Source organism: Dromiciops gliroides, chromosome 1 (genome assembly GCF_019393635.1).
Source record: "Dromiciops gliroides isolate mDroGli1 chromosome 1, mDroGli1.pri, whole genome shotgun sequence".
In the NCBI taxonomy this organism is placed as follows: domain Eukaryota; kingdom Metazoa; phylum Chordata; class Mammalia; order Microbiotheria; family Microbiotheriidae; genus Dromiciops; species Dromiciops gliroides.
In genome coordinates this window covers 188,542,068-188,603,015 of record NC_057861.1, presented here as the reverse complement: position 1 = coordinate 188,603,015, position 60,948 = coordinate 188,542,068, and the positions used below count along the sequence as shown (strand labels likewise).

The 60,948-nt window shown below is 37.0% G+C and overlaps 1 protein-coding gene across 1 annotated transcript; it reads right to left on the bottom strand.

Annotated features, from left to right (window-relative positions):
- Positions 1 to 4,022: 4,022 nt before the first annotated feature.
- Positions 4,023 to 23,323, bottom strand: NRSN1 (neurensin 1). Its single transcript, XM_043979105.1, has 4 exons — positions 23,165 to 23,323; positions 21,396 to 21,467; positions 11,181 to 11,378; positions 4,023 to 5,775 (listed from the first exon to the last, which is right to left on the bottom strand). Exons 3-4 carry the CDS (start codon positions 11,367 to 11,369, stop codon positions 5,377 to 5,379), a joined length of 588 nt encoding a protein of 195 aa, XP_043835040.1. The 5' UTR covers positions 11,370 to 11,378; positions 21,396 to 21,467; positions 23,165 to 23,323; the 3' UTR covers positions 4,023 to 5,376.
- Positions 23,324 to 60,948: the final 37,625 nt, after the last annotated feature.

The following is a 60,948-nucleotide window of genomic DNA, read 5'->3' as shown; positions in this document are numbered from 1 at the left end:
CGGATTTGAACTCAGTTACTCCTGAATCCAGGGTCGGTGCTTTACCACTGTGCTATCTAGCTGCCCCTACACATATGTTTATGTCTGATGGTAGCCATCTCTAGGGCAGGATCAAGGAGGATAAAAAGGGGAAAAATTTACATGATAACTTTATTATATATTTAAAAGGAATAAATTGTACATAATAGATTGCAGTTTCATGTGCAATCATCTTTTTAAAAATTATACTGTCATAGAAATACTTGTTTTATTCTATAAATTAAAATTAAAGACATAAAAATTAAAAGAAATAAAAAGAAAACTATGTCAAGGGAGTACAAACTCTGACATTCTATCAAGCTAGAAAGACTTTGAGTACACTCCTCAGGGTGGACTGTCCTTGCAGACTTGGTTGAACTGAGCTAATCTAGAGAGAGCCTTATCAGTGGGTGGGTGGGACTAAGTGATGAATTCTTTGGTTATAGTAATCCATGAAACAAAGAAAAGTACAAAACATCCCCTGATTCTATGTGGTCCCTTTCTGCTCTGGCAGTGACCATAGGAAATGATGAAAAAAAAGATCAGAGGAATTCAGAGAATCACTAAGTTTTTGACTTTCAATAAACAGAAGCAGTATTGGGATACTAGATCTATAGATAGATGATAAGTAAATAGATGATAGATGGATAGATAGTTGGATGGATAGATAGATAGATGCATAGATAGGTGGTCTTGAATCCAAAAATCCTTGGGCTTGTCTCACCTCTAACACATACAGCTGAGCAAATCAATCCCTCAGTGCTTTCTCTATTGCAGAGAAAGTTCCCACTTGCATTGGTAGAGGGAATTTCCTCATTTGGGAGTTTCTTATATAAATGAGATCACAGGCCTAGTCCATATCCATATCCTATAAATATTCAATGACTGTTGTCACTCTTAAGGTAAGATTCTTGCCCAATGAGTTGATATAGTACTTGGATAAATGAAATAAATATATAAACATTATTCTAATTATAAACAAAGTCAGAAGTTGTAGTTAAATTAGGAGGGTGGTTTTCAGGTCTACAAGAGAGGTGGTGAAGTTGATTTCATTGTGCTTGTCACAATGCTTAAAAGCCCCAGAGAACTGAGATTCAATGACTTGGTGATTCCCAGACCAGATCCCCGGTTTTCAGTTTCTCCAATTGTACCCTTACTTCTACCCCTATCATGTCTATGCATAGTCCTGTCTTGATTTATTTTAAAGACCCCAAGATAAATTGTCTATTAGCAACAGAATAGGTAAGAAATTAAAAATACTTTTCTGGAATATTGGAATACTTGTATCTCCTTAATTTAGCCTTGCTAGCATTTAAAAAGTAACAACAGAAAATAATGCAACTTCATCTGTAACCAGTCCCAGTTTTGTTAGGCCATCATGGTTTTTTGGTTTTTTTGTATTTTTTTTTTTTGTGGGGCAGTGAGAGTTAAGTGACTTGCCCAGGGTCACATAGCTAACAAGTATCAAGTGTCTGAGGCTGGATTTGAAATCAGGTCCTTTTGAATCCAGGGCTGGTGCATTATGCTCTGCACCACCTAGCTGCCCCAACCATCGTGTTTGTTTAGAAGATCTATATATTTTCACCACTCTCACCTCCCTTCTCTACCTCCTTTTGAGCAATGATATCACAAACATCTCCTGGTACTGTCAGTCTCTTAAGAAATACACAGAGTTCAGTGAAATCTATATACAGAGCAGGAGGCTGGAATAGTAAATGTCCATTTTAGAGTCATTCTCCATTCTTTCTTTCTTTCTTTTTTTTTCCAGGGCAATGGAGGTTAAGTGACTTGCCCAGGGTCACACAGCTAGTAAGTGTCAAGTGTCTGAGGCCGGATTTGAACTCAGGTACTCCTGAATTCAGGGCCAGTGCTTTATCCACTGCGCCACCTAGCCACCCCTTCCATTATTTCTTATCATGCTTTTTTCTTACCCTGGGCAGCTAGGACAAGACTCATTTTTCACACCTACTTCAATCTCTGTACACAAATGCAACCCAATTATATATATGACTCCAAAGGCATTTAAAAGTCAGATACCATCCCATGGGGTTTAAGAATGAACAAGAACTGAATTAAGGAAGGAAAAATTACAATAATCTCTTCTTTATAGGTAACAGGGGCATCTTTCCATGATTTTAGAGGCTTAGTGAAAATATATATTTCCATGGGAAGGTTAGATAGCTAAGAAGCCAGAAGGAATTCTCCCAAATCTGGCCAATGGTTGTTGAGTTGTTTCAGTCATGTCTGACTCTTCATGACCTCATTTGGGGTTTTCTTGGCAAAGATCCTAGAATAGTTTCCCATTTCCTTCTACAGCTCATTTTACAGATAAGGAAACTGAGACAAAAAAGGTTAAGTGACTTGCCTAGGGTGACACAGCTAGGAAGTGTCTCAGGCTGGATTTGAAGTCAAGTCCTCCTGACTTCAGGCCCAGTGCTGTATCTACCATAGCACCAAGCTCCCCTGACCAACATTGTAATCCTAATTTTGAAACCTGTGTATTTCCCCAATCCAATCTATCCTGCACAAAGTTACCAAAGTGATTTTTTCTAAAGTTCAGGTTATACCATGTCCTTCTCCAACCCCACTTAATAAACTCCAGTGGGTCCCTATTACCAAATAAGGTGGCACAGTCTTTTACTATAAAATGTTAGACTTGACTTGAGTTCTAATCCTATTTCAGATACTAACTGTATGACTGTAGGCAAAACACCTAATCTCAGTTTCCTCATCTGTAAAGTGCTAGATGCCCTGTCCTATTCCTTCTAGCTTTAAATCTATGTTCCTATGACCTCTAGGGTGAAATAGCAATTGCTCTTCACAACCTGGTACCTTCAGACTTTTGAATCTTCTTACACATTTGTTTCCCTCATATACTTTCTGTCTATCTATATTGACTTATTTGCTGTTTCTACACATTCCACCCCACCCTCAATTTCTGTGCATTTGCAACGGTTGTCACTTATGCCTGGAATGCTCTTCCTTCTCTCTTCTGCTTCTTAGAATCTCTGGTTTCCTTTAAGGCCCAACTCAAACACGTGCTTTTTACACCAAATCCTTCCTAATGATCCTAGCATCTAGTATCTTCTTTTCCAAATTACGGTACCTTATTTTCATTTGGTATATATGTACACATGTGTGATTATTTACATATATGGTATATACACATATACCTATGTACATATGTACTGTGTGTATTTATGTATGCCCTTTGGACCCTGATGGAGACAGCCCAGATCCCTGAGCTCTTTGGCTCAGGGAGGAACCTTTGGGAAGGGCACTGCTTCTAGCCCAGTGCCTGAAGCTATGATATTAGTGGGGGTGGATGGGTAGGTGCTCAAGGGCAGCCATAGCTATTGAAGACCCAGAAAAGAAAGTTCTTGAAACCAAAATATTTGGCATTGTCAAATGTCTAAATATCAGAAACTGATGTGATTTTATCAGTGAAAGTGACATTAAAAGAGAAGCTTTACCATCTGCTGCGCACTAATGACCACAGGACCATCTAATATATGGAGCTGAAACCTTCCATATGTGTTCTTGTCCTGGTTAGAATGTGAGCTCCTCGAAAGCAGAGATTGTCTTATTTTTCTATCTGTGTCCCCACTGCTTAGCACACAGTTTTGCCCATAGTAAGTGCTTACTAAATACTTCCTCCCTCCCTCCCTTCCTCCCTCCTTTTCTCTTTCCTTCCTTCCTTCCTTCCTTCCTTCCTTCCTTCCTTCCTTCCTTCCTTCCTTCCTTCCTTCCTTCCTTCCTTCCTTCCTTCCTCCCTTCCTTCCTCCCTATCATCTTCTTTATTTGAATATAAGCTTTTTGAAGGCAGGCACTCATCTTCATATCCCTTTCCTATAATTTATGTTAAACTATGTAAAATAGACAGTGCATGCATAGAAATACTAGTCTTTTTCTTCTCCTACTTATCCATGGCATCATCTTATTCATCCTCATAATAGAAAGCAGGCAGAGAAAGCAAGCCAGATACTGAAGGAATGACAATACAATTTATATTCGGCTCATTCATATATTTTATTTATCCATTCAAAAATAGCAATATAAGTTGGCAGGGATTTTTGAGAGGATACCACGGTCATATCTTCCATTTCACAGCCTAATTTAAATCCACAGATTAAATTAAAGTGCAAAGGGAGGAGATGACTTCCTTGCAAGGAAAATAAAATTTGTTGTCTGTGAAGGAAAATCCTTTTTAGGTTAGTATCTTCACAGAGATATCTTATTTGAGGATGGCTTTCTTTAGTCTTTATAAAAATATGACAGCATTGTATAAACTTCTTTCAGTATCAAGTTAAAGTCAAGTATTGGGATACCTTGTCAAGAGAACATAACAGGATATGGGTTACAGATGAACCTCAAATCTGTGGCTTTCAATGAGTCAAGGTGTGAAAGAATGACATTGGTCTGTGGAACAAATACATCAAAAACAAACCCCATATGGGGAGCATTAAATAACATATGGTATACAGTAATCAAAGAATTTAAAGCTGGAAAGGGCCTTAAATATTATCTAGTCCAACTCCTGTCATCTTATAGATAAATTGTAGCGAGGCCTAGAGATGTGCCCAGAGTCACCCAAATAACTTAGTGGTGGCATAGGGAATAGAATTCCAGGTTCCTGATTTCAAGTACTCATATTTTATTTCATTTTTCATTTCAAAACTCTTCCTTCCCCAACACTACTTAGGTTCTTAAATTTTCTTGATCATATTGTCTAGTGATCCTCAATTGGGTGATTTCTTTTTAGTATTTTTGCACACAAAAAAATCAAAGGGCACATGGGATCCATAGGGAAGGGTGATAAATTTGAGTCTAATATGAGGAGCCTCATGTTCAGTAATACAGTTAAAAGGTAAAGCTGTAGTTCAGAATAAGGAAAACCAGTTTTTCCATGAATATACTTGACAATATCTTATACTACTCAGTAGGGATGGAACTGAAAACAGTACTAAGCAGAAAAATATTAGAAAAAATATAATGAAAAATGAAACCAGACCACATTATCTTTAGGTTGGATGTTGACCACTAGTAAGGCTGGTCTAAAATTGTATAGCACTTTCAAAGAACACAGAAAATGACAATGAAGTCACAGGATGTCAACAAGTATTTCTGTGGGGTCTCCTGGTTTAGTAAAGGGAAATACACACCATAAAGAGTGGGATGTATATGCTATCTGAAGCCTGAAAGGAGTGGCTCTGAGTTCTGCTTAGCTTTCCCCGAGAGCTGGCAGCGGCGGCTGCTGCCCAGTGCTATGTGACACACCAGATTCTTGCCATTACCAAAGGTGATGTTCTCCCATTTAACTGGCATGTCTTAATTACAGAAGGGAGGCAGAATATAGCTTCAGGTTTCTGATAAAGGCTGGATGTTATGAATTTTGGACAAAGTGACTGGTATCTTGGTTTCCCCTGGGGCTGGAGCTTTTGTGATGGGCTGGGCATGGGCTTTGATGTCTGCTATTCTCTCTTTGAACTTCTGCTGAAGGTATTTTTCTTCTTTGGAGTAGCTTTTTGCAAAAGCAGACATCAATAGACACGCAGCCATGGTCATCCCTCCAATACAAAATAAAACGGCTCCTGATAGCTTACAGATGTCTAGTGCTCCATTAAACTGAATGGCCTGGGAATCCACCATTACAAAATCTCCCTCTCCAAAGGCTTCGATTTTGGGGGGCACCAGAAAGCCCACTGCCAGAACGGTCAACCCTAAGATCAGGAAGACTGTGCCAGAGATGAGTCCGACCTAGTGAAAGATGCAAGAGCAGAAGGTGAGGAAAGAAGAAAACAAGAAGTTCAGAAGGAGACACACACACACACACACACACACACACACACCTGTAACCCAGGCCTATTTTGTTATGACTGCTAAAATTAACATACATTTAAAAATAAAACAAATGGAATCTAACGAGTTCATGATCTCGTATATCATCAAAATCACCCTTTTCATCCATTGTATGTTTGTTTGTTTGGGTTTTTTGTCAGGCAATGAGGGTTAAGTGACTTGCCCAGAGTCATATAGCTAGTAAGTGTCAACTGTCTGAAGCTGGATTTGAACTCAGGTTCTTCTGAATCCAGGGCCGGAGCCATATCTACTGTGCCACCTAACTGCCCCATTGTTCATTGTATATTAAAGTGCTCATGTTTGTGGATGATTCTTAAATTCATTATAAAAATTAAAAAGTGATATTCCACAAAAGGCCAGGTATAGTCACTATCATCATTGTCATATAATCATGGCTTGGAAGCTTTCCCATAGCTACTGGGTAAGACCAATTTGTTTTTTCAGTTAATAAGGGAGAAAGGGACTTATTTTCAAGTTGCTTTTCTCAAGTCTAGCAGGGATATTATGTACAGCTGTCAGGTGAGTTGATTTTTCTTTCTTTAAGTTTACTATAACTAATCCCCTAATCATAGACTTCTTAGGGATATAAAGGGACTTTAGAGATAAACTAGTTCATGTTCCCTCTATTATTTTATTTATTTAAAATTTAAAATTCAATTTTATTTTCAGTTCTGAATTCTCTCCCTCTCCCATGCCTCCATCATTGTGAAGGCAAGAAAAACACACAAACCCATTATGAAAATAGTCATTTAAAAATAATTCCAACATTAGCAGGCCCTCCCACCCCTCCCAAGAAAGAGAGAAGAAAAGATGATTCAATCTGCATTTTGAGTCTCTCAACTCTCTATGCTATCTGAGGCTCCCAGAGGGCAAATGCCTTGTCTGAGTTAATTTGGTTGCTTAGTGACAGAACTGATTCTAGAACCCTGCTTGGTCTCTAGAACACCAGACCAATCTAGTTTCTACAAACAAATACTGGTACGAGGATGAAGATTTTGCAGCTTCCACATAGGGTTCAGGTTGAAAAAGAGAAGTGAGACTAAATTTCATGTGAGCTTCAAATTAAGTACAACCTTTGGAAGAGGGAACAAATGTGCCTCTCTCCATATTACTGCAATGTTAACAAAATTGCAATTATATGCTAGGGCCTAGAATAGAACACTGATGAATGGAGTTAGTCATTCACCTTTTGGTTATGCCGACTTTTGCTATTGAACCAATCTACCTTTATTCAGAAAGAAAAAGCAGAAAATCACACCTCAAAAAGCTCCTTTAATCTTTTTTTGGGGGGGTTTGTTTTGTTTTGTAGGGCAATGAGGGTTAAGTGACTTGCCCAGGGTCACACGGCTAGTAAGTGTTAAGTGTCTGAGGTCAGATTTGAACTCAGGTCCTCCTAAATCCAGGGCTGGTACTTTATCCACTGTGCCACCTAATTTCCCCCTTTAATCCTGAATAAGGAAAACAAATGGGCTAAGTTCATTCTTTTGAAACAGAAACGCGCGAGCGTGCATGCGCGCACGTGTGTGTGTGTGTGTGTGTGTGTGTGTGTGTGTGTGTGTGTGGAGGGGAGTGTCTGGACCTGTTATTTCATTGGTTTGGGATAATCCCAGTGTGGAAACTCCCTTCACTAAGGCAATTCTGTAATTTATAGTCTTAGAGAGTTGCATGAGGAACTGAGAGGTTAGGTAATTTATCCATAGTCACATAATCAGTATGAATCAGTCAGGATTTGAACTCAGGTCTTCCTAGCTTTAAGACTAGCTCTTTATTTACTAAACTCTGCTGCTTCTCATTTTCTTTTTCAAGCAAAATGTGTAGATTCTAATATGAGGGTGATATATTATCATACCCAACAAATATGATGTTTGTCGAATAAAATATAATTTTCTGTTTTCTTTGAAAAAGTGAAAATTTACTTTATAAGACTAGTTCTTGATTATAATTGAAAAAAAATGAATGGCTTTCCTGAAAGATACTAGAGGTTTATATCATCAAATGAAACCAAATTTAATCATGTCTCTGATGTCACATTTCCTGGAAAACTCTGACATAAGGTTCCATTTATACATAATCTGTTTGTCATTGTTGGTTCCTCTGTTCTCATGTAATCAATGTCAGCATCTCAAAAATGTTGGTAACAGAAATATGCCCAGTTAAATTCCAAAATTTTTAAGAATGTGGGCCATGTCTTATTTTTCTCTTGTGTACCAAGGACAGCGCTATTCACACATTAGTGCTCAATAAATAGTGTCGTTGATTAATCTAAATTGCAGAGCAACTGAGTGATGCAATGGATAGAGTGCTGGGCTTGGAGACAGGAAGGCTTATCTTTCTGAGTTAAAATCTTTCCTCAGAAACTTATTATCTATGTGACTCTGGGCAAGTGACTTAACCCTGTTTGCTTTCATTTCCTCATCTGTAAAATGAGCTAGAGAAGGAAATAGTAAGCCATGAAAACTCCAAACACGGTCATAAAAAGTCAGACACAACTGAAAATGACTAACAATAACAGAGCCCAAATTGCTAAGTATGTGTAATAAGGAGTAGATGAATATTTCCCCCTAGTCATTTACTGCTCAACTGAATAGGACTTTAATCAACAAAACAGAAATCTACATTGGGAACTTCTCTCAGAATTTAAACGGCATCATGCCATCAAAGATGGCATTATTCCTGTTCACTTAAAAAAAGGAAAATGTCTGATCTCATTGAGCCATATGTGGTTTTGTATTTACAGGTGCCAGGTATAGGTACTGCCATCTATGATAAAGTCTAAACAACTAGACCTGACTAGAACTAGACCCGGACATTCATAAATTTTAGTTAGTTTAAAAGGAGAGAGGATGGCAGGAACAAGCTAGCTGTTGTGGCAGATAAGAGGCAAGAGAGAATGGGGGAAAGGGAACTATTGCAGAAGGGATAATACCACCATTTAGAACTAAAAGCAAAAATTGTGCTAAAAATGAAAGTGAAAGCCACTCAGGTGAGAACAACCTTTGGGCAGTTCATCAGTAATGTTACTGGGTTATTTTCATGTACAAAAGTCACTGCTTCTAACCTACTATCAGTAGAGCAGAGCATTTGCTATGAGTTTTAATTTTAGCTGTGATTATGGATTTGAGCCGATCCATTCACACAGTCTTATTAAGGACCCCTAAAGATCAGTAGTGCTGAACTGCAAAACACCTGGTCTGCATTAAAAGTGGGTTCTGTGCCTATAAAACTAAACTGTGTTGAATTTACATGTGGATAAGGATCTGTGACTATTGCCTGACCACAGTGAGAGTGGGATGACAAGAAATTTGTTGCTCTACTCATACACAGATATTGATGGATTAAAGAGAGAAGGGATGACAATACAAACATTCATATAACATGCTTTTGGGAAGTTGTTCAAATCACTATACATATGCTTTATCTTTCCTTCTCAATTCTTCTCTAGGATGTGAAGATAGGGCCATTATTTTATCTCCACTGTAGAGATATGAACCTTGAATCACAGAATCCTTAAGTAACTCATTCAATAGGCAGCGGAGGTTTCATAATTTTCAGTCTGGAGCTCTAGCTACTATCTCATTATCAAGAAGAAAGAAGAGGAGCAGCTAGGTGGTGCAGTGGATAGAGCACTGGTCCTGGATTCAGGAGTACCTGAGTTCAAATCCGGCCTCAGACACTTAACACTTACTAGCTGTGTGACCCTGGGCAAGTCACTTAACCCCAATTGCCTTACTAAAAAAAAAAAAAAGAAGAAGAAGAAAGAAGAAATATTTTAACCAGAATGTGAATCCAGGACTTGGACTGAATCATTGGCTGTTTTCAATAAAAGGCAGGGCATGTTAAATAATGAATTCTGGGGCCATTAAATTTATGTGGGGGTGTCTTTATCACCCAAAATCACTTGATAAGTTTACGGCCTCATCTTTCACCATTACCCACATTGCCAATTCCTAAAGTGCTTCAGATGTTTGTAACATTTCACTTGTTATGTGCTAAAAGTTTTGCTAGGCAAATATTTGATTTTTTGCCAAATAAGAAACATAGAAGCCTATTATGGTACCTTAAAATATTTGAAACAGAAGAGACATCAGAAGCCATTTAGTCTGATCCCCTGATTTTACAAATTATACTCAGGGAGATTAAATGTTTTGTCCAATGACAAAAATAGTAGGCATCTGAAGCAGAATTTGAATGTAAGTCATTTGATTCTAGAAATGGGGCCCTTTTCCACTTTGTGGTCATATAGTAGGTGAGAGACAGAGCTGATATCAGGATGTTGGTACCAGTCTATCACTTCCCCCTATGCTGTTTTACATCTCATCTGTTTCTTTCATTGGCTCAGGTCAGTTAGGGTTGAATAGATGAAGTCTGCAACTAGCCAGCTGGTCAAGTTGAGTTCTTTGGTTAACCTTGGATCTTGGGTCACCTATTAACTAGGGCTGTCTTATACAACTGTGCTATTTTGTTTATAGTTGATTAACCTAATCCTTTACTAGTTTGCTTGTAGAAGCATTAGTTAACTGTGTGTTCTGTCTTCCAGTACATTTTTTACTAGTAAAATATTACATAAACAATCAGAACTCCCCATCATCCAAATGCTTAGCAACTCTGAAGTATAAGGCACTTTTGGAAGCTGGAGGATATTGGTGATGGAAGGATCCTTAGACTTCATCTAGTCTAAGGCCTGAGGAGAAGTGACTTGTTCAAGGTCAGACTGTTGGCTAGTAGCAGATCTAGGAGGAAAGTCACATTTTCTGACTTTTAGCCAGTGTTCTTTCTATTACACTACTCTCCCTATACCTTAGCTCTTTCAGTTTTTCCAGTTACTATTTCCAAAAGCACATCTGCAACTGATACCTGAAAATGTTTCATTTGCTTAGTTAGGGAGTTACTCTTGCATTAAGAGGATCTTGAAGAATATTAAAAGTGTTAATAATCATAACTAATATTGGTAATAATGCCAGCCCATGCAAAACAATGTAAAAGACGTGGATCAGAGCTCCAAAGGATAGACAGGTCTAATCTGATTGAAACCTGTATCGTTGGAGGGCATACCCACATGGATGAGATCACATACATTGGGGGTATTGTAGTATTGCTATTGATATTGCTTAGGGCTGAGCTTCATACCCATTTTTTTGTAAGACAAGAAAAGAGTACATTTAATGTCAGTGGGAACTATGCATTTAGTCAGAGAAAGACTAAAGAACATTTTTCCCCTACTAATTCTGTCTCCCCTACTAATTAGCTAAGCCAACTGTGTACACACACTCACACATACTCCACTCCAATATTTTCCCCCTTACCTTCCAGAAAACCGAGCTCCACCTATTAGGTGATCTCTGGATCTGAAAATCATCCTCATACTCCCAAATGGAAGCTGTGCAGTCCTCATAAAACTGATGCAAGTAGGATCGGACTCCATAGCGTTGATATCCACCCTCAGGTGTATTATGTGCTTGTTTGGCCCCACAGATGTTGGTACAAGAACTCATTCTTCTTGGCTGAAAGGATAGTGGCCCAACAGGTAGGTCCTGAATATTTTGCTCTCTAGATTACAGTAAATGTCAAAGAACTCAGACATCTAATGTCTCTCTTGTTCCATCAATTTATGAGGCAGCTCATTTGAACAGTCTCTTCCCTCTAATACATGTATATTATGTATACAAATACACACATTATATATATATGTATATATGTATATGTGTTTACACACACACATACACATATATATAATCTTTCTCTATAGGCTTCCATTTCTGTTCCTCTTTAAATTACAGTAAATACTCAGTGGCCATAACACATATACTTCACATAAACAAATGTAAGATAAATAGCACAGCTCTTTCATATTGTGCAAAATTAGGAAACAAACCATCCGTTAGCAACAGAAGCAGAAAGTTTTTGCTAGGTACTTAGATTGCCATTGTCTAAGCAATAAAATTTTTATTTTCTTGGGTACCAACACTTTATATTTCCAAGCTCAAGAATGAGTTTGAGGAATTATGTTACCATGGACCAAGTTTGCTTGGGATTGAAGGCTGGATTACCACTTTTTTGATCAGTAGATCAACAAGCATTTATTTAGCATGATAGGTACTGTGCTAGGGGGTTGGTTTATGAAGACAAAATGATAAGTTCTATATTTTCTTTCTTGTTGAGGGATATTGTGGAAGGGCTTCAAAGATAAGTCAAAGGGTTGGACAAGATGACTTTCAGTGATTCTCTCTTTTTTTTTTTTGGTGAGGCAATTGGGGTTAAGTGACTTGCCCAGGGTCACACAGCTAGTAAGTGTGTAAAGTGTCTGAGGCCGGATTTGAACTCAGGTCCTCCTGAATCCAAGGCCAGTGCTCTATCCACTGTGCCACCTAGCTGCCCCAGTGATTCTCTTATATATTTAGGACTTTGAGTTTTCCCCTCACAGAGCCTTCACCATTCTGTTGATCTAAGTAGCTGGAAAGTTATCAGTCCTTATAGTCTGATCACCTGTGTCTTTTAAAAAAAACATTTTAATTAATTGTTAAGTTTCAAAAAAGTCTTTATTAAAGAACTATTGGGGCAATTAAAGGTTTGTGTTTTATTAAACTGCAAGCTGCTTACTCAATAATTAACATGTCATTAACCTTGCACTATAGTCTTTACTTGCTAGCATTCTTATGCATGTGGGCCATAAGATTACAATGTTCATGGGAGAGGTAGTTTCTTGTTATTTTCCCAAGAAGGAACATAATATAGCTATGAATTCATAGTTAGCTAAATGAGACCAGGGCCTCATGGCTGTTGCTCATGAACTGGTCTGTTTCAATGGGAGATTTTATCTCAACTTGTAAAAAAAGGGATGATTATTACTGAAGGAGTCATTCTTTTGTTTTGGCTATGAAATCCCACTTTGAATTCATCCTGTATTCTCAACAAATAATGATAATATCTCACATGTATAGAGTGGCAGTTACAAAAAACAACATCTTAACATGCGTTCTCTAATTTGATCCTCACCACAATTGTCTGGTAGATGTTGCTAATATCCCCATTTTATAGATGAGAAAACTGAGGCTTGGTGTGGTTAAGTGACTTGCTCAGAGTCACAAGCAGTAAATATCAGAGGGAGAATACCAACTTGAGTCCTCGTTGTTCCAACTTGATGTATCTTTGCACTATGCCAAGCTCCCTTGATATAGTAGTGGCTAAGTCTGTGATGGCATGAAAAGGGCAAATAATTGAAAGAAAAATTGGAAGTTCCACATTTCCCCATGCCATTATATTGCCTGATCTTTAGTTTGGGGGCCCATTTCCCACTAAATATGATTATACTTTAACAATATCAGATATTTGCATATCTGAAAACATTTAGATGCCTGACTGGATCTTTTTCCCCAGTTTTCATCCACATTAGATATTATGTTGAAATAATCCCAAAGGACCAAGTGAACACAATTCAAAAATATCCTTTTTTCCACTGATGATTCTCTCTGGGTCCAAGATAAGCTCTGAATGTGAATTAGTCACCTTTACAAACTTCACTAATTATCCCTTGTCTAAAAGTATACCATTTAATAGGTTATTGTTTCGAGAAGAGTATGGCACCAATTATATTAAGTACCTATGAGTGGTCAGTTATCTCAGCTGTCCAGTTGGTTAAAATATGATCCTAATGGGACAAAGGGCCTCAAGGACAAAGACAAGTATATATTTTCGGGAAAATAGGTATAATAATGAACTATTGGTAGAGTTGTGAACTGGTCTAGCCATTTTGAAAAGCAATCTTAAACTGTGAACAACGACATCCATACTGTATTCCTATGCCAAGGAAATCCAAGAAGAAGAAGAACCTATATGTACAAAAACATTTATAGCAGCTCTTTTCATGATAGCAAAAAAAACCCCTAGAAATGAAGGGAGTATCCACCTATTGGTGAATGATAATATTATGGTATATAAATGTAATGGAATATTACAGCACCATAAGAAATGATGAAATGGACAGTGGTAGAGGAAACTAGGCAAGCCTTTCTAATGTTATACAGAGTGAAGTGCAGAGCAGAACTGAAAGAACAACTTATATGACAATAGTATAAAGAAAAGTGACTTTGACAGACTTTAAAATACTGAGTAATGCAATGACAAACCATAATTCTAAAAGACCAAATATGAAGCATGCTGCTCACTTTCTACTCGAGAGGTAATGGATCGAAAATACAAAATAAAGCACATATTTTTGAACATGGACAACAATGTGGAGATTTGTTTTGCTTGGCTATACATATTTGTTGTAAGGATTTTATTTATTTATTTTTATTGTTTAATGGGAAGGAGGAAGTAAAGGAGAGAAAAATTCTTCTTAATTGGAAAAAACAATTAAATTAAGTTTTTTTATTTCTTTTTTTAGACTTTTTAAAAATAAAGTATTTTTTCCATTTACATGTAAAGATAAAGATAGTTCTTAACTTTTGTTTATACAAACTTTCCAATTTCAGATTTTTCTCCCTCCCTCCCCTCCTTTCACCCTCCCCTAGACAGCAGGTAATCTGATATAAGTTTTATATATATATATATAAAATAATAACATTAAAAAAGAAAAAAGTATATACAGAATACATACAAGATGGATTCAAGATCGTTTCAGCAAGGACACTAGTGGCTGGGTGATCTGGAAATACTTTGTATACAAAGTAGTACTCAAGCTGAGTTTGAAGGAAGCAAGGACAAGGGCTAAGGGGAAGAAAGGAATATATGCTGGACATGGAAAACTATGAATGCAAAGGCATATGGGAGAATGAAGGTTACAATGTGAGGAAAAGAAAATAAGCTAGTATGGTTGCACTATAGAATTCATGAAGTGTGGTAATGTGTACTAAGATTGGAAAAGTAGGAAGGTACAAAGCTGTGTGGAGCTTCAAATGTCAAACCAGGTAGTTTATCTTTGATTCTAGAGGTAACCGGAAGCAATTGGAGTTTACCAAGTAGAGGAAACTGGGAAAGATTCATAACTTTATCCTGTGACTACTGAATATACCCATAATCTTGGCCAGCCATCTGGTAAATGGGTTCTGCTGATTATCAGGACAACTGATATATATATATATATGACAATCCTTTAGCAGGTCTATAGAATCAAAGCAGATGAATCCTGCCAAATGTTGGCTAGCAGCAGGATCTCTATGAATAAAAGACAAGCATATTTATACTTTATGACTAACCAGAACTAAGATTAAGGGTAGGGAAAGTAAGCAGTTTTCTAGGGCGAAAAAACCACAGGGGTTGCAATGAGAGACACTTTAAAATTTGCCCTTTTCTAAATGCACACATTTTTAATTCCAGAAAATGGAACTGCCCTTGGCATATAGGCCTTTGTTTTGTGGCAAAATATTGTATGGGACATATCCAGGGCTTCCTAGTGAATAGTGACTTGCCTACTCTTTAAAAGGTAAGGCTGTGCTCATATTTTCAACAGGGGGAGGGAAACAATTTTTAAGCCTCATTTAGACTGCACAAAAGTCTCATCTCAGCTCTGTGCTCACCCTCTCTAGGAAGGGCACCATTATTACCATACTTGAAGACAACCAAAGTGAAGTGAGTTTTTAGTCATTGTAGGAGGGAATTATTTCATCAAAATATCTAGATAAGTTTTTACTTGGTCATTACTGGCAAAGTCCCACAGATCAACATCATCATAATTGTTAATATAATAATGAAAAGTGATAATTTATTTTGTATATTTTTTCCTGCATCAAATGAATAGACATTTATTAACAAGTGTTTACTAATCATATATTTATAGAATTACTTTTAAGGCATTTTCTAATACATCATAGTACTATTCATGAGTAGAAGAGATGGAATAGATGCAACTAATCCTATTCTGTCACTGGAGAAACTGAGGCATAGAAAAATGGAATAATTTGTTAAAGGTTATACCATGAGTCATTAACATAATTGAGAGGATTAAAGTTAATGGCTTTAATAAGAGCAAATATAGGCTATATAATTACCTTGCATAGGTAAAGGCACCTCGTAAAGGTATACTTTGCTGAGTGTTTTATGAAGGACTTTAACATGCCACATAGATGGATAAAACATAGATGTAATAGGAAAGAAAAAAAAATCACTCCTAGCAACTGTATGAATTATTTCCTTTAGATTCTAAATTCTTTCTTTCCCAGGATCACAGAAGCTCTGATGCTGAGCAGGACAGAATGACATATCACAAACATTCACTTGCACAGAACAGCTTGTTCCAGGAATTTCAGGTTAAATCCTCCTGTTGTTTAAGATGTGAAATTCAGAGACTCAGAAATCTAACTTGGTTAAAAATATCATGATTGAAATAATAAAAAGGGTACAAAATCATAGCTTCTCAGGGTAAAACTAAGTGATAAAAATGCAGCTGGGTTCATTTTTTTAAAAATAACAAAATGCGGGCAGCTAGGTGGCACAGTGGATAAAGCACTGGCCCTGGAGTCAGGAGTACCTGAATTCAAATCCGGCCTCAGACACTTAACACTTACTAGCTGTGTGACCCTGGGCAAGTCACTTAACCCCAATTGCCTTACTAAAAAAACAACAAAAACAAAAAATAAAATGCTGAGAGGCCATGTGACATTGTGGACAGATGGCCAACCTTCGAATTAGATAGACTCCAAAGAGTCAAGTCCTTGTTCTGATATATACCTATTGTGTGATCATGGGAAAGTCAATTGAACTATTTAGCTCTAGTTACCTTATCTGTAAAATGAGGATATTACCTACCTCCAAGGGTTGTTATGAGGATCAAATGAGAAAACATATATAAGAACTTTTGCAAACATTAAAGAACCATATAAACACTATCATCTTCATCACCATCATTATCATCTAACCTTTCATCGTTTTGAAGCAGCTCTCGAATCCTTGAAGTTACAGATGAGATGCTCATCTGTGTCAGTGGAAGGAATTTTCATAAATAGAACTCCCAATACATAAAAAATATTACTGGTCCAATCCCCCTCACTTTGCTTCAACCAAAAGACAATTCTATCTTTAAGACATGCAAACCTGTATTCCCTGTAAGAAGATGCCCTCTGTTTGCATGATGCTAATTAAGGTTATGACATGGAGTTAATTTACTGGGCAATACCTTTTTATTTTATTTTATTTTATTTTTTGGGCCAGGCAATGAGTATTAAGTGACTTGCCCAGGGTCACACAGCTAGTAAGTGTTAAGTGTCTGAGGCCGGATTTGAACTCAGGTCCTCCTGAATCCAGGGTAGGTGCTTTCTCTGCTGTGCCACCTAGCTGCTCCCCATGGGCAATACATTTTAAAAATTGGTCATATGATCTAGTACATAGTTTTGTATATAATAGAAGCCCAATAGAGATCTGTTGCTTGAATCAATGAACGTCTGATAGACCTCTCAGGTTGCCTTAATTTATCTATATGCAACAATCAGACAAACAATAATGTTTGGCATTGTACTGATCTCAGAAATTGTCAACTGACCAAATTTGTATTTTTTCCCTAACTAGTTGTCTTAGCAAGGCTGTTTAGAAGGTCTTATTTGGTACATGAAAGATTTAATACTTCCCAAATGGTTAAAGTATTAGGCAAAACTCACTTGCGGGGGAGAGTTATTTCTAGGTAAAAGACATATTTGAAAAAGTCAGATAGTAATTTGGATTCATATAAAACCTGAAACATAGTATCTAGAGATGAAAAGGACCTTAGAGGTTATCTAGTCTAACACATCCATTTCACAGATAAGGTTACTTAAGTCCACAGAGCTTGCCCAAGACTTGCCCAAGGTCACTGAAATAGTAAATAGCAGATCCAGAATTCAAACCTAGGAATGTTAGGCAGGAATGGTAAGGAATCTTTGGATTGTAGAGGGTCTCGAGTGTCAAACAAAGAAAACAAACATACTCAGCATATCTGTAGCTGATCTAAAATTTACATTTGTAGATAGATATACTTAATGCTTGTTGGTCTTTTAAAATATTCATAGACATTCATGATTCCAATAATAACTCACATTTATAAAACACTTTTAAGTTTTAGTTAATATTCAACAAATCCTAAATATCTACAAAAATCTTCAGATCATTATGCTAGCTGCTAGGAAAAATACAAAGTTTCCATAAGAAAGGGTCCCTGTCCTCAGGGACTACTATAGTTTAATAAGAGGACACAAACACAGGTAAGTATAATAGTGAATATATAGAATATAGTGAATATATAGAATAGTGAACATACAGTAAGTATAACAGTGAATATTACATGACATTAGCTATGTGGGAAGCAAAGTGCTTATACAAGGTCTGAAGGGGAAGGTGAATTGCTCATAAGATGAATCATGGAGTTTTTCATGGAGGAATGAGCATTTGAATTGGGTTTTAAGGAATGCATAAGAATTCAATAAAGGAAAAGGGTGAAAAAGAACATTTGAGTATTTCATGAGAAAAAAGTAAAGATGGAATTAAATACGTCATGTTTTAGGATTAGATAGTAGTCTAGTTTAGCTGAACCATAGAATGACTGGTGGAGACTATCATGGGATAAGTGTGATGCCAGATGAAGGAAAGCCTTGAAAGCCAGGCAAAGGAGTTTGAACAATAGGATATAGGTAGTTACTGAAGTTTTTTTAATATATATATATATTTTTTACTTAAGCATAAGAAAGATTAGTCAAATGAGAAATGAATTGAAGTAGGGAAAAGTGGAGACAGGAATACATGTTGGTAGACTATTGAAATATTCCCGACTAATGATAGTGAAGACTTTGTTAGTGACAGGGGGAAGAGGGGAGAAGAGACAAATGTGAATGATATTATAGAGGTGGGATCAACAAAATCTGGTGACTGATTGGATAACAGAGTTGAGAAAGGGTGAAAAGACAAATATAATAACATGATTTAGAATACAGAAAACTGAATGAATTGTGGTGCTATCTACAGAAAGCAACACTGAAATCAGAAAGAGGAACAGAAGGAACGATTAATTTGAACATATTGAGTTTAAGGTGATAATTTGATGTCCAGGTGGGCAGTCCTAGATTGCAGAAGAGATATCAGGTCTGGACATACTTATTCAGGAGTCTGCACGCAGGTGGTAATTGAGAACTGGTAGTTGAGGACTGAATGAGAGAGACAAAGGAGAGAGTGTAGAGAGGGCAGAGAAAAGGACCTATGACAGGATCTGAGGAAACATCCATCTTAAGGGGTCAGGGACAGGGTGAATAACCAGTAAAAAGGACAGACAAGAAGAGGTTGAAATAAATCAAGAAACTATGAATTTTTTTTTTAATTTTGTACACAACAAGAGCATTCATTAGAATGGGGGTAATGAACAATGCCAAATGCTGCAAAGAGGTCAAGGATGATGAGGCCTGACAAAAAACTCTTGGCTTTAAAGTACTTTCATCAAAACAATCTTGTAACAAAGGTAATTCAAGTATCATTTTCCTTTTCTTAACAAATGAGAAAAATGAAGCTTAGTGAGTTTGATTGATTTGCTAAAGATCACTTAGGAGACGTATTAGAGCTAACTCTTGAACCCAAGTCTCCTAACTATACACCCAGTGTTCTTTCTACAACATGAGCCTGTTAAAAGATTTTGTATCTTTAAATATAAGAAGTCATAATTTCTTATGAATCTCAAGGAATTTCATTAATTTCCTTTTTGTTTTCATGATCTTTGAGGCATCCAATCTCACATTATAGAAGAAAAAATGGAGGCCTAAAGAGGTTAATTTAGCCAAGGTCACAGAGACATTAAAAATTAGAGCTGAATTAGAACCCAGGGTCTTGATGCCAAATTCAATATGTTTTTTTATTGCACCACACAGGAAGGAAGTGGAAAGTAAAGGTCCTCTATTGGTGAGTCTCCTGGCCTTTCCTCTAACAGATATGCTGTGAGACAGATTCAAAGCCAGATACATATCATGCTTTAGTTGTTCTTTTAGATACTAAGAATCATTTTAGAATAATTCCATTTCCCATATTTGCCTTTTTGTTCCAAAAATCAAATCCAGACTAATTAAATTAAAGATCCATTGAAAGTTTCCCCCCCTTATAGCCAGCTGTACAAGAGATGGTTGTCACATGCAGAATTGGGATATATAATCATCATCCTCTAAGATCTCATCAGTCTTGGTACTCTACCTCATCACTACTCTCTGTCTCTCTGATTGGAAGGGGGAGAGGCATGACCTCCAAACCTCCTTTTAAGAAGAGGTCTCAGCTCAGACATTTCTTCACTTCTCTCCTGGATTTACTACCTTGGTACTTATATGACTGATTTCACCATTTCTCTGCTTCAGGTACTTCCCCTCCCCTCCCTCCAGCTTTTAAGCTTATTTTTGTGTTTTGTCTTCCCCCATTAAATTGTAAGCTCCTTGAAGGTAGGGACTATCTTTTTTTGTGTTGTTATCTGTATCACCAGCTCTTAACACAGTGCCTGGAAAATAGTAGGTACTAACTATTTATTGACCAATAAATGCAGGCTTTTTTGGTTGGTTCCATGTTTGACCATTTCACTGTAAAAGCAAATCAGTCTAATTGTTGTGAATGTTGTATAGGCAAAAAATATTGACTCAAATATTAACTTTTCAGAGTTAAAAAAAACCTTTTGTAAATTCCCATTATTTGGACAAGTACTTATTCAGTGCCCTTTATGTGTAAGGCTTCATGCTACATTCTGGGGATGAAAAGTTTGAAAAATGACTGTTGCCTTTCAAGGAATTTACATTTCTTATTGATCTTCAAGGTACTTTTCAGCTTTAAATCTGATCATCCTAATGGGTGGTATAGGAAATGCATGCATAATTCTTGGAAGATAGTGAGAGAAGAAAAGGAAAAATCTAGACAAAGTGCTTTAGGAAAATATGAAAGGGAGAAATAACTTTCAGCTGAGGGGGGAATGAAGAAATATCAATGGAAGAGGGATCAAATGAGCCAGGCTTTGAAAGCAGAGACAGATTTTACTAGAGAGGAATAAGGAGCCAATGCAATCCAGGAATGGTGGACAGGTTTTGCAAATGTGCAGAGGTAGGGAGAGTATAGGGCAAGGTTAGGGAACAGCTATCAGTTCATTTTGGTTGGAAGTTGGAGACAATGAAGGCAAGTGGTGTGATACCATACCAGAAAGGTATATTGGTGCCTGATGAAAGCCTTAAAACCAGGCTAAAAAATAGTCTTTCAACTTTAGAATATGCTACTCTAAATGAGTAAGCTTAGAAACTTTTGGTTTCCATGGTGAAGTGGTAAAGAATACTGCTCTGTATTCTGAGCTTCATTACACTCTACTAAGTCAGTGGAGGTGCGATCAATTTTGTGAATTAAAAAAAGGAAAAAAACCTACTGAATGAATTGGCCTACTCCTCTGGGATAAATCCTTTTAATGAAATGTTGAAATCTATCCCCAAACTAGGAAGAAGAAAATGGAAAAAAAATATAAAGATGATATTCTATTCTCAATATTACTTAAATGGAAACCATGTGGTATTAAATGAATTTATAGATAGGTGATAATTATGAAACTTGATTATTACCTTTGATGTCCTCCTTCTCTTCCTGGTGTCTATCCTTGGGACCTTTTCTTTCAAGGGCTCATCTTTCCAAACCTATGGAAAAGAAATCCTTACAGAATTTGATTCATATAAAATATAAGTATGATAAATACCTATTCACATAGTTCATATTTTAGTAGTTGAGAAAATATGGAAAATATTTCTGGCTCAGGAGGAGTAGACAGTCTCAAGCTTATTAGATAGTTTAAAAATTATATTTTATAGTTTTCAGTTCCATTTTATTTAATAGCTTAGTATATCTCATCTAGTGAATAACTCTGACTAGACTATACCACTTCTATTTGTAATTTTACATATAAAACTTCCTTACTTTATCAGTTGTTTGTTTAATCTTCTGAGTGGCTCATAACAGTATGAGAGGAACATACCTGATAACTATTGCATTTTCAAACATTCTTCAATATATTTTCAACGTAAGTCTGTTTGTACAGTTTTTAGTAGGATACCCTAAGTTTAAACCCACAGTACTATCTTAAATCTTCAAAATGAACTTAGGTTAACATCTTTCCTCCTTTATTATTTTTTTTCTAATCATACTCATTTTTACTCTTCATCTGCTCAAGGAGGGCAAATCCCTATGAAATAATTAATCTAATAGTCATCCATAGCCATATGCAATATTGCTGAAACATGTAAAGTAACCAGTTTTCATATTTTCAAGATATTGCTGACATTCCTTGCTGATGAACTAATAAGTCATCCATTTTCTGGAAGGCCTCAAAGATTGCTGGTGGTTAAGCCTGATTGATTGTTGGTTTTAGTACCCAAAGGGTCAAGCTACATCTGGCAAAGCTATATATCCCCTTTATGACCTTTTCCCTCAGTCCTTTTGTGGGTTGCTGTTGGTGGAGGAAGGAGAATTAAAGGGAGTTAAGAGCAATAATAGGACCCTGTCTGGGTAATTTGATTAAGGAAGAGAATAAAAGTCAAATACAAACCATTACATGCCTCTGTCTCTCCTTACTTCTTTTTCCCCCTCCTCTTTTCATTTCTTCATTTTAAAAAAGCCCCCCCCCCCCCAATCCTTTTGCCTTTTCTCTGTCTTTCCTCCAAGGGAAGTGCCTTATTCTACCCTTTCCTTTGACCAAGTCCGGCTCTTTAAACCCTGGGGCTCTCTCCACGGTCCTGAAAAACACTTCCTACTACTGAGCTGAGCACTGCACACCATTAGAGCAAACACAAGCTGTTAATGCCCCATTGGTGCCCACTTCTGCCCTGCTTACTTTGAGGTCACATACTTTGGTCTCAATACGAAAAATGCCCCTTAATTCGCTCCTTGGAGGTGGGAAAGGGGTTACTAGGGGGACTTTATTCAGTCTAGAAAATACATTTTTTTAAAAATCGCCTTCAGTAGTATCTGGCGCATTTTTCAACCCCAAATTCACATATCCCCCTTACCCAACATCCAACTTTACCTCTCTTATAGAAATGAAGCTCTCAAGTTTTCAGCGGTTTACTCCCCCCCACCCCCCACCCCCAAATTATTACATAATACAGCCCATCTCCAATCAACGCAATTCTGTCAAAGCCTAAGGCTGTCTTCCACTAGTTTGTGTGTTTGTGATAGGTATTTTTATGCGTATATATGTGATATATGCTGTTTGTTTGTGTGTGTATGTGTATCTGATGGGGGAGGGAAAGGGGGAGCCAAAGAGAGGGAGAATTGGATAGAGACAGACAGAGATAATGGTAATTAAAAGCAGCCGCCCTTATGTTCCGCATTGTTTTACCTGTCCCCTCAGATCCCCCCGACCCGCAGAGCAAGTGCAGCTAGCAAGCTAGCCGCAAATCTCTCGCTGGGGTCCCATCGCCGCTGCCACCTCCAGTACCTCCACCGCCGCCGCTGCCGCCGCTCTCGCTCCCGCCTCTCTGAGCCTCTTCAGCCTCAGACAGAGAGTTTGATTGACATCTCGGAGCTAGGCTCGTCTTGTGCTTGCGCACTCTGCTGCCGTCGCCGCCGCCAAAACCCCAGAGGATCTGAGCTGGGGCGGAGGAGTCCCGGCATCCAGAGAACATAGTGTAAACTATGCTTTCCTTTCAACCCAACATCCCCTGGCCCCGGGGCGAGTTTCTTTGCTCCCTCCACCTTCCCTGAAGGAGGCCCAGGTGACTCAGGACGCCATTGTCTTTCTTCTATGCTTTTGCTAGGATTGGTGAGGTTTCATTTTAAAGGGACTAGAAGCCTGGTCAGAGTGACCAGCACATGTGATTAGGCCTTTTGTGCACTTTGCCTAAACCATCAGCCTGACCTGCAAGTGACAATGTCTAAAATTCGAGGTTTTAAAAATGTGTATTTGCACGGGCAAAATACACTCCATACTTCCCTAGCCATTTTCTGTTTTTTCCTACAAAGGAAGTGCCTTATCTAACCTCAGCCTTTTACCAGGTCCTGTCTTTGAACTTTGGGACTCTCTCCATGGTACTGAAAAACACTTCTCACTACCGCACAACTTTAGGGTAAACACTGGTTGTTAATGCCCCATTAAGTGCCCACCTCTAACCTGCTAACTTTGAGGTCATGTACTTTAGCTTCAATCCGAAAAAGACCCCTCAAAATGCTCCTCGGGAGTGGGAAAGGAGGTGCCAGTCTAGAAAATACATTTTTAAAAATTTGGTTTCAGTTGCAAAGTATTTTGTAAATCTTCCTTGTGATCCTAATTTAGTTCTATGCTGCCCTCCCCCTCCCCCACCACCATTCCTGCCACCATTGTAGTTCGTGACTCTACATCTTGCCATACTGTTTTAATGAGTTAAGGTGACATAGAAAATTATCTGGTGGGTCAACTTCGAGGCTGAGGTGTAAAAGAAGGAACCTTGGTTCTAGAGTCAGAGGACCTGGGTTCAAATCCTACTTAAGGAACTTAATATCTTTGCGACCTTGGGTACATTACTTAACCTATGTGGGCCTCAGTTTTTACTGTGTAAAATTAGGGGGTTTCATCTGTAAAATTAGGAGTCTTAACTAGATGGCCCCAGAAGTCCTTTCAAGCTCTAACTAGATCTATGAACCTATATGATTATGAGTCTTTTAGATTTATCTAGGTTGGGCTTCCAAAATAGTTCTGTCTCTCAGCAGTACAGACATTTCTCAATTTATGTAAGCAGACCTGTCAGATCAGTAAAAGACCTCTCCTGAAGCTTTTTTTTTTTTTTTTTTTTTTTTTTTGCTGGATAACATGGGGAAGGGAGGGAGGCAAGAACAGGGCTCTTGACAGTGGAGGTAGGGGCCTGATGTAAGGTTGAAAGACACGTGGGGACCCAGTTTAGAGAAGCAAGAGCAGGTGAAGGAACACACCAGTCTGGGCCAGGCATGTGGGGTCCTAGGTGGAACTCAGAGGAAGAACATATCAGAGTCAGGGTGTGGGGAGGAAGACATGGACACAGACAGCAGAGGACTGGAGACAAATGGGGAAGGGGACAGACATGTGGTAATAGAGGTCAGGTGGGACATACTGGGAGTAACTTGCAGGTGGTAATTAGAGCAAGGCAAACATCTCCTTTCTCAAACCAAGCCCCCACTCAGCAGCAGTGGTGGGGGGTTATGTTTTCAATGATAAGATTTTTGTTTTGATTTTGTTTTGTGGAGGGAGTAGGGCAAGCCAAGGGATAGGAGGAGAGAGAGAGTGAATGAAAAGTTAACCTAGGTGTTTTTTTGAATGCTGATTTCTTTATGAATTATTAAGTAAAGTTGAATTTGGATAATGCAAGTTTCCATAAAGCAATAAATGTCTGTACTTCCCAGCTCCATAAGGCACCCCAGAGTTTGTGCAGTAGTGTCAAAGCCTTTGAAAATAGAGGGTCAGACACTGAAGTCCTATTAGATAAGTTTGGAAAAACTGTTCAGAACATTGGCCTTCAGAATTTTAAGTTGTGAATAAGACTTCAGTGGCTGGTAGCAAATATTAAATGTTAAAATAAAAGCAGGGAAATGGTCAGTAGAGTTCACAACATCTGTAGGAGAGTCCAGGTGAAATTGTAAACACATTGGCATCAAGTTAATTGACATGATATGAATCTCCTGAATAGTGTGATATTATGTATTATTTATTTATGGATCTCTACTACACATTTCTAGTCTAGTGTCTCATAGTGGTGTAGAGGGACCCTGGGTTCTCTCAAAGGCTATGCAATTGTACAAAAGGTCTGGTAGGAATGGTCAAACTTGAGAACCTGGGAGTAAGGTCCTGGAGTTGTATTGTGTTTTTTGACTTAGTATCAACTTGGCTAATTTAAGAGAGGCTTTTCATTACACTATCTTCCTGAAATTCCTGAAGATAATTTATTAAGTTGCAGAGTGCTAGTGATCTGTCAGTAGAAGTATCTATAGCAGTAAAAGGCCAGATCTTTAAAATACTGAAGAAGACTTTCTAAAGGGGTTTGGGTGTACCTTAAAGTATATTCTGAACTATGTTACTGGTAGATGTTCCCCAGTAGTAACCTATTTAATTTGTATAGTCTAGTTTGAGAGGCCACAAAGAAGTATAGTGGAAAGAATTTTAGAATTACAGTCAAGCAACCTGGGTTGAATCCTTTCTTTATCTTTTATTTGCTGTATGACCTTGGGAAATTCACTTACCCTTAGACATCAGATTTCTCCTCTGTAAAATGGGAACAGGATTACTTATATCATTTACCTCAAAGTGTTACTGCAGGAAGAGCAATTAACAAAGTTCTATATCCTAAATAATTGTGAGCTATTGCTATAATAATTCATAATAATAATAATAATAATAATAATGTGAATGAAAGAAAAAGCATCTATTAAAAACTTATCCTTTGCAGAACATTGCGCTAAATACTGAGAATACACACACTAACAGGGAGAAGACAACACATGTAGTAAATTTAAACTGAAATTCAGATGGAAAAATCTCATAGTCCATAGGGTTCAATGACAAAGCAGTTAAAAATATAGTTTATTTTCATTTCCACTAGTAAAATCTTTGGCTCTTTGACAAAGTCAAGGATTTTGGTATCAAAGAATTTCTTTTCTGAGTATTCAGTATTTTGTAGTTGTTGAGTAGCTTGTGGGTTCAGAGCCCGTGGAAACGGTTGCAAGGTTGCCTCTTCACAGGGGTTGGTTCCCAGGATGATATTTATCTTACCTGACTTGTGCACATTTGGCAATTAGTTGGAAGTTTGTGAGGATGGCTGATTTCTTCCCTATACTGGAAGCTTCCCTGGGTATACTTCAAGGGATAACTGCTTGTTCAAAATAATTGTCCAATTCACTGAATTCGATTCGATTGAACAAGTATTTTTAAAAGGTCTATGTGTATGGTGCTGTACTAAGCACTAGGAAAACAATAATAAGACCAAAAATTAACTTTGCTTTCATGGAGTTTAAATTCTACTGGGAAGAAATAACATGTATGTAAGATAATTAAATTTAAAAATCCATATAAAAGAAATACAAAGTAATTTCAAGAGTTGGAGAAGTGCTAACAACTGGAGTGGTCATCTGGAAAGGCTTCTTGTAAAAGTAGTAATTCAGCTAAGTCCCAATTAGAAGATATTTCAAAGGAAGAAGTGAGGTGGGAGAAAATTCTAGACACAGAAGACAATCTGTGAAAAAGCATGGAAGAGAATAATGGAATATTGTATACAGGTAACAGGGAGTAGACTGGAATGTAGAATGCAGGAAGGGGAGTAATGTGATATCAGGCTGGAAAAAGAGGTTTGAGATAGGGTATGAAAACCTTAAATGCCAAACAGAGAAGTTAATATTTTATCCCAGAGGCATGAAGAAGCCATTAAAGTTTATTGAACAGATGAGTGACATGGCAGGGCCTAAGCTTTGGGAAAATAAATTTGGCATCTGTACAATGGATGAAAGAGAGATAGGAGGGACAAGTCAGGGGAAGCAATAAGAATCTGTTGCAGTAGTTCTGGCAAGAGGTGAAGGGAGGCCTGAATTAGGTTGGTAGATGGGGGAGTGGAGAGAAAGTAGTAGATTTAAAAAATCTTGTGAAAGGAGAATGGACATGACTTGATAAGTTGATTGAGGGGTTGACAAGGATGACTCCTAGACTGTGAACCTCTGTGATTTTAAATATGATGTCCTACAGAGAAAGAGGAAAGTTAGAAAGAGGGGTGGATTTGTGAAGAGTTTAATTTTGGACTTGTCAAGTTGAAGGCAAGCATGGGTGCCCAGGTGCTTTATTGAGTCTCTAATAGTATGATATTCCTTAGCTTATCAGATCTGAAAACCTGGATGAATACCATTTAACAGCACTTAAGTTTATAATGCCCAGTCCATGGGCATGTGACCTGTGCAGGATCCATACTAGGTCCCATGTGGTAAATATTGCTTAGAGGAACCCCTCTTCTCTTTGAAAGTCATATTTATATGATACTTTAAGATTTACAGATTGCCAAGATGGCAGAGTGAGGGAAGAACCCTCTGGAGCTCTCCGAAATTTCCCCTCCAAACTAATAGAAAACTGACTTTGAATCATTCCAGGAGCAGTGAAGCAGTTTACCAGCTCATCAGGAAAGGTCTGTATTAAACTGGGTGGGAGGGAAGTAAGGTTCAAGAGCGCAGCAGCAGCAGCAGCGGCTTCTGGGCTCATAGGAGGGAGCCTGAAGCAGGCTTCTAAGCCAGGGGCAATCCACCAGAGTGGCCCCACCCACCTGCAAAGCAGCAATCCCCTGGGCAAGTGAGTAGTTTGGGCAGCATAGTAGGCACCCTCACCAGGCACCCCACAGCTAGTACGGACCACCAGGGAGCCCTTGATGCCACTGCTGACCAGTGGTGAAACCCAACCCAGGACTGATCAACAGCAAATTTCCACCCTGGGGCTTACCATCAGAGAAACTATTTTCCCAAAGCAAACCAGTAGCAGGGGACTCCAGTGCTTGGGCAGATCTGCAACAAAATCACTCCTCCAGGGCCTGATAGCAGAGTGACTCTGTTACCAAAGCAACCCAGTAGCAGGGCTGCCACACTTGGGCAGATTTACAACAAAATTACTCCTCTATGGCTTGCTAACAGAGGGGCCTTGTTAATAGAATAACCCACCATCAGGACACCACCCCTGGAGAAGGCTAGCCCTTCTCCAGGGGAGGCCAAAAGGGAGGACGAATGCCACCCCCCCCCAATAACAGTCAGAAAGGAAGCTTATACTACAGAGAAAGCAAGTGGCTAAGCCTTGAAGCCCAGTGAAAGTCACCAGTAAGATTCAGAGCCTCAGCACAAAAACTTGGGATAGTGCAGGAGTAGAACACAACTCTCTCATAAAAACACCAAGTCACAAAAAATTCACAAAAAATGGGCCAAAACCCCTCAAAAATCTTGACTATTGAAAGTTACTACTGTGATAGAGAAAATCAAGGCATAAACTTAGAGGAGGAAAACAGTAACAAAATGGCTATAGGTGAAGCTTCAAAGAAAAAATATAAATTGGTATCAGGTCCAAAAAGTATTCATGGAAGAGCTTAAAATGGACTTTAAAAAGCAAATTAGAGAAGTAGAAGAAAAATTGGGGAAAAATAAAAGTAATGTAAGAGAACCATGAAAAAGATATACAAAAATTTACTGAGGAACATAACTTCCTAAAACAAAATTAGCCAAATGGAAAAGTAAATACAAAAGGTCACTGAAAAAAATAATTCTTTAAAAATTAGAATTGAGCAATTGGAAATGAATGACTCTATGAGAAATCAAGATAATAAAACAAAATCAAAAAAAAAGGAAAAAATAAAAGAAAATGTGAAATTTCTCATTGGAAAAACAACTAACCTAGAAAATAGATCCAGGGAAGATAATATAAGCATTGTCGAACTACCTGAAAGCCATGATAAAAAAAAAAGCCTGGGCAATATCTTTCAAGAAGTTATCAAAGAAAACTGCCTGGATATATTAGAACCAGAGGGCAAAATAGAAATTGAAAGGATCCACCAATCATCACCTGAAAGAGATCCCAAAATGAAAACTCTCAGGAACAACATAGCCAAATTTCAAAGTTCACAGGTCAAGGAGAAAGTACTGAAAGCAGTCAAAAAGAAACAATATAAATGTCATGGAGCTACAGTTAGAATTACACAGGATTTGGCAATTTCCACATAAAAGAATTGCCGGGCTTGAAATATGATATACTGGAAGGCAAAGGAATTAGGTCTATAACCAAGAATTACCTACCCAGCAAAACTGAATATACCCTTTCAGAGAAAAAAATGGACATTTAATGAAATAGAGGACTTTCAAGCATTTCTGATTAAAAGATCAGAGTTGAATAAAAAAAAATTGACCTCCAAATACAAGAATCAAGAGAAACATAAAAAGGTAAAAAAGAAACAGGAAAGGAAAACTGTAAGAAATTCAATACGGTTAAGCTATTTTTATTTCTTTATGACAAGATTATATTTGTAAGTCATAGCAACTTTTATTACAGGAACAATTAGAAAGAGTATATGTAGATAGAGGATGTGGTCATAAGGTGATATTGAAATGATGATATATTTGTAAGTCTTAACAACTTTATTATAAGAATAATTAGTATATATAGACAGAGGGTGTGGTTATGAGGTTATATTGATGGGATGATACCCCAAAACACAAAATAAAGGGGTTTGAAAGAAATTACATGGAAGAAGAAGGAGGGGGAAAATTGAATGGGGTAAATTGTCCCACAAAAAAAGAGGCATGAAAGAACTATTATGATGGAGGGGAAAGGGGGGGAGTGGCAGGCAACGATTAAACCTTATTCTCATCAAAGTTGGCTGAAAGAGGGAATAACACTCAGTTGGATATAGGAGTCTATCTTACTGAAGTTAAAAAAGGGACAGGAATAATAGAAGGAGAGGGGGGACTGATGCAAGGGAAGAGATATTAGGGAAGGCAGTGATCAAAAGTAAAACACTTGAGGAGGGAAAGGGTAAGGGGTAAGAGTGGGCTGGTATAAACAGGTGAAAAATAGCATGGAGGGAAATAAAGTTAGTCATCATAACTATAAATGTGAATGGGATGAACTCACCCATTAACCAGAAGAGGATAGCAAAATGGATTTAAACCCCAAATTCTACAGTGTGTTGTGTACAAGAAACACATTAGAAGTAGAGAAATATACACAGGGTACATGTAAGGGATTGGAACAGATTCTATTATGCTTCAACTGAAGCAAAGAAAGCAGGGGTAGCAATCATGATTTCAGACAAAGCAAAAGCAAAACTAGATTTAGTTAAAAGAAGGAAACTATATCTTCCTGAAAGGTACCATAGACAATGAAGTCATGTCAATACTTAACATATATGCACCAAATGGTATAGCATCTAAATTTTTGATGGAGAAATTGAATGAGTTACAGGAGGAAATAGATAATAAAATTATCCTAGTGAGGGACCTTAACCTTCCCCTCTCAGAACTGGATAAATCTAACTAAAAAAATAAACAAGAAAGAATTCAGGTAATGAATATAATTTTTGAAAAGTTAGATATGATGGATCCCTAGATAAAATTGAATGCTAAGAGAAAGGAATATACCTTCTTCTCAGCAGTACATAGGACCTACACAAAAATTTACCATGTATTAGGGCATAAAAACCTTACAATTAAATGCAGAAAAGCAGAAATAGTAAAAAAATCCTTTTCAGATCATAATACAATAAAATTTACATTTTTTTCTTAAATTACATTTAGTAATGGATGATTGAAAGATTAGAAATAAATTGTAAATTAAATAATCTGATCCTAAAAAACAAGTGAGTCACAGAACAAATCATAGAAACTATCAATGATTTAATTCAAGAAAATGACAATGATGATAACAAAATTTATGGAATGCAGCCAAAGTGATACTCAGAGGAAACTGTATATCCCTAACTGATTACATCAATAAAATAGAGAAAAAGATTAATTAATTGGTCATGGAACCAAAAAAACCCTAGAAAATGAATGAATTAAAAATACCCAACTGAACACCAAATTGGAAATCCTGAAATTCAAAGGTGAAATTATTAAAATCAAAAGTAAGAAAACCATTTAATTAATAAATAAAAATAGAAGCTGGTTTTATGAAAAAAATAAAATAGATACATCATTGGTTAATTTGATCAAAAAAAGGAAAGAAGAAAACCAAATTGCTAATATTAAAAATGAAAGGCATGAACTCACTACCAATGAAGAGGAACTTAAAATGATTATTGGGAACTATTTTGTCTCATTATATGCCAACAAATTTGACTATCTAAATGAAATGGATCAATACCTACAAAAATAAAAATTACCCAGATTAACAGAAGAAGAAATAAAATATTTAACCTAAATTTAGAAAAAAAATGAACAAGCCATCAATGAACTCCCTAAGAAAAAATCCCCAGGATGAGATAGATTCATATGTGAATTCTACCAAACATTTAAACAACTATTAATCCTAATGCTATATAAATTATTTGAGAAAATAAATGAAGGAGTCCTACCAAATTTCTTTTATGAGACAAATGTGGTGCTGATACCAAAACCAGGAAGAGTCAAAACAGAGAAAGAAAATTATAGACAAATCTTAATGAATATTGATGCAAAAATTTAAATAAAATACTAGCAAAAAATTACAGCAATATAAAACAAGGATCATACACTATGAGCAGTTGGTATTTATACCAGGAATGCAGGGCTGGTTCAATATTAGGAAAATGATCAGCATAATTGACCATATCAATAACAAAACTAATTTGATTATCTCAATAGATGCAGAAAATGCCTTTGACAAAATACAGCACCCATTCCTATCAAAACACTAGAGAGCATAGGAATAAATGGAGCTTGCCTTAAAATGACAAACAATATTTATCTAAAAACATTAGCAAGCATTACCTGTAATGGAGATAAGCTAGAAGCCCTTTCAATACAATCAGCAAGGATACTCATTCTTCAATACACTTCAATACAATGAAGCAAGGATGCTCATTATCACATCTATTATTTAATATTGTACTAGAAATGTTAGCTATAGCAATAAGAGAAGAAAAATAAATTAAAGAAATTAGAATAGGTAATGAGGAAACTAAACTATCACTCTTTGCAGATGATATGATGTTATACTTAGAAAATCCTAGAGAATCAACTAAAAAGCTACTTGAAATTATTAAGAACTTTAGCAAAGTTGTAGGATACAAAATAAATCCACATAAATCATCAGCATGTCTATATAGTACCAACAATGTCCAGCAACAACAGATACAAAGAGGAATTCAATTTAACATAACTGTGGACAATATAAAATACTTGGGAGTTTACCTGCCAAGGCAAACCCAGGAACTATATGACCAGGACCATAAAACACTTTTCACACAAATAAAGTCAGATCTGAACAATTGGAAAAAATATTTATTGTTCATGGGGAGGCCAAGCTAATATAATAAAAATGACATTCCTACCTAAGTTAATTAATTTATTTAGTGTTATACCAAACTATCAAAAGTATTTTATGGATTCAGAAAAAATAATAACAATACTCATCTGGAAAGACAAAAGGTCAAGGATATCAAGGGAGTAAATTAAAAAATATGAAAGGTAGTTTAGCAGTACCAGGTTTCAAACTGTATTATAAAGTGATAATTATCAAAACAATCTCGTACTGGCTAAGAAATAGAGAGGTAGATCAGTGGACCACACTATATACTAAAATAAGGTCAAAATATGTACATTATTTGCACATAAAGGGTGATACATAAGAAAATTAAGAGAGCATGGAATCATTTATATGTCAGATTTATGGGCAGAGGAAGAATGTAGGACAAAAGAAAATATAGAGGATAAAAGAAAATATAAAATAGATAATTTTGATTATATAAGATTAAAAAGCTTTTGCACAAATAAAACTAATGTAACCAAGATTAGAAGGGAAGTAGAAAACTGGGAAAGAATTTTTGAAACAAGTATCTCTGATAAAGGCCTCATTTCTCAAATATATAGAGAACTGAGTCAAATTACAAAAAATACATGTCATTCCCCAATTGATAAATGGTCAAAAGATATGAACAAGCAGTTTTCCGATGAAGAAAGCAAAGCTATCTATTGCCATATAAAACAATGCTCTAAATCACTATTCATCAGAGAAATGCAAATTAAAACAACTCTGATGTATCACTTCACACCTATCAGAGTGGCAAATGTAACAAAAAAGAAAAATAATGGATATTGGAGAGTATGTGGAACAACAGGGATGCTAATTCCCTGTTGGTGGAATTGTGAAAGATCCAACCATTTTGGAGAAAAATTTGGTCCTATGCCCAAAGGACTACAGAACTATGACTACCCTTTGATCCCATAATACCCCTGATAGGTTTATATCCCAAAGACATCCCCCAAAAGGGAAAAAGATCTATTTGTATAAAAATGTTTTATAGTAGCTCTTTTTGTGGTGACTAAGAATTGGACATCAAAGGAATGACTATCAATTGGGGAATGGCCAAACAAATTGTGGTATATGATTATTATTGTGCTATAAAAAATGACGAGCAGGATGGTTTCAGAAAGGCCTGGAAAGACTTGTATGAACTGATGTATAGTGAAGTAAGCAGAACCAAGAAAATGTTGTGCACAGAAATAGCAGTATTGTTTGATGAAGAACTGTGAATGACTTAACTATTTAAAATCATCCAAGACAATCTCAAAGGACTTACAATGAAGTATACTAAAAAGAAAGAACTGGTATTTCCAAAGAAAGAGCAGATATTGATTGAAAACAGACTGAAGCATGCTACTTTTCACTTTCTTTAATTTTTCTTTTATTCAAGTTTTCATATACAAAATGATTAATATGCTAATGTTTTATATAATTGTACATGTATAACCTAATCCTGATTTCTTACCATCTTAGGGAAGTGGGAGGAAAGCAAGAGGAAGGATAAAATTTGGAACTCAAAATATAAATAAAAATGTTCATTATTAAAATAAATTAATTTAAACATATTTATAGATTGTTTCCTCACAGCAACTTTATGAGTTAGGTAGTCTAAATATATTTTAAAAAATTATTTATTTAAAGTTCTGAATTCCAAATTCTATCCCTCTCTCATTCCCTCCCTCCCTACCCTCCCCTTCCCCAAGGTTGCAAGCAATAAATATAGGTTATATATTTGCAATTATGTAAAACATTACCATGTTAGTCATTTTACATAAAATGACTCAAGTAAAAAAAAAAAAGAGAAAGTGCAAAATAGCATGCTTCAATCTGTGTTCAATCAATATCAGTTCTTTCTCTGGAGTTGGGTAGTATGCTTCATCATTAGTCCTTTGGGATTGTCTTGGATCATTGTATTGCTGAGACTAGTTAAGTCATTCACAATTGCTTATAGAGTGATAAGTCTGTCACTGTGCAGAATATTCTCCTGGTTCTGATCATTTTACTGTGCATCAGTTCAAATGAGTCTTTCCAGGTTTTTCTGAAATCATCTTGCTTGCCATGTCTTATAGCACAATAATATTCCATTACAATCATATACCACAGCTTGTTCAGTCATTTCCCAAATGATGGACATTCCTTCGATTTCCAATTCTTAGCCACCATAAAGAATTGCTATAAATATTTTTGTGCAATTGTTTTTCCTTTTCTCTTTTTCACAATTACTATTGTTAACTGTTTTCTCCCATCCTATTCCCTTCCCCATGATATTTACTCTATTTTCTATCTTCTTTTACCCAATGCCTCCTCAAAAGGGATTTGCTTCTGACCGCCCCCTGCCCCATTCTGCCCTCCCTTCTTTTATCCCTCCCTCCTTATTCCCTTCCCCTCCTTGTTTCCTGCAGGGTTAGATAGATTACTCCACACAATTGGGTGAATATGTTAATCCATCTTTGGGCCAACTCTGATGAGATTAATGTCTTTGAGCCTATTCTGATGAGTGTAAGGTTCATTTACTGCCCTGCTCCTCCCCCATCTCTCTCCCCACTCCATAAGCCCTTTCCTGTTGTTTTTTTTTTCATGTGGGATTTCACCCCATTCTACCTCTCCCCTTTCCCCTCCCCTGGAGCATTCCTTTCACTCCTCAATTTTACCCTAAAGATGTCATCATGGGGCAGCTAGGTGACACAGTGGACAAAGCACCCACCCTGGACCCAGGAGGAACTGAGCCCAAATCTGCCCTCAGACACAAGACACTCACCAACTCTGTGACTCCAGACATGTTACCCAACTCCAACTACCTCACAAAAAAGATGAATAAAAATAAATGCTTTAGAGATATCATCCCTTTATAATCAATTCCCACCTGTGCCCTCTGTCTAAATTTATTTCTATCATCTGCCCTAATACTAAGAAAGTTCTTATGAGGTAGACATATCATTTTCTCATGTAGGAATGTAAACAGTTTAACCTTTGAACATCTCTCATGATTTCTTTTTCCTGTTTACCTTTTTTTGTGAGACAATTGGGGTTAAGTGACCTGCCCAGGGACACACAGCTAGTGTCAAGTGTCTGAGGCCGGATTTGAACTCAGGTACTCCTGACTCCAAGGCCAGTGCTCTATCCACTGTGCCACCTAGCTGCCCCCCCACCCCTGTTTACCTTTTTATGCTTCTCCAGGTCCTTGTATTTGAAAGTCAAATTTTCTATTCAGTTCAGATCTTTTCATCATGAATACTTGAAAGTCCTCTTTTCCATTGAAGTCCCATTTTTCCCCCTGAAAAATTATACTCAGTATTTCTGGGTAGGTGATTCCTGGTTGTAATCCCAATTCCTTTGCCCTCTGGAATATCATATTCCATACCCTCTGGTCCTTTAATGTAGAAGCTGCTAGATCTTGTGCTATCCTGACTGTGGCTCCACAGTACTTGAATTCTTTCTTTTTGGCAGCTTGCAATATTTGCTCCTTGACCTGGGAGCTCTGGAATTTGGCTATAATATTCCTGGGAGTTTTCCTTTTCGGATATCTTTAAGGAGGTGATCAGTGGATTCTTTCAATTTCTATTTTACCTTCTGCTTCTGGAATATCAGGACAATTTTCCCTGACAATTTCCTGGAAGATGATGACTAGGCTCTTTCCTTAATCATGGTTTTCAGGTAGACCAACAATTTTCAAATTATCTCTCCTGGATCTATCTTTCCAGGTCAGCTGTTTTCCAAGGAGATATTTCACATTGCCCTCTATATTTTTATTCATTTGGATTTGTTTTATTGTGTCTTGATTTCTCATAAAGTCATTAGCTTATATTTGCTCAGTCATAATTTTTTTTTTGCAGGGCAATGAGGGTTAAGTGACTTGCCCAGGGTCACACAGCTAGTAAGTATCAAGTGTCTGAGGCCAGATTTGAACTCAGGTCCTCCTGAATACAGGGTCGGCACTTTATCCACTACACCACCCAGCTGCCCATCAGTCACAATTTTTAAACAATTATTTTCTTCAGAGAGCTTTTGTACCTCCTTTTCCATTTGTCCAATTTGGCTTTTCAAGCCATTGACTTTTTTTCATGACCTTCCTGCATCACTCTCATTTCTCTTTCCATTTTTTCTTCTACCTCTCTTCCTTTATTTTCAAACTACTTTTTGAGTGCCTCTATGGCCTGAGTCCAATTCATATTTTTCTTGAAAGCTTTGAATGTAGGAGCCCTGATGTTGCTATCCTCTTCTGAGGGTGCACCTCTATCTTCCCTGTCACTAGAGAAACTTTCAATGGTTCTTACCTTTCTCTGTCTGCTCATCTTTCTTGACTTTTAATTGACTTTTAACTCCTTAAATTGGGGCACTGTTTCTAGGCTGCACTGTCCCAAGCTTCAGGGGATCCCAAGTGGAATGACTTAAGGAGGGGCAGGTTCTTCACTCACCTGGCCTGTTCCCTATTCCATGGATAACCCCAGGCCAATTTGCTATGGTAGTCTAAATATTATTATCTTTCCTAGATGAATAAACAGTTTCAGAGAAGTTGAGAGACTCATTAATGTCTAGATGTGTCACAAGTGCTAGGGCTGGTACTTGAACCCAGGTCTTTTGACTCCAAGGCCAGTACACTGTTTGTTTCACTAGACTGCCTTGATTTGTGTACCTTCTCAACTTGAGGGAGAGTTCTGAAGAACTTATAAGGTCATCAATTTTGTATGTAGGCATAGTATAGGTGACAGTGATTCCTCTCTTTCCTATCTATAGTAAAGGTCCTGATAATTTTAAAGATTTCTGATTAGGGTTGGCTAGGTGGCACAGTGGATAAAGCACTGGCCCTAGATTCAGGAGTACCTGAGTTCAAATCTGGCATCGGACACTAGACACTTACTAGCTGTGTGACCCTGGGCAAGTCACTTAACCCCCATTGCCCTGCTTAAAAAAAAAAAAAGATTTCTGATTAGCTGGCGATATCATTTCCTTTCTAAGTAGACCACGACTTGAACTAGTGAAATATTTATTCCCTCATTTTTCTAGTTTTGTTTCTTTCTCTCTTTTTTGTTGGTCTAGATCTTTGATTGAATTGGAGTGGGGAAGTTTTGATGTGGAAACTTCCTCTACCAGTGAAAATCTGAAACTTATTTCTAAGGCCCTAGAGAACTTCCTGGGCTGTTGAGAGGAAAGGGGATTCTCTCTCTCTCTCTCTCTCTCTCTCTCTCTCTCTCTCTCTCTCTCCCTCTCCCCTTTCTCTTATAATCAATGCTAGATGCTTTTAATGTATATTCTAGCAATATATGGTCCAGCATATATATTACAGCAGTATATGTTATCTGTATGAAGATGAGTCATATTCCACAGTAATTTATTTAACATATATAATAGCCATTTGGGGAAAGGAATAGGGAAGGCTAAGTGACTAATGCAGGTCAGCATAGTCTCGTTGCCCCAAGTAATATTTTGGACTATCAGGATAACAAAAGATTTGGAGGTATCTATGTTAAAGGAATGGAGGCCTTGGAATACAATATTCCAGAATGCAAAGGAGCTAGGATTACAACCAAGAAAAAACCACTCAGCAAAACCAAGCATAATCTTTCAGGAGAAAATGGATATTTAATGAAATAAAGGACTTTCAAGGGGGACTTTCTTTTAGTCTTATAGCTAGTATATGTAAGAAACATATCTCTCGGGGGCGGCTAGGTGGCACAGTGGATAAAGCACCGGCCCTGGATTCAGGAGGACCTGAGTTCAAATCCGGCCTCAGACACTTGACACTTACTAGCTGTGTGACCCTGGGCAAGTCACTTAACCCCCATTGCCCCCCCGAAAAAAAAAAAGAAACATATCTTTCTTACTTTAAGGCTGACCCCCTATCCACTACAACATCCTGCCTCCCAGAATGTACTATTACAATAACATAGATTACCTGATTTGTAGTATTAGTTTGCCTATCTTATACTGTCTTGCTCATTGTAGGCACTCAGTAAATGATTCCTCCTATCTAATAAGGAACAGATTTTGCCATCAATGAGATTGAAATCTAGTTGGGGGAAGGGGAAGGAATTTTCATTCATGAAATGATCAGAGAACAGTGCCAAAGTGGGTGGTCCAGAGGATAAGTGTGATGAAATCTTAGAAAGGAGAGAACTTTGTTTGTTCTTGAATTATCAAAGAAGGTTTCATAAAGGAGGTAGGGCTTGGGGTAGGCTTGGAATATGGATATGATGTATATAAATATAGAATGGGGGGCATTGTGACTGGTAGATATTATATGAACTGGTTTTAGCTTCAAGATCTGCCATCCATATAATACTAAATAGTTTTACATTGGGTTTTCAAGTACATTATTTCACTCCATAAACTCATAGGATTTAGAATAGGAAAGGACTTTAGGTATTGTCTACTTCAATATCCTCATTTTACAGATGAGGCAACTGAGGTCTAGTGAAATGAAATGACTTACCCAAGGTTACCAAGGTGGTAAATGGGGGAGGTGAACCTAAGTAATCTGAAGCTAGGACTCTTTCCAATGTCCTATGTTTGAGTCTCACAGCAACACTTGGAGTCAGAATAAGGCAGGAATTATTGTCTCCCTTTTATAGCTAAGGATATTGAGGCTCAGAGAAGTTAAATTAATTACTCCTGAATCACACAGTCAGTAAGTGGGAGTCAAAACTGTAAGCCAAGTCTTTTGTTTCCTCACCTTATAATGCTATCCCCGGGAAAGGAAAGGGAAGAAGAAGAAGAAGAAGAAGAAGAAGAAGAAGAAGAAGAAGAAGAAGAAGAAGAAGAAGAAGAAGAAGAAGAAGAAGAAGAAGAAGAAGAAGAAGAAGAAGGAGGAGGAGGAGGAGGAGGAGGAGGAGGAGAAGGAGGAGGAGGAGGAGGAGGAGGAGGAAATGAAGAGGAGGATGAGGAGGAAGAGGAAGAAGAGGAAGAAGGAGGAGGAGAAAGAGGAAGAAGAGGAAGAGGAAGATGAATGAGGAGAAGGAGAGGAACAGGAAGAGGAAGAAGAGGAAGAAGAAGAATGAGAATGAGGAGGAGAGGAAGAGGAAGAGGAGGAAGAGGAGGAGGAGGAGGAGGAAGAAGAAGAAGAAGAAGAAGAAGAAGAAGAAGAAGAAGAAGAAGAAGAAGAAGGAGAAGGAGAAGGAGAAGGAGAAGGAGAAGGAGAAGGAGAAGGAGAAGGAGAAGGAGAAACAATTGTACTGGGGAGATTTTGAAATAGATGATTAAGGTATGGGGATTTGAAACTTCTGATGCCTTTGGGTTGATGCTTGGTTCTCCCTGTAGGTTTAGGCATCCTGGCTAACATTTGAAAATCTTGGTGAGTAGTTTCCCAGAGTGCATGGCACAATTTTCACCTCCTGAGCAGTAGTCCTTGATTAGGATGCCCTTGGCATTCTCTGCCAGTGCAGATGTCTGTTTTTGCTTTCCTGCTTAATCCCTATGGCAGAAGGTCTCTTTGTGACCAGGATCCAACATCACATTTACCAAAATAAAAATGGTGAGGGAATTCTAATGGTACAAACAGATTTGCTTTCCAGATCAGCAGGAGTATGAAAGTATAATGTCTGCCTTGATCAAATGTACACTCAATGAGATTAGGGACTGTTTCATTTTGTTTTTGTATTCCATCACCTAACACAGTTCCTGGCACAAAACAGGAATTTAGTAAATGTTTACTTGCTTGATTGGAGAAGGCAGAGTATGTAGCCACTTGTGGGAAGTGAGATCTGAAGGGCACCAGGAAAGCTCCCTATCTATACCTATACTCTTTCCCTCAGGCCTGTTGCTGAAGCCTGAAATGTCACTGTTCACCAATTATTCTTTTGAGTTAAATGTTCTCTCTTTAAAAATGCAGGGGGCATCTAGGTTGCACAGTGGATAGAGCACCACCCTGGATTCAGGAAGACCTGATTTCAAATTTGGCCTCAGGCACTTGACACTTAATAGCTGTGTGACCCTGGACAAGTCACTTAACCCTCACTGCCCCACAAAAAATGCAAGTGCCTCTGGAAGCAACTAATTAAGCTATTATCAGTCATTTACACCTTTATGTGAATTATTTTATCAGATATTTTCCAGTAATATGCCATAGGAAGGAAAGTGCTGATTGGAGAGGTTAGAAAGGCAAGTCTAGAGGTTGAGATACTACCACAAGAGAGAAACTCCAGGTGGGGTATGTCTTTTCATCAATGTATTATGGAGCCCTGGGTATTTGTGATGAAGTTCATAACAGAATGGATTATTATTTCCTCCATGAAAATATTATTGGGCATTTTTTACCACTTTTGTTTCATAAGTCCTTTGGGATTGTCCATGTAGGTCTGCAATTATGTCGTGCTCTGTGTGGTATGGACCAGAGATGGAATTAGCATGGGGCAACAAAGGCTTTTCAGTAGATGTTTACATTTGTGTGTGTGTGTGTGTGTGTGTGTATCTGTGTTTGTATGTGTCTATCATGTTTTCTTCCCCTTCCCTTAAGCTGTGACCTAACCTAGTCCTAGGCTGTTATACTCCTCCCTTGCCAGTACCCCAAGGCCATCTTCTCACAGAGAGAAATTGGCACTTTAGTGCTGCTTGGATACATGGATGCCCAGTAAGAGTCCAGGTTATTAGTTGTTTTTCTCTTATCCCTGACATCTCAGCCTAGGAATAGATTCTGAGGGTGGAAATGATTTTACCTTCCCTTCAACTTTTTAAATCATAAAAGTTCTTTATTATTTTCTAGTTACATGTAGAGATAGTTTTCAACATTTGTTTTTATAAAATTTCTAGTTCCAAATTTTTCTCCCTCCCTCCCTTCCTTCCTTCCCTTCCCAAGACAGCAAGCAATCTGATATAGGTTATATATGTATAATCACATTAAACATATTTTTGCATTAGTCATGTTGTAAAAGAAGAATGAGAACAAAAGAGTAAAACCTTAAAAAAGAAAAAAAGAAAATAAAAAAGTAGAAGCAGTATGATTTAATCTGCATCTATATTTCATAGTTTTTTTCCTGGATGTGGAGGGCATTTTCCATCATGAGTCCTTTGAAATTATCTTGGACCATTGTATTGATGAGAAGAGTTAAGTATATCACAGTTGATCATCACACAATATTGTTGATATTGTGTACAATGTTCTCCTGGTTCTGCTCATCTCACTCAGCATCAGTTCATGTAAATCCTTCCAGATTTCTCTGAAATCTGCCTGATCATTTCTTACAGCACAATAGTATTCCATTACATTCATATACCACAACTTGTTCAGCCATTCCACAATTGATGGGCATCCCCTGAATTTCCCAATTCTTTGCCACCACAAAAAGAACAGGTATAAATATTTTTATACATGTGGGTCCTTTCCCCTTTTCTATGATCTCTTTGGATAAAGACCTAATAGTGGCATTGCTGAGTCAAAGGTTATGCACAGTTCTATAGCCCTTTGGGCATAGTTACAAATTGCTCTCCAGAATGGTTGGATTAGCTCACAGCTCCACCAACATTAGTGTTCCAATTCTTCTATAGCTTCTCAAACATTTGTTATTTTCCTCTTTTGTCAAATTAGCCAATCTTATAGGTGTCAGGTGGTACCTTGGAGTTGTTTTAATTTGTATTTCTCTAATCAATAGTGATTTAGAGCATTTTTTTCATATGGCAATAGATAGCTTTGATTTCTTCATTGGAAAACTGCCTGTTCATAGCCTTTGATAATATTTCAATGGGGGAATGACTTGCATTCTTATAAATTTGATTTAGTTCCCTATATATTTTAGAAATGAGGCCTTTATAAGAGATACTGGCTGCAAAATTTTTTTCCCAGCTTTTTGCCTCCCTCCTAATTTTGGTTGCATTGCTTCTGTTTGTACAAAACCCTTTTAATTTAATGTGATAAAAATCATTCATTTTGCATTTCATAATGTTCTCTATCTCTTGTTTGGTCATAAATTGTTCTCCTTTCCATTTCCTTCATTTTTTAGCATTAAACACAGTGCTCTGTACAGAGGAAGTACTAAAAATTAGTTGATGATTAGATAAACAGTTGATATGTTTCTTGATGAAATATAACCCATCCCCATCTCCCCACTATAATAAGCTGAGTTAGGATATGTAGAAGTATTAGTACATCATTCTAATTGCAACCTTGGAGCTGGTTTAATTTCTCTATGCTTGTTGTTCCCTTTGCAGTATGCATGATTAACAAAGTCCTACCTCCGGTTCCTCTAATCACCATGATTCAGAAACACCTTTTGCCCAGCTCAAATCCCTAGCTATCTTAACTTTCCCAGTTACCTCCCCAACAGTCTTTTCCCTAACCAGATAAGCCCTAGCCATCCCTCATTATTGTCTTCCTCTATCCTACCTTTCTGATGTGCTCTATGGAACCTTCCTCTACTGTTAATAAACACTCCTTTGTTCTAGATACTTTTCTCTTCTTCCTTCCATCTTTTGGGGATCACTAAAGTCTAACATTTTCCTGAAGGCAACACATCTCAGCATAATCCCTGAGTTTTCACCTTTTCACATATTAACTAGCATCTGAAGTACTATTCAGAAAGAGAAGGTGAAATACTCCTTCTTCTCCACTGCCACGTTTACATTCTCCCTCTCCTACCTCCCTCAAGCAAGCACCTTTCCTCCTTTGCATTTCCCTCCTTCCTATCAAGATTCTTGTTGTCATCTATGGATTCTTTAGTCACTCTACTCCCCAGTGAATGAGTACCTTTCTCACTGAAGCAGTGTAGTGCCCATGGAAGAGCATTAGATTTGGAGGCAGAGGTCATAAATGAAAATATTGGCTTTGCCACTGGATTCAAATCTCAGTTCACATTATGCTTTGCATGACCCCAAGCAAGGCAAGTACAATTCTGGACCTCAGTTTGCTCATGATTTAATTAAAATGGTTAAAATAGATGACATTCAAATGTTCTCTCAGCTCTATGATTGTCTATATTTCTATCTTTCTTCACACAGACCATTGCTCCTTTAAACAATCTTATCTCTCAGTTTATCCCTCCTCATCCTTCTCAATTTCTCCTGATGTCTGTCTCTAGTCTATCTAACCGGGAATTTTTCCTTAGGCTTGCTTCTCTCAATTAATTTTGCTCCAACTGCTAGAATTCTTGGTTATGACTACAATCTGGACACTGGTCAAAGGATGGTCTAAGCAAAGATGACCTGTAAGCCAGGTTCAGATTAAACATTCTCCGGGGTGCTCCCTTCCATAGGCAATGGAATGTAATTCTTAGTATATGCAACACTTAGGGAACCTTGAAGTTTATATAGGGCCTTTTTCTCCTCGGACTCCCCTAGGTATTGAAATGTCTGTAATATGGTACTCCTGGGAACAATTGATTCACTGGGGGAATTTTGAAATAACAGGGTCACACTCTCCAAGGTTGAATAAAATTATGGAAAAAAAATCAGGTGGCCTAGATTTTAGTCCCTACTTAGCTATCAGGGATAACCACCTAGAGGGTCTTGCTGATTCCTTGTTTAGTGCTAATTTCTTCAATTCTGAGAGTAAAAAGATGGCAGAGTAGAACTGAACTCTCCCAATATTCCCTTCCAAACAACATGAAAATACCGCCTCAAATAAAATTCTGGAGTGACAGAGCCAATAAAAGGTCAGGATAAGACATTCTTCAACCCAAGACAAAATAGTATATTGGAAAGAGTGATCTATGACACAGTGGGGGAAAAGAGGTGGCGACTGGACTGGAGCCCAAGTGGATAAAACACCCATGGTAGGACTAGGAGGTGGTTGCAGAATCTGCAGCAACTTCAGGAGCATTAAAGCCAGGGAGGGTAAGGGGACCTGGTAATTTGTCAGAAAGAGATTACAGGGGATTCCTGTGCTATCCTTGGATGCAGGAACAAACACCACTTGGCAGTTATATTGCTTATACCCACTTCAGGATCATAGTTCAAGGGAAGAAAGGAGCACTTTTGGTAAAGAAGGAGTAGAATTCCAGAGGAACAGTGACCTTGAGGAAAAATATCATTTCTAGTCCTAAGGGAGTAGGAGCCTTAAGGAGAGCAGTATCAACTGTAATCCCAAAGGATCAGGGGGCCCTTCTTGGGTAAGGACTAGAGTACAGACAGAGAGCAGTGAATACACCTCTCCCTGGATCACATTAGTGTGGAAGCACTGAAAACCTCTAACTCTCCATAACTAGCTTTGAAATCAACTGTGCTAAAAAGCCTGAAGCTTGAGATACTACTTCTGCCTCCAACCCCATTTTGGAAAGAGAGCCCAACTTTACTATAAAGTTCAAAATCAAGAAATGGGATGGAAAATGAGCAAACAACAACAACAACAACAACAACAACAACAAAAACCTGACCATAAAAAGGCTACCATGTAACAGGGAAGATCAAGACACAAAGTCAAAAGAAGACAATAATGTCAAAACAGCTACAAACAAAGCCCCAAAGAAAAAGAAATGTGAATTAGAAAATAGATCAAGGAGAGAGAATTTAAGAATTATTGGATTATCAAAGCTATGAACAAGGAAATTATCAGGGAAAACTACCCCAATATCCTAGGACCAGAGAGTAAAATAGAAATGAAATAATCCATTGATCATCACCTGAAAGAGATCCCACAATGATAACTCCTAGGAATATTATAGCCATATTCAGAGCTTCCAGATCAAGGAGAAAATATTTCAGGGGTCAATAAAGAAACCACTCATATATCCTGGAGCCATAGTCAGAATCACACATATTAAAGAAACAGAGAATTTAGAATATGATATTCTGGAAGGCAAAAGAGCTGAGATTACAACCAAGAAAAAAAGAGCAATAGAAACAAGCAAGAAAATGGGGTAGAGTGAAATGCACAGTTAGTAATCATAACTGAAGGTGAATGGGATGAACTCACACATAAACAGAATAGCAGTGAACAGCAGAATAGATTAAAAGCAGAATTCAGCAATGTGTTGTTTAAAAGAAACACACTTGAAACAGACACATACATAATTAAAACAAGGCATTAGGGAGAAATCTATTATGCTTCAGATGATGTAAAAAAGACAAATGTAACAAGCATTATTTCAGACAAAGCAAAGGCAAAAAAAGATCTGATTAAAAGGGATTAGCAGAGAAACTAGATCTTGTTAAAAGGCACCATAGACAATGAAGTAATAAAAACATTAAACATATATGTACTAAATGGCACAATATTCACATTCTTAAAAGTTAAATGAATTATAGAAGGAAATTGTCAAACTATATTAATGAGGGGACCTCAACTTTCCCCTTTCAGAGCTAGATAAATAAAACTATAAAATAAATAAGAAAGAAGTCAAGGAGATGAATAGAATATTAGAAAAATTAGATATGATACACTTATGGAGAATGAAATTTAAGCAATTAGTAGGAGTTTATGTTGTTCAACAATGTATTGGTAAAATGGACAATTTAAGCGAAATGGATAAATATTTATAAAAATATAAACTGCTCAAATTAATAGAAGAGGAAATACAATACTTAAATAACCCTACCTTGGAAAAAGAAATTGAACAAGCCATAAATGAGATCCATAAGAAAAAAATTCTCAGCATTAGATAGATTTACAATTGCATTCTATCAAACATTTAAGGAACAATCCCAATACTATATAAACTATTTAAAAATAAATAAATAGAGGGTCTTACCAATTACTTTTATGACATAAATATGGTTTTGATACTGGAATCACAGAGAGCAATAGTAGGAAAAGAAAACTATAGGCCAATTTCCTCAATGAATATTGATGCAAAAATTTTAAACAAAATGGCAAGATGACAGCAACATATTACAAAGATCATACACTATGATCAGATAACATTTATCCCAGGGATGAAGGGCTGATTCAATATTAGAAAAACTATGAGCATAATTGACTATATCAATAACAAAAAATCATATGATTATATCAATAAATGCAGAAAAAGCCTCTGGCAAAAGACAGCATCCATTCCTATTAAAAACACTAGAAAGCATGGGAACAAATGGAACCTTTCTTAAAATGATAAATGGATTCTAAAACCAATAGGAAACAGTATCTGTAATAGGGATAAATTTCAATCCTTCCCAGTAAGATCAGGGGTGAAGAAAAGATGTCCATTATCACCACTATCATTTAATATTGTATTAGGAATGCCAGCTATAGCAATGAGACAAGAAAAAGAAGTTGAAGGAATAAAAATAGACAATGAGGAAACAAAACTATCTCTTTGCAGATGATAAGTTAATATACTTAGAGAACTTTAGAGAATCAATTAAAAACCCTAGAGAATCAACTAAAAAACAACTGAAAACTTCAGCAAAATTGCAGGATATAAAATAAACCCACATAAATGATCAGCATTTCTATATACTATCAACAAAACCCATCAGCAAGTGGTAGAAAGATAAATTTTATTTAAGATATGTTCAGAAGACATAAACACTTGGAAGTCTACTTGCCAAGACAAACTTAGGCACTATATGAACACTGTTACAACACAGTTTTCATGGAAATAAAGACATCCAAACAATTGGAGAAATATTAATTGCTCATGAGTAGTCTGAGTCAATATAATAAAATGACAATTTTACCTGTTAATTTACTTATTGAGTTTGATAGCAAACTACCAAAAAATTATTTTTATAGATCTATAAAAATATACTTGTTTTGAAGAACAAAAGGTAAAAAATTTCAAAGGAATCAATGAAAAAGTTGTAAGAGAAGATGGCCTCATGGTACCAGGTTTCAAACTATATTACAAAGCAGTAGTCATCAAAATCATCTGATAATGGCTAAGGAATAGAGTGATAGGTCAGTGGAATTAATTGGGTCCAGAATGCACAATAATAAATGACCATAGTAAACTAGTGTTTAATAAATTCAAAGACCCAGATTTTGGGAGAAAAAACTCACCATTTGACAAAAATTGGTAGGAAACTTTGAAAAGCAGTTTGGAAGAAACTAGGCATACACCAAAGTCTCACATTATATATCAAGATAAAGTCAAATAGATAAAGGGTGAGATCATATGTAAATTAGGATGCATGGAAAAACATACCTGACAGGTTTATGGTTTAGGGAAGAGTTTAGACCAAATAAGAGATAAAAAGGAACACAAGAAGTAAAATTGATAATATTGATTAAATGCAATTTAAAAGCTTTTGCATACACCAATACAGCCAAAATCAGAAGGGAAATAGAAAACTGGGAAAAAACTTTTTTTTACAGCATGTTTCTGTGATAAAGGCCCCACATCTCAAATATATATATATATATATCAGTCAAATTAATCAAAACAAGAACCATTACACAGTTGATAAAGGGTAAAAGGATAAGAACAGGCATTTTTTTCTCAGAAGACATCAAAGCTATCAAGTCACATTTTAAAATGCTCTAAATCACTACTGATTAGAAAAATGCAAATTAAAACAACTCTGAGGCAGCTCTTCACACCTATTAGGTCGGCTAACAGAACAGAAAAGGAAAATGACAAATGTTAGCAGTGATGTGGAAAAACTGGGACACTAATGCACCATTGGTGGATTTGTGCACTAGTCTAATCATTCTGGAGAATAATGTGGAATACTCTTTCACCCAGCAATACCATTACTAGGTCTGTATCCTAAAGAGATCAAGGAAAAGGGAAAAAGGACCTATTTATATGAAAAGATTTATAGCAGCTCTTTTTGTCATGGCAAAGAATTAGAAATTAAGGGGATGTGTGTCAATTGGGGAATGGCTGAAAAAGTTCTGGTATATGATTGTGATAGAATACTATTGTGCTATAAGAAATGATGAGCAGAATAGTTTCAGAAAAAACCTGGGAAGACTTACATGAACTCACATAAAGTGAAATGAACAGAATCAGGAGAACATCGTACACAGTAACAGCAATATTGTAAAGATGATCAACTGTGAAAGACAGCTACTCTGTCCAAGATAATGATCCAAGATAATTCCAAAGGATGCATGCAAAAAAATGCTGCTGACCTGTAGAGGGAAAACAGAAGAATTCTGAACATAGATTGAAGAATACTCTTTTTGCTTTTTTTACTTTTATTTTTTTGTGTGTATTTTCTTTTGTAACATGACATGTGGAAATATATTTTGCATGACTTCAAATGTATAATTGATGTCAAATTCAAATTGCTTATCTTCTCAAGGAGGGGTAGGAGGAAAGGATAAAGAGAATTTGGAATGCAAAATTTTGAAAAATGAATGTTAAATTTTTATATAGAATTGGGATATAGTTAATAAAATAAAACATATTAAAAATTCCAAGAATGCATTCTTATCATATATTGTTTTACAAAAGTGAACTCTTTACTATAACCTCTGACAGTGACTTTGGAGATATATTGAAACATATATTTGGGACTGAAAACGATTGTTTGATTAGGGCCTTTTTATCTGTGGTTTGTCTTTTTTCCATATTTGCCAGTTTTCTATATGAGTAGAAAATACCCCAGCTTTTCCCAACAAAATGGAGGACCTCACATTAATCAGCTTTTCATAAACCCTAGAGGGTTCTGTACCAAAGGCCTTCTCTATTTTGCAGTTGTTTCTGGCCTCAGAAAATTGAGCCTTGCCACCAGTTATTCAAATGACTATGTAACTTATCACATTTGGTCATGCTTGTGAAACTTCTAGTGAGATTAAAAAAAATATACCATGGTTAACATGACCTGTGAGCCATGGCTTCCCTCTACCAATTATCCTCTGTTTATTTAATAATAATTTGTTTGTCTAAAAGAAAAGTTGCCCAAATTTGCAGTACTTGATTTATTTGGTGCCACATTGAAGGGTCAGGAGTAGGTAGAGTTATTCATCTTTTGCTGAAAGGCTATTTCTAATCAACTATAATAGAAATATTTCAGGGGAGGACGTGCCACTATTGAGAATGAGTGCAAGGTCCTAAGAGCCATTGATAGTTTATCAAGATGGAGGAATGGACTTTCACCCTGGGAAGTTTGGTCTAATAAACTGGAAATTATTAGGGTAACAGTTTGATTTCTATGGCACCCCTAAATTACTGTAGTTGGGTATCTTGGCTTACTATGTGTTGCACCTACAGTACTTTCTTCTTTTACTACCCACCTAAGTAAATTTTCTCAGGTTAAAGGTTCAATGTAGGTTCACATACATTAAAAACGATAGCTCCTGAGCCCCCAGAAATGTGTTTACTTTTACTATACAGAGGACACAATCAGTTGAAAGGAAAGGCACCTAAGGAACTAGGTAAAATGATAAGAAAATAGCATTTGAATGTTTCCTGGGGTAAATAGCCACATACCAATAATGGGAATTTTTGTAAACATGTGTTCTTAGGAACACACAGTGTGGTACAACCTTCATTCTTGAAAAGGACCAATGACATCAGGAGGGTAATGTCTTGATTTGCAAGTGAAGTGGATTTAAGTGAGACAGATGTGCAAAGTCATAGTTTCAATTTCTCCTTCAAAGTCATTGGAGTCGAGTGGCAAGACATAGGTCAGGATGACTGGTGATGACCTGGATGCAGTGGGAGACCTTGGACTTTTTAAGTTAAGGTCTTTCCCAGGTCTCAGTTTGTCTGAGGGAACACACATCCATTGGCCAGAGTAAATGTTTGGTGGATCATGCAGGTAGGAAATACTTTTGGTCAGGATACATATGAAAATGAGAAACTTATGCCTCTGACATTATGGGGACACTTGTAACTTCTGATATTGTCATTGTGCTACTGTCCCTGTGCCTAGAGTCCTTTGTAATATCCTTCAGATGTTTTTCCACAGGGTGTTCTTACTGCTAGGCATTGTTCTATTGGGTGTTGCTCCTCTAGGCATGTGATTATTGCTCAGTGTTGCTTTGGCAGACATGATTTCAGAGATCCTCTATGCTACCTGTTTCTGGGCTTGCTTTAATTTCTTGTGCCTTGTTTCAGTCTCTGCAGTTTGATGCTCCCAGGTGATATTCATGGGCACTATGACTCCTGTGTTTCTGAAGTCTGAGGAATTTGTCTTACCCCAAGAAAAGTGAACTTTTTTCAAGGCAGTAATATACTTTCCTCTCAGCCCCTGACAGCCACATATTATAACGGCTAGATCTAAAAGGTACTGACTAATTTTTTCTCTTTCTTTAAAAAATTCTTCAATTTTTATGATAAATTTGAGAAACATTAAATACCATAAATGTATTACACAGTTGATAAAGGGTAAAAGGATAAGAACAGGATAAGATAATGAAGATTGTATACAATACTATGAGTTTTTATTAAATACATATTTTTCAAAAGTCTTTGCTACTTTAACACAATATTTTCAACACTGCTCTGCCTCCCTAGACCCTTTCTGAACCTTCATCTACTCTTCTGCATTTTAAGTACATTATCGATCTGTTTTCTTATTTTCTTTTTATTTATATTATTACTAGCCTCCACTCCCCCCACTGTCTCTGCTTCTAAAGAAATAAAACCTTCCCATTATAACAGATAAGTACAATCAATCAAAACAAATATGCTCATTGGCCATGTAAGTCTCATTCTGAATCCCTGGTCCATAACATTTCTTCTTAGAGGTGGGAAGCATGAATCATCATTAATCATTTGGAATAGTGGTGTGTCATTGCATTGATCATAGTTCTTAAGCCTTTCACAATTATTTTCCTATGCAGTCTAATAGTTGATATAAAAATTGTTCTCTTGGTTCATTTCACATAAGTTCCTAGAAGCCCTTCCATATTTATCTAAATCCATCACTTTAATTTTTTAAATAGCATAATAATATTCAACTACATTTATACAATAATTTGTTCAGCCATTCTCCAGTGAATAGCCATCCACTTTGTTTCCAGTTCTTTTCAACTATGAAAAATGATTCTATGAACATTTTTGTACATATGAATCATTTTGCTCTTTGATATCTATAGGATATATTCCTAGTAGTGAATAACAAAGTTGTGACCTTTGAGGTATGGTTCCTACTTGCTTTCCAGAATCATTGAATTTATACTTCATAGTTGTATCAATGGCACATCTTAGAGGACAGGCCCAGCCCAGCCCACAATTGTAGTTTTAAAGTTTTTGTCATCTTTGGTAATCTAATAGGTGTGAGAAGGAACTTTAGAGTTCTTTTAATTTGTATTTCTCTCCTTATTAGGAATTTGGAGCATTTAATAAGGTTTTTGATAGCTTGTCTTCTTTCTTTTGAGAATTGCCTGTGGACATCTTTTGACCATTCATCTATTGGAAAATGGCTCATTTATCTCTGAGTTTCAGAAGTAGCCACAGCTGCAGCTAATTCTGGAGGTCTTTTTCTCTGGTGTGGCCTTCTTGGGGCTGGATCTATATTGGTGAGGCCCGTGTCTGGGCTCCCTCCCCACCCCAGTACAATGGACCTTTCCTGGTGACATTCTAAGCTATCTTTGGCTGGAAAACAATCTCTCTTAGGTAACCTTTTCCCCCCATATAAATATTTCATTGTTTTCCAGTTATATTTAGAGATTATTTTCAACATTTGTTTTTATAAGATTTCTAGTTTCAAATTTTTCTCCATCCCTCTCCTCCCTGCTCCCCAAGACAGCAAGTAATCTGATATAGATTATATAGGTACAATCACACTAAACATGATTCTGGATGAGTTATGTAATGAGAGAAGAATCAGAGCAAAAAGGAAAAACCTCAAAAAAAGAAAAACAACAACAAAAACAATAGAAATGGTATGGTTTGATGTGCATCCAGATTCAACAGTTCTCTTTTTTTCTGGATTTGGAAAGCATTTCCATCCTGAGTCCTTTGGAACTTTCTTGGACCATTGTACTGCTGAGAAGAATCAAGTCAATCACAGTTGATCAACACACAATGTTGCTAATACTGTGTACAATGTTCTCCTGGTTCTGCTCATCTCACTTATCATCAGTTCATGCAAGTCCTTCGAAGTTTCTCTGAAATCCACTGGATCATCGTTTCTTACAGCACAATAGTACTCCATTACATTCATATGCCACAACTTGTTCAGCCATTCCCCAATTGATGGGCATCCTCTCAATTTCCCAATTCTTTTCCACCACAAAAAGAACAGGTATAAATATTTTTGTACATGTGGGTCCTTTTCCCTTTTCTATGATCTCTTTGGGAAAAAATCCTATTAGTGGTATTGCTGGGTCAAAGGGCATACAAAGCTTTATAGCCCTTTGGGCATAGCTCCAAACTGCTCTCTGGAATGATTGAATCAGTTCACAGCTCCACCAACAATGCATTAGTGTTCCAATTTTTCCACAGCTTCTCCAACATTTATTATTTTCCTTTTTTGTCATATTAGCCTATCTGATAGGTGTCAGGTGGTACCTCAGAGTTGTTTTAATTTGCATTTCTCTAATCAATAGTGATTTAGAGCATTTTTATATGGCAAGAGATAGCTTTGATTTCTTCATCAGAAAACTGCCTGTTCATATCCTTTGACCATTTATGAATTGGGGAATGAATTGGATTCTTATAAATTTGATTTAGTTCCTGATATATTTTAGAAATGAGACCTTTATTAGAAGTATTGGCTGTAAAAATTGTTTCCCAGTTTTCTGTCTCCCTTCTAATTTTGGATGCATTGCTTCTGTTTGTACAAAACCTTTTTTAATTTAATGTAATCAAAATCATCCATTTTGCATTTTGTACTATTCTCTATCTCTTGTTTGGTCATAAACTTTTCTGCTTTCCAAAGATCTGAGAGGTAAACTATTCCTTCATCTCCTAATTTACCGATGGTATCACCTCTTATGTCTAAATCATGTACCCATTTTGACCTTATTTTAGTATAAGGTGTAAGATGTTGGTCTATGCCTAATTTCTGTCATACTCTCTTCCAGTTTTCCCAGCAGTTTTTGTCAAATACTGAATTCCTATCCCAGAGGCTGGAGGCATTGGGTTTATCAAACAGTACATTATTAAAGCAATTTACTATTGTGTCTCCTGTGCCTAACCTATTCAATTGATCCTCCACTATTTCTTAGCCAGTATCAGATAGTTTTGATGTCTGCTGCTTTATAGTAAAGCTTCAGACTTTGTACAGCTAGCCCACCTTTCTGTGCAATTTTTTCATTAGTTCCCTTGATATTCTTGACTTTGTTTTTCCAGATTAATTTTGTTATTATTATTTCTAGCTCTATAAAATAATTTTTAGGTAGTCTGATTGGTATGGCACTAAATAAGTAAATTAATTTAGGTAGAATTGTCATTTTTATTATATTAGCTTGGGCCAATCCATGAGCAATTGTGTGAAAAGTGTTTTGTAATTGTGTTCATAGAGTTCCTGGGTTTGTTTTGGCAAGTAGATTCCAAAGTATTTTATATTGTCAACCATTGCTTTTTTTTTTTTTTTGATGAGGCAATTGGGGTTAAGTGACTTGCCTAGGGTCACACAGCTAGTAGTTGTTAAGTGTCTGAGGCTGGATTTGAACTCAGGTCCTCTTGAATCCAGGGCCAGTGCTCTATCCACTGCACCACCTAGCTGCCCTGTCAACCATTACTTTAAATGGAATTTCTCTTTCTATCTCTTGCTGCTGGACTTTGTTGGTCATGTATAGAGAAGCTGATGATTTATGTGGATTTATTTTATATCCTCCTACTTTGCTAAAGTTGTTAATTGTTACAAGTAATTTTTGAGTTGATTCTCTAGGATTCTCTAAGTATACCATCATATCATCTGCAAAGAGTGATAGTTTTGTTTCCTCCTTGCCTATTCTAATCCCTTTAATTCCTTTTTTCCCCCTCTGATTGCTAAAGCTAACATTTCTAGTACAATACTAAATAATAGAGGTGATAATGGACATCCCTGATTCACCCCTGATCTTATTGGGAAGGCCTCTAACTTATCTCTATTACATATAATGCTTGCTGATGGTTTTAAGTAGATGCTGCTTATTATTTTAAAGAAAGCACCACCTATTCCTAAGCTCTCTAGTGTTTTTATTTGGAATGGGTGCTGTATTTTGTCTAAAGCTTTCTCTGCATCAATCGAGATAATGATATGATTTTGCTTAGCTTTCTTTTTGGTGTGGTTGATTATATTAATAGTTTTTGTAATGTTGAACCAGCCCTGCATTCCTTGTATAAATCCCACCTGGTCATAATGTATTATCCTGGTGATCACTTGCTGTAATCTCCTTGCTAATATCTTATTTAAGATTTTTGCATCAATATTCATTAGGGAAATTGGTCTATAATCTTCTTTCTCTGTTTTGGCTCTGCCTGGTTTTGGTATCAACACCATATTTGTGTTAAAAAACAAATTTAGTAGAACTCCTTCTTCACCTATTTTTCCAAATAATTTCAATAATATTGGAATTAGTTGTTCTTTAAATGTTTGGTAGAATTCACTTGTAAACCCATCTGGCCCTGGAGATGTTTTCTTAGGGAGTTCTTTAATGGCATGTTCAATTTCTCTTTCTGATATGGGCTTATTTAAGGGTTTTATTTCCTCTTCAGTTAAGCTGGGCAGTTTGTATTTTTGTAAATATTTATCCATTTCATTTAGATTGTCAAATTTATTGGCATTCAATTGGGAAAATAGTTCCTAATTATCACTTTAATTTCCACTTCACTGGTGGTGAAATCACCCCTTTCATTTTTGATACTGGTAATTTGGTTTTCTTCTTTCTCTTTTTTAAAATCAAATTAACCAATGGTTTATCTATTTTACTGGTTTTCTCATAAAAGCAGCTCTTAGTTTATTCATTAATTCTATAGTTTTCTTGCTTTCAATTTTATTAATTTCTCCTCTAATTTTTAGAATTTCTAATTTAGTACTTAATTGAGGATTTTTAATTTGTTCTTTTTCCAGCTTTTTAAGTTGCATTTCCAATTGATTGATCTCTTTCTCTTTTTTTATTGATGTAAGCATTTAGAGATATAAAATCTCCCCTAAGCACTGCTTTGGCTGTATCTCATAGATTTTGGTATGTTGTCTCATTATTGTCATTGTCTTGGATGAAGTTATTGATTGTTTCTATGATTTGTTGTTTGACCCACTCATTCTTTAGAATGAAATTATTTAGTTTCCAATTAAGTTTCAGTCTAGTTTTCCATGGCTCTTTATTACAAGTAATCTTTATTGTATCATGATCTGAGAAGGATGCATTTACTATTTCTACCTTTCTACATTTGACTATGAGGTTTTTGTGCCTTAATACATGGTCAATTTTTGAATATGTGCCACGTACTGCTGAGAAAAAGCTATATTCCTTTCTATTCCCATTCAGTTTTCTCCAGACATCTATCATAGCTAACTCTTCTAACATTCTATTTACACCTTTAGCTTCTTTCTTATTTATTTTGTGGCTAGCTTTATCTAATTCTGAGAGGGGAAGATTCAGATCCCCCACTGGTACAGTTTTGCTTTCTACTTTCTCTTGTAACTCATTTAACTTCTATAAGAATTTGGATGCTATACCACTTGGCGCATAAATGTTTAGTATTGATATTACTTCATTGTCTACAGTACCTTTGAGCATGATGTAGTTTCCTTACTTATCTCTTTTAATTAGATCTATTTTTGCCTTTGCCTTGTCTGAGATAAGGATTGCTACCTCTGCTTTTTTGACTGTGCTGTGCTGAGGTGTGCTGTGCTCTCCCCCTGCCTGAGTGAGACTGACCTTTCCTGAAGTCTTTTAAATTATCCCCATTTGGAAGATTGTGATCCTCTTTCTTTTGGTAGGTTCAGTAGTTTCATAATCTGTTTAGAGGCTGGATTTAATCTTGTTTTTAAGGGAAATTTGGGAGAGCTAAAGCAGCTTACGGCGTTCTCTCTGCCATCTTGGCTCTGCCCCCACTGAGGTTACTTATAACATTAAATCTATTATATGAGAATTTACCAATCCTGCCTTACTTCCCACTTTCATTAAGTATAACTGGCTCCTAGATTTTGAGCTTCCTTACTGTGCAAAATGTATGTAGGGCATGTTAGTTATTTCTTATCCCCATTAAAGGAAAGGGATCTATGTGATATACCATTGCTTGACCAGTCATTCTGATTCCTTAGAGTCATTTGCTTTTGTACTACAGAGACACACTATGTGAATCAATGCTTCAAGCTATACTAAGGTTTTCTCAGGGCTCAGCAGTACCAAATAGAATACATGATTGATAGGTACATAGTAGTAGGTGTATTACCAATACATGCTCATTGATTGATAAAAAAAATCTATAATCAATCCATGCACTTCATCTTATCTTCTAATATCTTTAGAATCTGGCTTCTATCTTCATCATTACAATAAAACTGCTCTCCCTCCAAATGACCAATGATATCTTAATTGCCACATCTAATGGGTTCTTCTCAATGCTCCTACTTCTTGATTCCTTTGTAGCATTTAGCACTGTTGACTATCTTTTCCTCCTGGATATTCTCTCCTTTCTGAGTTTTCATGGTTCCTCTCTCTTGGCTCTATTCCCATGTATCTAACTTGCTTTTCAGTCTCATACTAGTTCTTAATCCATGACACTCCCACTAACTTTGTGTGTTTCTCAAGGTTAGGTACAGAGTTATTTTCTCTTTTGTTATTCTTATCACTTGGTGATCTCAGCAGCAATGGGTTCAATTGTCATCTCTATTTTGATGATTCTCACATCCAGCCCTATGCTCTCTCCTGAGCTTCAGTCCCTTATCAACAATTTTCTATTGGATATTTGGAAATGTATGTGTTGTAGACCCATCAAATTCAATGTTTCCTAAACAGGATTCATTATATTCCTCTTCCTATCCCCAATACTTTACTCTTCTGAATTAACCTAATTCTCTCCAGGGTGCCACCATCATTCCAGCCACCCAAGGTTTTCAATCTTGGTGTCATTCTTCACTATTCTTTCTTGCTCACCCCACATACTATCAGTTACAATATCTTATTATTTCTTCTACAATATCTCTTGTATGCATCCCCTTATCTCTACTCACATAACTACTCACCTAGTTTAGACTTTCATTACCTCTCACCTGGACTATTGATAGCCTACTAATGGGTCTCCATGTCCAATTTTCTCCGTACTCCAATCCATCCTCTTCTTCTTTGTTGTTGTTCATCCTTCCTTCTTGAAGAGGACCAATGACATCAGGAGGGTGATGTCTTGTCTTGCAAATGAATTGGACTTAAGTGAAGCAGGGCTGTGTTAAGTCATCAGCCTCACTATCTTCTCAAGTGTCATGAATTCAGTGGCAAGACATAGGTCAAAGCAACTGGTGATGTCCCCCAATCCATCCTCTACACTGCTACTGAAGTGATTTTCCTTAAGCATATGTCTGATTTTCTTACCAGACGACTCAATAAACTCTAACAACTCTTTCATTTCCAAAATCAAATATAAAACCATTTGTTTGGCATTTAAAGCTCTTTGGAATTTGGTCCCTTTTAGACTTTCTAATATTTCTACATTTTACCCCTCTCTAAATACCTTTTGATGTAGTTATATGAAGTATTACTCATTCTTGGATATGATATTCTATCTTCCATTTCCATGCTGTTGCAGTGGCTCTTCCCCAATGCCTGGTATATTCTCCTCCCAAAGCCTGATACCCCTGATTCTTTTTTTTTTTTTAAAGCAACAAATATTTATTTTATTTTTTCCAGTTACATGTAAGGATAGTTTTCAACATTCATTTTCATAAGATTTAGAGTTCCAAATTTTTCTCCCTCCCTCCTTCCCTTTCCTCCCCCCCTCCACAAGATCACAACCAGGTTATATATGTACAATTCACAAGTGTTCTTTTTATCAGTTTTTTTCCATGGGGGTACATAGTAAGCTTGCTCATTAGTTCTTTGGGACTGTCTTGGATCATTGCATTGCTGAGAGTAGTTAAGTCATTCACAATTGCTCATTGAATAATACTGCTGTCACTATGCACAATGTCCTCCCAGCTCTGCTCACTTTACTATACATCAGTGTTCATTAGTCTTTCCAGGTTTTTTTGGGATCATCCTGTTTGTCATTTCCTGTAACACAAGACCATTCCACTACAATCATATAACACAGCTTTTCCCATCATTCCTCATTTGATGGACATTCCCTTTATTCTCAATTCTTAGCCTCTACCAAGAGTTGCTATAAATATTTCTTGTACAATTTTCCCCTTTTCTCTTTTTCATGATTACTATTGTTAACTGTTTCCCTTCCATCCTATTCCCTTCCCCATGATATTTATTCTATTATCCATCTTCTTTCATCCTATCCCTCTTCAAAAGTGATTTCCTTCTGTCTGTCCCCTCCCCCACTCTGCCCTTCCTTCTTTTGCCCCTCTCTTTATCCCCTTCCCCTCCTATTTTCCTGCAGGATTAGAGAGATTACTCCACACAATTGAGTGTGTATGTTATTCCCTCCTTGAGCCAATTCTAATGAGATTGAGGTCTTTGAGCCAATACTGATGAGTGTTAGGCTCATTTACTGCCCAGATTAAATAGATTACCCCACCCAGTTGGGTGTGTGTGTTAGTCCCTCCTTGAGGCAGCTCTGATGAGTTTGAGGTCTTTGAGCCTTTTCTGATGAGTGTAAAATTCATTTACTGCCCTGCTCCTCTCCCATCTCTTCCCCCCACTCCATAAGCCTTTTCCTGTTTCTTTCATGTAGGATTTCACCTCTGCCCTCCCCCCTCTGCCAGTGCATTCCCTTCACCCCTCAATTTAACCCTAAAGATCTAATCACCTAGCTAGGTGACACAGTGGACAAAACATCACCCCTGGCCCCAGAGAGATCCCAGCCAAAACCCAGTCTCAGATACAAGACAGTTGCCCACTGTATGACCCCAGGAATGTCCCCCAGTTCCAATTTTTATGGGTCTTGTATTTGGAAGTCAAATTTGCCATTCAGTTCAGGTCTTTTCATCACAAATATCTGAAAGTCTTCTTTTTCATTAAAGTCCCATTTTTTCCTCTGAAAGATTATGGTGAGTTTTGCTGGGTAGGTTATTCTTGGTTGTAATCCCATTTCCTTTGCCTTCTGGAATACCATATTCTATACCCTCCAGTCGTTTAATGTAGAAGCTGCTAGATCTTGTGCTATCCTGACTGGGGTTCCACAGTACTTGAATTCTTTCTTTTTGGCAGCTTGAATTATTTTCTCCTTGACCTGAGAGCTCTGGAATTTGGCTATAATATTCCTAGGAGTTTTCCTTTTGGGAACTCTTTCTGGAGGTGATTGGTGGATTCTATCAATTTCTATTTTAGCTTTTTCTTCTAGAATTTCAGGGCTATTTTCCCTGAGAATATCTTGGAAGATGACATAAAAAGAAGAATAAAGGGGCAGCCAGGTGGCACAGGGGACAGAGCATGGGCCCTGGAGTCAGGAGTTTAAATCCAGCCTCAGACACTTAACACTTACTGGCTGTGTGACCCTGGGCAAGTCACTTAACCCCAACTGCCTTACTAAAAAAAAAAAGATGACATCTAAGCTCTTTCCTTGATCATGGTTTTCAGGTAGACCAATAATTTTCAGATGATCTCTCCTGGACCTATTTTCTAGGTCAGCAGTTTTCCCCAGAAGATATTTTACATTGCCCTCTATTTTTTATTCATTTGTATTTGCTTTATTGTGTCTTGGTTTCTCATAAAGTCACTGGCTTCCATTTGTTCAATCCTTATTCTTAGGCAATTATTTTCATCCTTTTCCATTTGGCCAATTCGACTTTTCAAGCTGTTGACTTTTTTCCTCATGTCTTTCCTGCATCCCCCTCATTTCTCTTTCTATTTTTTCCTCTACCTCTCTAACTTTATCTTCAAAGTCCTTTTTTGAGCACCTCTATGGCCTGAGACCAATTCGTATTTTTCTTGGAAGCTTTAGATATAGGGGCCCTGATGTTGACATCTTCCTCTGATGGTGCACCTCTGTCTTCCTTGTTACTGAAGAAACTTTCTATGGTCCTCACCTTTCTCTGTCTGCTCATCTTTCCTTTCTTTTACTTGTCTTTTAGCTCCTTAATGTGGGGCACTGATTCCAGGGTTCATTATCCCAAGCTTAAGAAGTCCCAGGTGGTATGATTTAAGGAGGATCAGGTTCTTCATTCACCTGGCCTGTTTCCTGGTCCGTAGATGACCCCAGACCAACTTGATAATCAATCAGCTTTGTGTACTGCCGTTGTCAGTTCTGATAAGCCTGTGCCCCTTCCCCACCTGGGCCACTGCTGTTCAAGCCTACCTCCTGGTTCTCAGTAGGGGTGAAAAATCCAAGTTCTGCCTCAGCACCAGCATAGACCCTTGTAGTCTCCCCCCTTCC

What these genes read in the sequence shown, in the direction of transcription:
- NRSN1 (XM_043979105.1), bottom strand. Translation starts at nt 11,369, where the DNA reads ATGAGTTCTTGTACCAACATCTGTGGGGCCAAACAAGCACATAATACA. An exon ending in GGAGCTCGGTTTTCTGGAAG is followed by an intron (nt 5,776 to 11,180) that starts GTAAGGGGGAAA and finishes ATCTTTCACTAG; the next exon opens with GTCGGACTCATCTCTGGCAC.